Genomic DNA, 72,089 nt, shown 5'->3' with positions numbered 1-72,089 from the left:
AATGGAGACGTTGATTACATGCCTTTCTGCTTCTAAAATGAATTCGATCAATGATTTATGGAACAAATATATAGAACATTGAATCATCAGATTGCACAATAAAATCTCTCAAATAAACTATATCAGATAGTGATCACTTTTTCTTTGGGATATAGACTTACTAGAAAGTGTAAAGTGGTGAGATACTGAGTTTTGATGGAATAAGAAAATACCCAAAAATGCAAATGTCTGACCTAGTTTTGACTTGGCTGAGCCTCACTTTCACGAGAGCTAAAAAAAAGAGCAAGAAAAGAAAGATCTTCTGATTTTTTTGATGAAAAGGTCATTTGAAGAAAGATTTATCAGCAAAATCAAGTCTTATAGTCCAAATTTCATCTCTGAGCCAATCTTGATCCTTGTTTGTTTATGAGTATCATCTGATTTAACTTTTCATCATTCATTGCACTCACCTTGCTAATATCAGGTGATGGCAAGTGCTTGGGAACTGGTAATCTAAATTGTAAACTGTGTGGTCTTCTACCTTTTGCTGTTAAGATCAAGTTTTGCTCAATAGATATTTGTATATTCTAATCTGTCTGCTGACTCTTCTTAGGCTTAGCTGTCTATCCTTTATCTATGCTCTTATTGGTTCATTTCGGGTATGTTTCTTCTAATAGTTATTGCGTTCTCTTGAAGGTTGAGGCAAGCAGGCATCTGGAAGCATTTTCAATTCAGCTAGTCAGTCTTGCTATATGGAAGCAAGCTTTGGATATTTGTCATACGCAAGCGGCGTCGGCAATTGAAGGAAGTCCAAACCAAGAAACTATCAGATTGAGGGAAATCACGAAGAAAGGTCAAGCTAGTCTTAACATAAAAGAGCATCTTGATGCTACTAACATTTTGGGGCCGGAGAATGTATGCTCTCATATTGAAAAAGCATTTCTTAGTGAAGTTGGTAATGCAGAGGAACTTGCCAAACATATAGAGCCTGGTATATTCTTGGTTACTAACTGCTGCCAATTTGTGCTGTACCCCTCCCCTTTTTCTTCAATCTCTATGTGCTTTATGTGTGATACTGCAACTGTTCTTGTGACATTTTGTTTCCTATTTCCTCTATCTATTCTACTGCAATAATTCATGAGTTCCTTACATACCTGGCAAACTTTTACTTCCACATCTATTATTAAGATGAAATTATGCAAGTAGTTTTGATGGTCTCTTAAGATAAAACTAGTTTTATCAACAATCTAATGGGTTACTGCAAAATAACTTGGAAGATTTGAACTGGATAGAATAGCCATCTGTTGATCTTGTAGTTGTCCTTTGGTGTTTTCATATTTATGCGCATTAAATGTTATTCTTAGCTATTGTTTTACTTCAGGGATTTAAAGAGCAAGCAAAACATCCCAGATACTTTGTAATAGGAATATATTCAGTTTCTTGCTCAAGTATGATGCATAAGACTGCTTTTTATGTTCTTAGACAAAAAGATAAAGAGCTTCCTTGTGCTATTGTTTGTTCTCAGGAAATACAGAGGTGCCAGATGCAATGGAGATGATATTTCAATCTGCCCTGGCTTTGGGTAGAAAGGGAGCTGTAAGTGTTCTGTATCTTCTTTCTTTATCTTGGTCTATATTGGTGTTTCTGTTGAACTAAAGTTCAACACAAAATTCCAACATAAACAAGTCACGCTCATCATAAAACTTCAGGACTTAGGAAAATCTGAAAATCTTTTCGTGTGTGTAATCACCTTGTCCTCCTCCTGGTTTAGTCGATTCTTCTTTCTTCTTTCAGAAGACAACAATCCCTATCTGTGAAATTTTCTGTTTAGTGAGACCTAATATTAAACTGAACCATTTACCAGAAGTTATGATACTGTGGCAGGTTGATGAGTACATGGGTCGGACTGAAAATGCAGTGGTATTTTATTCAAAAGCTGTGCGTTTGTTAAAATTCCTACAAGTGGAAGCACCATCTCTGATTTTAAATCCTCCATTTTCTCTAACAAACTCGGATCGTTATAGGCTTCAAAATTACACTGATGTCCTCAATAACAGGCAAAGTGTTTCAAGGTCTCAAATGATGGCTCTGCTTAAGTGTGAGGATCAACACTGCTCTCCTTAAAGAAGAGAGAGAGCTGTTAATACAAAATGATGATAACATGTCATGTGTTACTCTGTAAAATTCTTTGATCTGTACAGTTATTCTTTTAGCATTTTAAAGAAAGTGAGAAGAAAAAAAAAAAGAAAAAACTCAACTCATTTTCTCTAATGATTGTAACATTCAAGTTCCTCTTTCTTCAAAAAAAAAATAAAAAAAATAAAAAAATCAATGCTCCTAGACTATCTCTTTATGTTCTTATGGAGGCAGAGTCTCTTTAAAGCACACTTGAGTTCTTTGTTAGCTGATATCCATCTTTTCTAAAGCTTAGTGGTATGCTACTGCGCTGTTTCAAGCCCTACGGCAGTCGGTGTACATTTATGCTGATTGAAGAAACAGCGGCGGGACTTGGATGTTTCTGTGTACAATTATGCTGATTGAAGAATTTAACTTCAAATACCTAAATCTACACTTATTTTCTTTTAATTTAATTTAGATCATATAATATGCAACTTTCTGTGGACAAAATTATCGTACATGTAGTATCAGGTGAAATAATCGAAGTGGACTCTCACATATCAACATGGAATGCTTGCTTAATATAAAGAAGGGGTACAAGTACTTTGATGGCATTTCTGTTTCACTTTGGGAAAGTCGTAGAAAATCAATTTTGGAAAGTTTTCAAAAATGGGTTTGGAAGGTTTTTGGAAAAGTTTCTTGGAGAAAACGTTTTACTAAAATTATAAAATCAAACGGACACGGCTTATATTCCGGAAGGCCTTTGATTATTAGAACTTTTTTTTTTCCTTTTCAGCTTTTAGGCACAACTTAATATTAGATTTCAATATTACTATGATATTTATATTTACATTTGTGGCATATTAATCCAGATGCTACTGGAGAAAGCAATTATTATTCTTCCTGTTTTTACTCTCATTTCTCCCTCTTGGTTGGCTACAAATAGTATAATTACTTGCCGGCCAATTCAACTCTACTCCCTAACAAATTAGGAGGGTAAAACAAATCTATATATATATATATATATATATATATATATATATAAGTACGAGTGTTTCACGCTAAATGTTAGATGACTAAAACATCCTCGTAATATTGATAGACTTTTATATCCTTCAAAATTTAAATTCTCTTCAATATTTATGTCCAAAAACGTAAAAGTATCCAAATCCAAATCCTATCAGGTAAACTATCCAAATCATAGTAACGTAAACTATCCTATCAGGTTATGACTTTCATTCCGTTAGTTGGTTATTCAAATAAGGAGACTGAGAAACCCCAATTTGCTACACTATGGAATATAAATGTTATTTGGTCTAGAAGTCTAGTTCGTAATATAAGGCTAAAGAATCTCCAAATCTTTGTTATAAAGAAATTGAAGAAATATCTGGGGCGTCCATTAGTTGGAAACATCGGAAGGAGGCGCCAAGGTATTAGTTTTGTTCTATGGTATTATTGTAAAACGAAGGTAACAAAATTAGGTAAGGTATTATTAGTTTAGAGTTTGGTTTTGAGTTCTCAATGAGATTGAAATAAGGTGCATTACATGTAATAGCAATGTTCAATTTTCATGTTAGTCTACGACTCTACGTGTATGTTGTCATCAAGGTTAAACGCAATTATGAATGCAAGAACTTTTTTTGTGGATCGTTATAATACAACGGAACACTTTTTAGAATCTTGACATAAATACGTGAGAATTTTTCTAAGATATTAATTGTTTTTTTTGTTGGTTGAATATTTAGGTGGTTAAGAATTATAAGTTTAGATATAAAATTCTAAAATAGTTGATATAGGATAACCTGCAGTGCAACAAAAAGATAATGACATGGAAGGCATGAATAACTAAATAACTTCTTGTATATATATATTGATCTAAAGAATTATTACTTTTATACAGCTGAATTTTTAAGGCTTAATTAAACTAAACCATTGCATTAAAAAGAATATAAGTGTTGCTGTATTGTTTAAGTGATTTTAAAACTTTTCGCATAACTCTTAATATAATGTTTAGTTTCATTTCGTCCTTTGATTGTGTCATGAACACTTTGCTAATGAGTTAGTTTGATATATATATATATATATATATATAGAGTCAGAACTCTCTATAACAACATCTCTATATAACATCTATTTACTATAAGAGCCAAACTTTTGTCGGAACCGATTTTTATGCTATGTTATAATATATGTCATCTATAACAACGCTTTACTATTGCAGCCAAAAAATATCGAAACAAACGAGGTTGTTATAGAGAAGTATGTTTGAACATATATTATATTCTTCTTGTTTTTTGTTTTAAGGAACTAATTATTGAACTTTGTACATACTCAATAATTGTTTTTAGAATATTTATGCTACTAAAAGTTTATTACTTTTGGTATGTGTGGCACATGATATTTCGTGCATCGCACAAGCATAGAGACTAGTATTATTATAAAAGTACGAATGTTAAAACACTAAATATTGAACGACTAAAATATCCTTGAATTATCGATCGACTTTTCTACCCGTTGAAAAGTGAATTAAGTAACATTTTATGTTGGATAAAATTGTAATCTCCATTAAGTTTAATACTAGATCAACTAATATATAAGATTTTCAAGTTGGCTAAGAATTCGCGACTTCAGTCTCCTGCCAAAACTTTGTCTTTGAGTTTCAATAATAAATACTTAACCTACTTTAAAAAAACTATTAGCATTAAATTTTCTGTTCTTCAACCAAATCTTCTCTCCTTTTTGTTTTTGTTGTTTATGTGCTTTATATATGTACTTCACGATTAATCGTTTAAAATAAATTTTAAAAAAATTAGATGGTCAAGAAGTAGTTTCGCATGCCCCATCAAGATTTATATATATATTAAATGTTTCAGTACTACTTTTTGTTTGTGCAATTTTATTATCTATATATCATGCCAACATGCAAGTCTATCATTCAATTCAGAAAAAAAATCTTATTAGACGGTAAAAGTCACTTTCTCGATTTGTTGTTGCTATCCGTTATTGTTTTCCTTTTTCTGGTTACATTTGGTTTCTATTTTTGATTGATACGGCCGAAATATTTGGATGTAGAAGTACGTATAGTCATAGTTGTAAAAGGTTACACAAGTTTCTGTAGAAAAAAAAAGGAGCTCATAGAACTATTCCCACACGTAATAGAAGGATGTGATAGTATGATAATTCACTTGTGTGTAATGTATAGATCCGATCACAGGAATTATCTATAGGAAAAAGTTTAAAATTAACCCTTAAATGTCGTTGTAAAGTCATATTACCCACGGAATTGATTATTATATTTTGTATATATATCTGATGCAAATAATTATTTAAAAAAAGAACATATGCAGTTGAAAGTTTATTATTTTAGGTATGTGTTTCATAATAAATGTCGCAAGATAGTCGTGCAAAGCACGAACATAGAGACTAGTATACTATATTAAAAGCACGAAGGCCCTCAGTGAAATGTCATTCGTCTTTTTTACCCTTTAATAATTGAGATAGAATTGTCATTTAATTATTTTCCCAATATATAAGTATAACTACTTAATTGGTTCTCTAATACTTAGAAATAGTTATTTAATTATTTTCCTAATTTATAAGAATAACTATTTAATTATTTTTCTAATATTTAGGAATAGTCTTTAATTATTTTCCTAATATTTATTTCCACTCCTTTCGATTTCCTTCCGGCTCTAGAAGTCCTTCCCTATCCTTATAACAATTGTCGTTAGATTGAAGAGTTGTATTAGATAACGTATTGCCCTAGAAACATGAATTAGAGGTGTCGAAGAGAATTTAGTCCAATTCATTTCAACTCCTACTTAGCGTCAAAATTAATTTTTTCAAGGTAAATTAAGCAAATTTACCTTTTATGATATCTTTTAGTTCAATGCTATTATTATGGGCGGCCCAACTTTTAGATGGTAGTCGAGCTGCATTGGTTTGGACTTTGGTATACGCATATCAACAAGTGAACAAAGGGTAATTTGATAACTACAAATTTGTCTCTGTATTCATTTGTTGTAATCTTTTTTTATTTAGCAAATTGGGTATTCAATTATGTTGCTTGCGGATTTTAATTATTCAAACTTTTGGGTGTTTTGTTTTCAATTGTTCTGTATCTTTTTGCTTGCTTGTGGAAAGTCCCTTCTTCTATTTCACTGTTAAATCATTATATTATTAAAGCCTGATTCTCAACAAATACGTTGGAGGAAATTCATTGGTGAATCGATAATATGTGAATAAGTAGACAAAACATTTGATGGCTTGAATAATTAGACAAAATATTTTAGGGCTTTGTGATGTATGATTTCTTCCTTTGTTTACATTATTTTTGGGGACTTGAATTTTTTCTTTAATTTGTATTTTCCAATGGACGTTAATATTTTTTCTAATATTTATTTTACATCTCAAATATATATTATTAATACATATGTAATTATGTAATAGAAGTTTATATTCAATGATACTAGTAGAAATAAAGAACGGTGTGAGCAAATTAGGGAACTTGGATAATAATTCCACTCCCGATCAGTATAGGAAACCCAGCTTTAACTTTTTCCCCCCCTATAAATCACTTGCCAAGCCTCAAATTTCTTCACTCTCCATTCATCTAAATCAATCTATTCTACTTAGAAAAACATAACTCAAGAATGGCGTTTCCAAAAGCAACTACAGCATTCAAGAATGGCGTGTCCATTTGAGTCTCTGTTTTGGGGATTTCTTTGAGAGCATAGTCAGACTTGAATTTTGTTTATAGCTTGTAGTTGCTTAAATGTTAGGGCAATTGATGAGGGCTTTATGGTTCATTGTATTTGATGTAGTATATTTTCTTTAATTATTCAGACATGAAGTTGTGAAGCAGTTTAATTTAGAAAGTTTAGAATATGATTATCTTTTACCAAAATGAGAGTGCTTAGTTATCTGCTAAATTCGCACTAGTCTTACTTAAATATGTAACAAGTAAAGAACTATCAAATATAGTAACTCAGTTTTCTTTTAGATTGTAACGACCTGATCGGTCGTTTTGTGTATTTGAGCTCCGCTTTCTCTTATGAAGCATCCCGTATGTGTATTTATGGTTTTATGACTTGCGGGGATGATTGGTTTCATTTCGGGGAGGTTTTGGGTTGATTTGGAAACTTAGGTTGGAAATATTGACCGAGGTTTGACTTTTGTGAAAACGACCATGAAACGGTATTTTGATAGTTTCAAATTTCAATAGGTTCGTATGGTGATTTTGGATTTAGGCGCATGTTCGGAATTGGATTTGAAGGTTTCTAGGATGAGTTGATTCTTTTTACCGAAAGTTGGCAATTTAAAGGTTTAGAAATTTCCTAAGTTTGACCTTGGGTTGACTTTATGGCTATCGGGTTCGGATTTTGGTTTTGGGATTTGGAATAGGTCTGTTTTGTCATTTGAAACTTGTGTGCAAAGTTTGATATCATTCCGAGTTGGTTTGGTAGGAATCAAACGTTTGGTTGTGATTTTAGCGATTCTTGAGTTTCGTTGTGAATTCTATGTGTTTTGGTATCCGATTCGTGATTTCAAATATTATCTTGGTGTTTTGAGTTCGCGAGCGAGTTCGTATGATGTTCTTAAACTTGCGTGAATGTTCAGTGTGGAGCCCTGGTGGCTCGTTGAGTTTCGGACATGTTTAGGATAATTAAGTGAGTTTCAGATTTTGCTGGTTTTTGAGTTGATGTTGCGGACCTCGCATGCGAGGTAGGATGGGTGCTGGTTTGTTCGCCTTTGCGAACTATGGGATCGCATTTGCGATGGGGCAACTGGGCAGGGGAGACCGCATTTGCGATCATGGGATCACTTTTGCGAAGGGGACTGACTTCACAAATGCGAAGACTGTGTCGCTTTTGCGACATTCCTTGGGCTCAGCAGGCATCCCATTTGCGATCAAATGATCGCATTTGCAAGGGGTCGCATTTGCGAATCCCTGGTCGTATTTGCGACTTCGGCAGCTGAACAAATAGTGAAATTTCGGTACTTAGTCTCATTTTATCATATGTTTTAGCCTTAGATTCGGTGGGAGGCAATTTTAGGAGGGGATTTTCATACAAAGTTATTGGGTAAGTGATTTTGACTCCATTTTGATATTATAACATAATTATTTATGAATTTTAACATATAATCCATGAGATTTGAAGAGGAATTTTGGGGAATTTTGACTATGTTTTGAAAAATAAAAAATTTGAGAGATGAGAATCGAATTGAATTCGGATTTGATAACCAACCACATATTTGTACTCGTGCGGTTAAGGATATTCGAGATCTACCCTTCGACTCGGATTTTGATCGGGCGAGCTCGAGGTTAACTTTTGTTGACTTTTGGGGTATTGTGTAAAGATCTTAACTTTATTAATCGAAATTAGTTTCTCTTGTATTTTTTGATATTATTAAGTCATTTTTGACTAGAATTGAGCCAAGCAAAAGTGAATTTTAAAGGCAAAGCATTTTTAGAGTGTTGAATTGGCCTAATTGAGGTAAGTATCTTGCCTAACTTTATGTTGGAGAATTATCCCTTAGGATTTGGTCTAATTTGCATTATTTGTACTATGTGAAACGATGACGTAAGGTGACGAGTGTGTACACAGGCATATGTGTGGCAATTGACCGAATTATACCTTAGGCTATTAATATGCCTTGAATTGGGTTGTTTGTTAATGAAATATGTTTTATCGTTGTTCACTCCTCGCGCCCTTATGTTATTGTTATGGTTCTTGTACACAATATTGTTGAGCCGTGGACTATATCTTGTTGTGACTTTGGTATTGTTGTTATGGTGATGTTGTGGCACATGTGTACATGTTGTGAGGGTGATTGTTATTTTATGGAGTATAAAGGTGGCGAGATGCACATGCAGTGACAGAAGAGTGGTGTTTATTGATGCGCATGCGACATGATAAAGGGGGCTAATGCGCATACTGCAAATAAGGGAAATACTTTATTGGGATGCGCATGCGGTGAGATAAGGGGGCTTATGCATGTGTAGCTATATAAAGAAAAATATTTCATGTGAAGCTCACGCGTCGTCATAAGGGTGGCTTGTTGATTATGTTATGTGGCATTTCAGGGTGATTCTTGATGTTATTCTTGTGTTGGAATGGGTTGATGATTTGAACATATCCTTGTTTTCCTAAAATGAATTTACTTTGTATTTTATGAGTTGTTGGTTAATTTGTGTGTTATCACATGCCCTATTCTTTGTTGATATTTATTCTGTTATGCTTTCCGTTGTCAGTTTTATATTGATATTCCGCACAAGTTAGTTGACTAGTGAGTATCTCGACTTGAGCCTCGTCACTCCTTCACTTAGGTTAGTCTTGATACTGTCATAATCCAAAATCTCACCTGTCGTGATGGCGCCTATCTCAATACTAGGCAAGCCGACAATCTCAATAAACCACTATATCTTTTAAAATTTGAAAACATGATAATTAAATTCATCGGAAGAAATCTCACAAATACAAATATAACACTCCCAAAACCCAATGTCACTGAGTACATGCGCATCTAATATGAATAAAATGCCTGACTGATAAAAATCACTGTCTAAAAGTATAGAACAGTACAATAACTGAAGGAAAGAGAGACAAGGTCAGCGGATGCCAAACAGCTACCTTGATAGTCTCCAACTAATAGTACTCTAAAATCTAACAATCTTCGTGTCCAAAAGCACCTGAATCTGCACACGAGGTGTAGAGTATAGTATGAGTACAACCAACTCAATAAGTAACAAGACTAACCTCTGGGCTGAAAGTAATGATGAGCTCCGCAGGTACAGTCCAGTATAAATAATGGTACAGAAATTTAAGCATGCTTTCAAGTTCAACAGTTAAACTCAGTACAAGTGAAATAGATCAATACTGCATGATATGAGGAATATGACATCTCAGTGGAAAGACCTCATGTAAGACTGGTCAAAAATCATTCGGTCACTGTACCGTAAAAGGCCAATCCAGCCCTGGAAAATTTATCCCAAATGTAAATGATACACACAAGATATATGTCCAGGTAAATTCATCTCAATATAAATAAGTAAGGCAGGCCCATGCCCTGGGAAAATCCATCCCGAACATATATAATCATCTACGCTCACTGGGGGTGTGTACAGACTCCGGAAGGGCTCCTTCATCCCAAGCACTATATAAAGCCGATATAGCCTGCTGCAGGCGGGCATCCCCGATCTATTTAAAAATAAAGCCAATAAGGCCTGATGCAGGCGGGCATCCCCGATCCATTTAATAATAAAGCCAATAAAGTAACCCCGATCCATTTAATAATAAAGCCAATAAGGCCTGCTGCAGACGGGCATCCCCGATTCATTTAATAATAAAGCCAATAAGGCCTGCTGCACACGGGCAACCCCGATCCCATAAATATCCTCACGATGGACGAATATGACTGAGTGTGAAATATATATTTTTGAAACAATTAATTCAATAGCAACACGACCTAATAAGTCCCAAAATATCGGCACGTAGCCTACACATGATCTTTAATAAAAGCCTCAGCTCAATTTATCTAATATGTTCAGATAATAACAAGATTCTTTAATCTTTACAACTTCACAAGATTTATTCAAGTTCCAATTTCTATGGTGCACGTCCACACACTCGTCAACTATCGTGTGAGTCATCTCCAAACAGTTTGTATAACACAAATTCAGGGATTCATACCCTCAGAACCAAGTTTAGAGGTGTTACTTACCTCGAATAAGTCAAATTCAATACCGAGCAAGCTGTACAATATTTTGGAAATTCAATTCCGCGCGTATCAACCTTCGAACAACTCAAATCCCGATGATTTCCTTGAAAATCCCTCGATAATAAGATCGCCACAAATCGAGATTTTCTTAATTCAACTCTTTAGTGATATTAAAACCTCTAACTACTCTTACAACTTCAATCTACATCAACATAATTCAATTACACCAATATTAGTAAAACTTTTCCAGATTTTGGCCATTTAGGTATTTTATCAAACACCTAGAGTGCATAGCATTTTACTACCTCTAATAATGGTATTTTTTCATCCAACATTCCCTTCTTCCCACCAATAAGAGATACTAAACCATCCTTTGTCTACAAATTGCCTTCATTAACACCATTGCAATCATCAATGAACTCACATCAACCCAATTGTTACTAATTAATTCATTACAAAATCTCTACAACACCCAATAATCTAGTTGAAGTATTTATAGCTTCTAAGAACTATCCAATAAGTGCTAATGCTTATTTCTTGCTCATATATTCACTAACAATCCATGATTATAGGTTTAAGAGTGAAAGATTACCTATTGAAGACCAAATCTTAAAAGTCAACTTTTGGGATGTTTTTGAGCTTTTGAAGAAATCCTATCGAATCCAATATAAAATCTTGTTGTAACTAGTGATTGTGAAGTGAAATCATCATAAAAATACTCTTAAAAACTCACCTTAAGTGTGTATTGGAAGCCTTGGCCGGATGGGTGATGGAGAGAAAAGCCCTAGTCTTGAAATCCTTTTCTTCTTCTCTCTCCCAGCTCATGTATTAATAAAATTGGATACAGTATTTTCCACTGGTGCTATCCCTGTGTTATAAGGCTTTAGCTCACTGGTTTGCTAAAATCGGATACGGTATTTTTTTCCACTGGTACTATCCCTGTGCTATAAGGCTTTAGCTCACTAGTTTGCTAAAATATTCAGCTTCACTCCTCTGCTATAGCTGCGCCATGGAGAGATAGCTCGCTGTATTTTCTTTAGTCTTATTGCTTTGAAATTAACATCCAAGGGATAAAGTTCTACAACCTTTGTACTAATTGATCTAACTCGGCACCACAAAATCTTAATTTCCTTAGCAAAAATTCTCCGGGGTCGTTACACATAATTAAATATCCGGTCAACCTTTTCAACTTAAGTTCTAAATCTTGGAACTAAGTGTTCCAAATCATTCCAAAACCTCACCGGATCCAAACCAATCAACCCGCTAAGTTATAAAATAACTAAAAAACATAACTTGAGCAGTAAATGGGGAGACAGGGTTGTAATACTCTAAACGACCGGCTGGGTCGTTACATTCTCCCCCATTTAAACATACGTTCGTCCTTGAACGTGCCAAGAGTTGTTTCTAAGCCATCATATCACTATTCCATCTTACCAACCATATACCCGGGGTGATCCCATGTCACCCTATTCTATATAGGCCTGACAATGCAACATGACTGAAAATCATTAATTTAACATTAGCCCATAAACTTTAGAATCCAGTTTTCAACATCCAAAAATTTCTTTTCAAGACCCGAATATCACATCTACACTCTGTATGAGTCTTAACAAACTGTATTAAGCCATAACCATTACCCCAGATATAATCACATAACATACTATACAACTCGCATACTCGTAGCACCATTTCTGATCACAGTAACTACTCAAACCAACCAAGTACTAGTATAAAACCCTGCATTCAACAGAACCTCATTCCAAAACCTTCGTACACTGTCAATGATAAATGATAAAAGAAACAATCAAAAAACTCATAACCACTCATGAGATCAACTAGCCATGGAGCTCTCTCGCACCAACTAGGACCATAATCCTCTCCTAAGCCGGCTTTCAATATTATCCACCCAAATATACCATAATCAAGCCTGATAGTACCCATTCTAGGTCCAATGACCTTATATAATTAAACACAACTATCCCACAGACACGCCATATCAATATAACTTAGGCCACAACTGCGCAATCTATGTACCCAAATATGGAAAATGTCTCATAGAAGAGAACCATATTGTGAGTTTAACAAGCACCACCACAACTGCAATGCTATAAGCTCATTATATATAATAACAGTAACCAGCTCTTCTAGAGCTCATATTAACATCACTCGCACGGACAACTCACGTGCTATAGTATCAAGATCTGGACCCGTACGGATAACTCACGTGCCAATAATATCAGTATATGGATCCGCACGGACAACTCACGTGCCAATAACATAATCCGCCTGGCATGGTCATATGCCTCCAGTCCAAGCATATCATAAAGGAGAAATTAAATAAGTACACATGTATATGATAAATGAAATAAGATTCACATGCTCCTGGACTGGTATAAATAACACGCCATAGCGTAAGCATGTGCAAAGTCTGCTGTCATCCTTCAAATTGGCAAGTTAACGCAAAAATAGTAACTACCCCGTTTATTCAGGGGAATTAGCCTCTTTGTAACCTCAAATGTAGCTCATATTGTTTTCAACAAAGGTACGAACACGAGAAACGTTATAACTTTATGCTTAACAATCAACTCTAGGCATATCATAGCCTAAGAATTCTTTCGAGTATGAGTACTTGCCCCGATGCCTGCACATTGGCTCAAATCTCACATATATACATACTTATAGCGTGTTGCTATCACAAATAATTAACGCAACTAGTGCCTCTATTGAGTCAAAATAAAATACTCACCTCAAACAGGCCGCAACCCGAAACAATATACTTATGAGAACTCCGAGTCTCCAAATTCATCAAACACATGAATCAAGCTATTAGAAATAAATTACTCTAACTCGACCAAACCACGTAGGTCACCAAAATCCAAGAATATTGCCACCAAAATATCTGTAGAGTCTCACCACATCATAATTACCCCTATAAATACCACAACCGAAACACCCATTTTGAAAATACCTTATTTGAGTCTAAGGCCGTTTCATTCACCTTCCTGATACCGAAATATAAAATCCATAATGATATACAAAAATTTCACAAGTCTCGACACTATCCAACTTAAATCTTAGATTTTAACCATAAACAAATCTGCCAAAAATTCTCAATTGTTACATTTTAATCTCGAATCCATTTGAACTTTCTCGAGAGTCACCCCCTTTGTTCAAATCCATATTACACCGCCCAAATGGGCCAAAAGACATGTGCCCCATTAGTACAACAACACTCAAATAAGTAACTCTACTTTAATACCACCTATCAAATTCATACTCTGTGCGCATTAAATCATTCACAAGTAACAACTCACTCATCCCACAATTTTATTATACTCATAAAGCGTAATATAACCCGTATCAAGAAATTTTATTACTCGAGTCATTCTCGAACTCTACCTCTTCAAGTCATCACTGATTCCCAAGTATACTTCAGACCAAAACAAACATTTGACACATAACCATGAATTGAATTGTCAATAGTAGGCTCCCTTACTTGGCTCAAAGCCATAGATTAAAATACTTGATAACTCACAATACCCATACTATATTACTGCCATAATACTGCAGTCAGTTCAACGAAAATTCTTCATAAGCTCAAGTAATACCAACCATAAAATACCTCAATTCAACTGCTAAGCTCGCCTTCATTCTCGTGACAGTCAAGTCAACTTTCTCCACAAGATTCAAATTCAAATCTCAACACATACACTCCGCTGGTAGAAAAGAAACTCTCCACTCAATATTATAAGGAACACACCTACATAGATTACTCTGCAGAAGAAAACCCACATGCTTAGCCTCAAATTAGCATCTTGTTATACCCTTTCACAACCACAATTACTATACAATCACTTACTCTTTTCGAGTCCAAACACATTAACAAGACATGAGAATTTAATTTGTCCCACAATTTAACAACGTGAAAGATCCTTCAATACACTCACAATTCAAGACTATACGTCAAATCAAGACAGAAATTAAGTACCCAATAGCAAACTCTTGAGCCACAAGTAAACTTTATTCGTCACATTCAACCCATCTGAACACATCACATAATCACATCATACTTATCATATAGCCATGCAACCGCTCATCGAGTCATAGATTCCACTCATAAGGACACTACCGGGCATATGCGTCCAAATGTACAAGTTCACACAACTGGAGCTACCGAGCTTAAGATGCGGTCTAATCCTGGCCTCAAGTCCTCCAGATTGGCCCATCACCACAACACAAAATACATATCACAAATCTCATTCATGGAATCACAAGCCGATGATGCACAACTGATACCGAGCGCTCACATGCACACACGAATGCGTGGAAGGAATTCAAAGAGTTATGTTTCAAGCTGAATCAATTCCGCACGATAGAATACAAGAAAGTGAAATTTTCCTAAGGGTTTGGGAGCCTCTCGAAGATAAGTACAGACGTCTCCGTACCGATCCACAAGACTCTACTAAATTTGCTCATGACTCGTGAGACCTAAGTAACCTAGAGCTCTGATACCAACTTGTCACGACCCAAAATCTCACCTGTCGTGATGGCGCCTATCTCAATACTAGGCAAGCCGGTAATCTTAATAAACCACTATATCTTTTAAAATTTAAAAATATGATAATTAAATTCAGCGGAAGAAATCTCATAAATACAAATATAACACTCCCAAAATCCGGTGTCACTAAGTATATGAACATCTAATATAAATACAATGTCTGACTGATAAAAACCAATGTCTGAAAGTATAGAACAGTACAATAACTGAAGAAAAAGAGACAAGGTCAGCGGATGCCAAGCAACTACCTTGATAGTCTCCAACTGATAGTACTCTAAAATCTAACAGTCTCCGTGTTCGAAAGCACCTGGATCTGCACAAGAGGTGCAGAGTGTAGTATGAGTACAACAAACTCAATAAGTAACAAGCCAATAAGGCCTACTACATACGGGCAGTCCCAATCCGTATAATAATAAATCCAATAAGGCCTGCTGCAGGCGGGCAACCCCGATCCATTTAATAATAAAGTCAATAAGGCCTGCTGCAGGCGGGCAACCCCGATCCATTTAATAATAAAGCCAATAAGGCATGCTGCAGGCGGGCATCCCCGATCTATTTAATAATAAAGCCAATAAGGCCTGCTGCAAGTGGGTAGCCCCGATCCATTTAATAGTAAATCCAGTTTGGCTTGCTGCAGGCGGGCAGCCCCGATCCCATAAATATCCTCACGATGGACGAATATGACTGAGTGTGAAATGCATATTTTTGAAACAATTAATTTAACAGCAACACGACCCCATGGGTCCCAAAATATCAGCACGTTACCTACACATGATCTTTAATAAAAGCCTCAGCTCAATTTATCTAACATGTTCAGATAATAACATGATTCTTTAATCTTTACAACTTCACATGATTTATTCAAGTCACAATTTCTATGGTGCACGTCCACACGCTCGTCAACTATCGTGTGAGTCACCTCCAAATAGTTTGTATAACATAAATTTGGGGATTTATACCCTCAGAACTAAGTTTAAAGGTATTACTTACCTCGAACAAGCCAAATCCAATACCGAGCAAGCTGTACAATACTCTAAAAATTCTATTCCGCGCATATTAACCTTCGAACGGCTCAAATCCCAATAATTTCCTTGAAAATTCCTCGATAATAAGATCGCCACAAATCGAGATTTTCTTAATTCAGCTCTTTAGTGATATTAAAACCTCCAACTACTCTTACAACTTCAATCTACATCAACATAATTCAATTGAACCAATATTAGTAAAACATTTCCAGATTTTTGACTAGTTAGTTATTTTATCAAACACCTAGAGTGCAAAGCATTTTACTACCTCTAATAATGGTATTTCTTCATCCAACATTCCCTCCTTCCCACCAATAAGAGATACTAAACCATCCTTTGTCTACAAATTGACTTCTTTAACACCACTGCAATCATCAATGAACTCACATCCACCCAATTATTACTAATTAATACATTACAAAATCTTTACAACACCCAATAATCTAATCGAAGTATTTATGGCTTCTAAGCACCATCCAATAAGTGCTAATGCTTATTTCTTGCTCATATATTCACTAACAATCCGTAATTATAGGTTTAAGAGTGAAAGATTACCTCTTGAAGACCAAATCTTGAAAGTCAACTTTTGGGGTGTTCTTGAAATTGTGAAGAAATCCTATGGAATCTAATACAAATTCTTGTTGTAACTAGTGATTGTGAAGTGAAATCATCATAAAAACACTCTTAAAAACTCACCTTAAGTGTGTATTAGAAGCCTTGGCCGGATGGGTGATGGAGAGAAAAGCCCTAGTCTTGAATTCCTTTTCTTCTTCTCTCTCCCCGCTCATGTATTAATAAAATCGGATACAGTATTTTTCCACTGGTGCTATCCCTGTGCTATAAGGCTTAGCTCACTAGTTTACTAAAATCGGATACAATATTTTTTTCCACTAGTGCTATTAATGTGCTATAAGGTTTTAGCTCACTGGTTTGTTAAAATTTTCAGCTTCCCTCCTCTGCTATAGCTACGCTATGGGGAGATAGCTCATTGTATTTTCTTTAGTCTTATTGCTTTGAAATTAACATCCAAGGGAGAAAGTTCTACAACCTTTGTACTAATTGATCTAACTCGGCACTACAAAACCTTAATTTCCTTAGCAAAAATTCTCCGAGGTCGTTACACATAAATAAATATCCGGTCAACCTTTTCAACTTAAGTTCTAAACCTTAGAATTAAGTGTTCCAAATCATTCCAAAACCTCATCGGATCCGAACCAATCAACCCGGTAAGTCATAAAACAACTAAAAACATAACTTGAGCAGTAAATGGGGAGACAAGGTTGTAATACTCAAAATGACCGGCCAAGTCGTTACAGATACTTATTGGGTACCGATTGTGGTGTACTCATATTACGCTTCTGCACATTTTTTAGCAGATCCAGGTACCTCGGATCGTGTTGGTCGCTAGAGAGTCGAGCCAGTGCTGTGGAGACTCCAAGGTATACCGTTTATCCCGCTCGCAGGCCTCAGAGTCACCTTCTATTGTTTCTTTACTACTATTTATCGTATCCCAAATAATGTTTTTTTTTAGACTTCTTGTGTACTCTCTGTAGCACATATGACTCAGTATTACCGGTTTTTGGGATTGTTACTGTTGTATTTCTGTATTGGCTATGTGTTGAGCATTTTTTCAGTTTTATTTAATATTAAGTTGTTATATTTTGTCCGATGTTATTGCGTGATAGACTTATCTAGTCTTAAAAATTTGGTGTCATCACGATCCTTATTGTGGGATTTTGGGTCGTAACACCGATCTTCGTATTCTTGCCAATTAGATACCAGCATAAAATAAGCTTTTCAAAATGATTACCCTATCCCGGCCATTACATTTATGAAAAGATTATTAGATTTGTATACCTTTTGTAGAACATATTTTCCGGTAACACTTTCTTTTAAACAGTAAATCAAAAGATAAAAGAAAAATCGTTTTTTTGGCTTATTCTTTTGGATGTCAAACTCATAAATAATTATATTTCCTAATTCATTAACAAACAAACCTCAGCTTTTCAATGACTTCTTTTTGAGCTCAGTGCAAATGTTAATTATGATTTGTAGACATGAATATACAAGAATGACAAGAAAGTGCCTCTGTCACTTAAAGCTAAGTTTCATAGAGCGGTGATAGACCGGTCATGTTGTATGGAATTAAGTGTTGGCCAGTTAAGTACTCACATATCCAAAAGATGAAAGTAGCAGAAATGAAGATGTTGAGGTGGATGTGCGGGCATACTAGGATGGATAAGATTAGGAATGAAGATATTTGGGAGAAGGTAGGCGTAGCTTCTACGGATGACAAGATGTGAAAAACGAGACTCAGATGGTCCGGGCACGTTCGGAGGAGAAGCCCAGATGCCCCGGTAAGGAGGTGTGAGCGGTTAGCTTTGACGGGTACGAGAAAAGGTAGAGGGCGGCCTAAGAAGTATTGGGCAGAGGTGATCAGACAGGACATGGCGTGGCTTCAGGTTTCTGAGGACATTGCCCTTAATAGGAAGTTGGTGTAGAGGTCGAGCATTAGGGTTGTGGGTTAGGAGGTGGTTGAGCATTGTTCTACTTTGTACATGTGTGAGGCTAGTCTGATAGGGTTTTGTGTTAGACTGCTAGTAGTTCATGGTGTGTTCACACTATTCTACAACTTTTCATTGTGCCGGACCTTATCTACTGATTATTGTTAGTGCTTTGTATCTATTCTTTGGTTCTTATGTTGTTGTCATTATTTTCTATTATTTTGTTTTTGAAAGTACTGAGATATTATCTCTCTTGTCGTCTTCTTGAGCCGAGAGTCTACCGGAAACAACCTCTTTACTCCTTCGGGATAGGGGTAAGGTCTGTGTACATTGTACCCTTCCCAGACCCCACTTATGAGATTTTACTGGGTTGTTGTTGTTGAATGTACGAGTAACGTGACTATTGACGTAGATATAAGACATTATTATTCTTGAAGAGCAAATGATTTTTAGAGAGTTGTTTGAATTTTTATTTTTAAAGTTCCCCAAGTTGCTTCTCTTCCAACTGAAACCGATTTTTTCTGAGAAAAAACTATTTTGTCATTCTTGTATTAATTTATATTGAGTTCAATTGTGAAATGAAATAATACATACATTAGGCAATACCTAAATAAGAGTTTATATATACATGGTCTATGGTCGCTCGTTTATTTTTCCATCGCATCATTTTCCATTTATTGTCGAGTATATTTGTGGAGTGATGATTAACAGAAACGAGGTCGTTTAAAAAGAATATGGTTAGAACTTAGAAGAGAAATGCAAGATCTATTTATTCATTCATTTTCATATATGTAGGCCTTATGTTGGTTTTCTGTCTTAATATTGTTCTTTATTTGAGATAACTAAGAATTTATAATCATAAATTTTATTTTGATTATTTATTGTGTTACAGTGATTATTACTGATTACATAGAGTGATGAAATATATAGGACGCTGAGATCGAATACTGGAACAAATTTAATTTGACTAACTTCATGCTTTAAACTATGCATTATACATTTACAGTAGAACCTCTCTAAATTAACAAATTCTCTAAGATAATATTTTTCTCCAGTTTTGACTTGGGCCAGTAGAAAAAATTACTGATTTCGATAAGATAATAAATTTTCGAAAGACCCCGATATAAATATATGGTCCCATTAATATTATAAATTAATAATTCTTTAGAATTACAAAAATATCTAAGACAATTTAGTGAAATATGATTCTAGTATTTTTTTTATTTTTTCTTAAAATTTAAATCTAGTTGAAGCTCATCTCTTACTTTTCTTATTGCATCCAAAAGTTCTAATGTTGTCTTCTCGAACTATACCAAAAATTGTGAAGAGTTCTAGACGCGATAAGTACTTCCTTGTGCGTAACTGGTTCCAAAAGTATTGTATCGTCTCAACTTTATCATCAACAAGCATACTATTTATCATATGAAAGCGACTGTTTGGAAATGAAAAGATCTTTCTATCTACATGTACTAGTGAGGGTATGCCCGGGCCCAACGGCTACTTAGAATTTTTATTATTATTTTCGGATGTCATTCATTTTTTGTATTTAAATTTGCAGTGTTGGTTATGCATATGGAGTAAATGAATGAATTCATGTGGGCTATTATGTAGAGGTGATATGTGAAGCCAAAATGAGGTTCCGTCTTTTCTGAAAGAAAATATGTAGCCACAAGAGATTAGCTTAGAGAAACAACATTTTGTATCTAAATAACTTGTAAGGACATGAGCCAATCTGTAATTTAATATGTGTAGGTAGATTACGTGGTTATTCATTTTGGATGCATTCTTTTATCTACAAAGAGAATAATTAAAAAATTGGATTTAGATCATGTGTTATCTCCATATGTTGTTCTCCTAACTCCTAAGCCCCTAGCAATTCATATTTCAGAGTATTAAATCCCATGCCGATAATCAAGGAAATGCAAAGTACAATTAAACAAATAAAAGTTGATATATTTCTTCACCCTCCCTCTATCCATCAAGGATGCAAACAAGAGAAAGTCACCCGAAATTGTGTGCTTGCATATGTATGGTCCAAGACTTCATCTCTCGAAAAGTCTATCCAAAATGGGAAGAAAAGAATCAATCCAGTTAGTAACTACCAGTATAACTTAACAAGATTGTGTTGTCACATTAAGGATTGTTGTTAGCTAAGAGAAGCTTGGATTTAGAGTTGAAGTTGATGTATAAGATTGAAGTCTTCGGGAAGATATACGTTGAGTCGTTAAGTAAACGACAAAGGTATGTTAAGGCTCACTCTTTCTTTATTTTGGCATGATGTACAAAGAACGTAACTATAATGTCGTTACTTCAAAACGAACTCTTTTATCAAGATTAAAGCTTGTGAACCTCATTGTTTCATATTGTTATAGTTCATGACTCTTATTGTTCTTTGTCGAGATCACTTACCGCCTTGATAGCATTTTCAATCTTATGTCTTCTTATGATCCTTGTTGACTCTTGGATAATTGATACAGACACAGTTACATAACGAAAATCGGAGGATAATGACCTTGAGTCACTCCGATTGAGTCCATAAGGCCCTTCAGAGTCATTGCTTAATGTGGTTTAATATTTACTAAGTAAGGTTAGTAATAAACCAAGTCTTTTCTATTACGAAACTTAAATATGATTGAACTAAGTGATCTGATATATACAAACAATTTAATTCCATGAAGGTAAATATCCAATTATACATAAATAAAAATCGAATAATAACTACCCAAAATATTCAAAAAGTTTAACAACCTAAGTGCTCTTAAGGGTGTTATGCGTGCAAAATAATAATTTAGTAGCTTTTTTCAACTGATAATGCACAAAATTATTCATAAATGTGATTAGAAAATAAACAAATCAGTTCAACTTAGGAATTCCTATTTCAAGCTGGAGATGTTGATGCATGTTTGAGGAAACAAACAAGTGAGTGGACTCTTTCCTCTTGAAAGAAGAAAGGCAATGGAAATTTAAGAGTATACAAAGAGAGAGAGATTGGATGGGAAAGTGAGATTCACCTGGGGTCTAGTTGCTTGTGACTGTCAGAAAAACAAAGTGATCTGATGACATAAGCACAGGGGCTAATAGGTCAACACAATCTAATAAGACTTAGCTCCATTCTAATATATTTACAAAGAAGTCCTCTTGGGTAGGGGCGTTCAAAACCGAACCGAAATCGAAAACTGAACCGAAATCGAAACTTAATGGCTTATTGGTATCGGGTTAACGGTTTAACGGACGAAAAACGGATTAAAATTTTTTTATTAACGGCTTATCGGTTTGGGGGCGGATTATTTAATTTTCTTAACGGATAATCCGTTAACCCGTTAAGAACATATATATATATATATTTTCTTAACGGATATATATATATATATATATATATTAAATATCAAAAACCCTTCCACTTCTTCCAGTACTCTATCTCTAAGTTCTAACGCCTAATTCCTAAATAATCAGTACCCTAACGCCTAAACTTCAACCAGCAGCCACCAACAGAATTATGGTTCTCTTGATTCGACCATAATTCAACCAGCTTCAGTAGAAATTCAACCAGCAGCCACCCCCAGTACTCTATCTCGTCGACTTCCAGGCTTCAAGCACTCTATCTTAGTGCCCTAGTATGAAGAGCAAGCTCATATTTTTGCTTTTTAAAATTATAAATATGGCTCCAGCACATTCTTTGTGTTGATTATTAATATATTGTTACCTTTCTAAGAGAAATGAACAAGAAACAAAGGGAAGGACCACACGTTTATTGTAATTTTCCTTCGTTTGTGCTATGAATAAATTAGTAAAAGCTTAGATACCATTATATTTAATGAGCTAAACTACTGAAATTGTTCCTTTGCATCTAAACCCAGGCAATCACATAGTCATCTCAATGAAATTTGATATCCTTGTATGATCCATGTTATAGATAGCAAGAGTTACAGTGGCATATCCATTAGAACTATCCTACAATGTGTTCTGCTTTTTTCACTCTACAACACATGATACACTACATTATTCTTATGTAGGCGTTAACAAACATATCTGTCTGGACTTAATGTGTAATTTTCTATTCTGAATTTATATGCTAGGCGGTCAGCAAACAATTAATACACGCAATATAGATTGAATTAGGTCGATAAACCGCCCGATAAGAGCTAAACCGATACCAATCCGCCCGATATCTTATCGGCTGGCTAGCGGATTAATACATTTAAAAGCCGATAACCGTTAAGCCAAACCGTTAAGAGTAATTAACCGCCCAATCCGCCCGATAAGCAGCCCTACTCTTGGGCCCAATTTTAAAAAGCTAAGTTACACGTGACAACAATTTAGCAAATATGGAACGCCAGCTTTTAAGCATACAGCTTATGCAGAAATGTTGACCCTAAACTGCTCTCGTTAATGGCTTCTATAATAGTAAGTAAAGTAACAAAAATCCTTCCGCTAATAATTATAAAAGACAATATTAACCGGGGGAAAAACAATTAATTTCAATACGATCAGTTGTTCCTGAAAACAAAACAATTTCCGATTTTTTATTTTCTTGTAATTAATTGTTTTCGTTTGACTTAAATCAATCGACTTGTATTTATTACTGTCAGGAAGGATCATGTTACAGTAAGTTTTAGTTGCCGAAGAAGCCATGGATTTGAAGTATATAACTGAGCACTCTTTATGATCAAGTTAGAACTGTAGATTTATAGGTAAGTTTAATTAGAATTTTGATAGGTAAGGGGTGACTTAATGTGTAACAAATTAAGGGTAGTTTAGTTTATTTAACACTAGGTAGTTAGGAGTCCAAAGTTAGTTATTCATTTTTATAAATAGGGATCGTTTGTACAGTGTATTTTCAGTTTTAACAGAATCAGTTTCTGCATTTCTAATTCAGCTCATTCCCTTCTTCTCTTCCCTTTCTTATCACCTAGGGTTTATATAGCTCGATCTATAGAATTTAACATGGTATCAGAGCCATAAGACTAGGAATTATTGGTCTCTTTCATCGATTCACATCACCATTGGTGAAATTCTTAGATTTAGAAAAATCAATTGAAAATCGAAGCCTCGTCAATTAAAGTAGATTAGCCATGGGAGATATTGTTGACAACACCACGGCTAATGCCGCCAAATGTGTAGATGCAGGAATTGAAAATATTCTAGCTAATAAGGAATTCAGAGTTGATTTGCCTCATAATCATACATTATACCTTGGACCTGCAGATATGAGTGGAGCACAATTGATCTCATTTCAATTAAGAGGTACTGACAATTACACTATATGGAATCGATCTATGAGGATAGCTCTGCGAGGAAGAAATAAGCTAGGGCTGGTAGAAGGAACATGGAAAAAGGAAAAAAATCGTAAAAATCTATGGGAACAATGGGAGAGGTGCATTGCAATTGTACTCTCATGGTTGATGAATGTTGTAACTCCACAGCTCGTTGGAGGAGTGGTATTTGGAGCTAGTGCACAGGCTATTTGGGAGGATTTGCGAGAGAAATTTGACAAAGTAGATGGATCTAGGTCATTCAATCGACACAAGGAAATTGCAACCCTATATCAAAGTACATCCTCTGTTTCTGTTTATTACACTAAGATGAAGGACCTCTGGGATGAGTTTGAAGCATTAGTCCCTGCTCCATTGACTGTGAGAATTCCAGAGATTATGTTGCCTTTATGAAGAGATAAAAATTATATCTATTCCTTATGAGATTGAACGACTCCTATGCTCAAGCAAGGAGTCAAATACTATTGATGTACCATTTATCTATAGTCAATCAGACATTCTCTATGATTATGAGTGATGAAAACCAAAAGTCTATAACTTCCATAACAGGAAATTTAGGACTGACATCTCTTATTCCAGTTGAAAGTTATGAGTTAACTGCCCTATATTCCTCCAGATCTAGTGGTTTCCAATCCAGCTTTCAGCCAAACAACTCTCAACAGTCTGAAAATTACTCTAAGAAGAAGAGAACCTACAGTGACTATTGTGACTTCTGTAAGAAGAAGGGTCATAAGAAGGAGAATTGCTGGAAGATCATTGGTTATCCACAAGGTTTCAAGTCTAAGAAGAAAGGGGGAGTTGCAGCCTATAATGTTTGTATCGAAGATCCAAATCAGAACTTCTATACTCAGGTACAACCATTCATGCAGGTGCAATTATCAGTCTCAACAAATGCAGACTTCAGCTCAGTCTGGAGTACAAATGCAGAGGCAACCCTCAACCTCAAGAGACAGCTCATCAGGAAGACAACTAGTAGCCTATACATTTACTAAGGAACAATATGAACAGATCCTACAAATGCTGAATAAAAGTTCTCTGACTGCTTCCTCGGCAAACATGGCACACACAAAAAGTACTAACTGTGTCTTTTAAGTGAGTAATAAGCCTCCAGAGTGGATCATTGATATAGGGGCTACAAATCATATGGTGTCTGATTTAAATCTATTATCTAAATTAGCAGAGATCAAACCTAGTAATCCTAAGAAGGTATATATGTCAAATGGAGATGTAGTCTATGTTACACACATGGGTACTAGCCCAATTTCAGCAAGAAGTATACTAAAAAATGTCCTACATGTCCCACGATTAAGAAGTGGTCATCATACTCTTTGTGTTGCTTTTTATTCTGATTTTTGCCTATTTCAGGATCTCTATAGTGGGAGGGTGAAAGAGATTGGTAAAGAACATGATGGCCTCTATATGTTAATCCCTCACATAAATAAGAGCAATCTAGATATAGCACTAACAGTCAAGGACTCTACAGAACCTAAGGAGAAGCAGGATATTGACTTGTGGCATATGAGACTAGGACATGTATCTTCTGTAGTATTAAAGAAGTTATTTCCTGCTAAAACTCAGAATTGCTACATGCAGATGTATGGAGTCCTTATAGAGTGCCTACATTTTATGAAAATAAATACTTTCTAACTTTGGTGGAAGACTTTTCTAGAATTATATGGTTATTTTTGCTGAAGTATAAGTCAGATGTATATGTGGTCTTGAAGTTCTTCTTGTGTTATGTAAAAACACAGCATAACAAGTATGTTAAGAATATCAGGACAGACAATGGACTGGAATTTATAAATTCAACTTACAGTGATCTGTTTAGTAACCTTGGGATGATTCATCAGAAAACCTGTGTATATACTCCTCAGCAAAATGGTGTAGCTGAGAGGAAGCACATACATATTTTAGAGGTTGCTAGAGCAATGAGATTTCAAGCTCATATACCTCTAAAATACTGGGGACACTGTGTACTAGCTGCAGTACACATAATCAACAAGATGCCTTCTTTAGTTACTAATGGAGTGTCACCCTACCAGAAGCTGCACAACAGAAAACATTCACTACAACATATAAGAGTACTATGATTCTTATGCTATGCCAAAGCAGTTCAAGAAAAGGACAAGTTCATGTCAAGAGCTATACCAGCAGTATTGATGGGATATGGTGCAACTCAGAAAGGCTATGTGCTTTTAAACCTAACTAATCACTCTTTTTTTGTTAACATGGATGTTGTTTTCAAAGCGACTATCTTTCCTTTTAGACATACAAGAAATAAATATCTACCAATCTTCCTAAAGCCAGATGTTCCTGCAGACTATACTCAACTGTCAGGGGTCCCAACAGTTTTTGATATGGGACACAACAGTGAGCATGAGGCTGAGTTGACACACTCAGATATAAGAGATGTCTCCAGTGATACAAATGAGGATGTTCATGACAATGATGTTGCAGGTGGGAGTGAAGGAGAATCATTCTTGGCTCATCCAACTGGAGCAAGTTCTGATCAGGGTCAAGTGCAGGTTCCATCTACTCAACAACTGCCAACTATACCCTCAGCTGTAGAAGAAGAAGTTAGAAGATCCTCTAGACCAAATAATCCTCCTATTTGTATAAAGGACTTTGTGTCACTGAATGTACATGCATCTGTATGCAATTGCAAACTATGTCTCCTACAATGGCTTGTCTCCCCAATATCAAGCTTACCTTGCAGTCTTCTCCTCTATTGCAGAACCTGCTACATATGCTGAAGCCATTCAAGATCCTAGGTGGACATAGGCTATGAAGGCAGAGATTGAAGCATTGGAAAGAAATTACACTTGGGACATTGTCTCACTTCTTGAAGGCAAGGTTCCAATTGGTTGTAAATAGGTATATAAGGTCAAATACAAGGCATCGGGTGGGGTGGAGAGATTCAAGGCTAGGTTGGTAGTTAAATGGTACAGTCAAAATAAGGGAATTGATTATCAAGAAACGTTTTTACAAGTAGTGAAAATGATGACTGTGAGGACTGTTCTATCAATAGTTGCAACTCAGAAGTGACACATTCATCAAATGCATGTGTATAATGCATTTATTTAGGGTGATCTCTTTTATGAGATCTAAATGCAATTGCCACCAGGATTCAGAAGCCAGGGGGAGTCTCAACCAGTGCGCATGCTTCATAAATCCTTATATGGCCTGAAACATGCTCCTAGACAGTGGAATGAGAAACTCACATAAGCTCTATATCAATTTGGCTTTGTTCAGAGCCAATATTATCACTCTTTATTCATCAAGCAGATTACTGAAGGCACAGTGATAGTGCTGGTGTATGTAGATGACATGCTAGTCACTGGTACCTCTCTACATCTAATTGAAGAGACAAAGACAACACTACAACAGACATAGAAAATGAAAGATTTTGGAGAGTTGAAATACTTTCTAGGAATAGAGTTTGCCAGATCTGCAGATGGGATTCTTATGCATCAGAGAAAATATGCTTTAGAGATTATATCTGAACTTGGACTTGGAGCAGTAAAACATGTAGCTACTCCACTAGAAGTGAATGCAAAATTGACTACCAAGGAGTATGATGACCACCTTGGTACTTCAAGTAATGATGTAAATGAGCTACTACCAGATCCAGGTGTCTATCAAAGATTAATAGGCAAGCTGTTATATTTGACTGTGATAAGGCCTGACTTGGCATTCAGTGTGCAAATGCTAAGTCAGTTTCTCCAGCAACCAAAGAGATCACATATGGAGGCAGCAATGAGAGTTGTTAAATATGTCAAGAACCATCCCGGACAAGGCTTATTGATGTCCAGCAAAACCACAGGCACATTAGAGGTATTCTGTGATGCAGATTGTGCTGCATGCCAACATTGTAGAAGATCTGTAACAGGTTTTGTTATGAATCAACACCAGCTCAATCTCACACAAGTAGCTATTGGGCTGACTAGTGTTATTGGGCTGAGAACAAGCAACATGGCCATGTTAATTTGGGATCTTGGTTGAGTAGTAGGCATAAGAATGGTTCTATTATAAGAGTCAATGGTCTGTGATTTTGGGTTATGCATATTGTTAGAGTAAAATGTCTATTTCTCCTCATCTTCCTTCTCGAGTGTTCTGTATCCTCTCATCCTCATTCTTAGTATGAGTTTCTCATCCCTTCTTCTCTATCATTTGTATTTCTGTTTAGCATTTCTAATTCCTATAATAGTTTTGAGTTGAGTTGTAATCCCTTTTGCGGTTGAAGTAATAGAAGTGTTGAATAACTGGTTTGTTACGATGACGATGTTTATTCCTAGATTCAGTGGCGATAGCAACCTGGAAAGCTGGAATTTTCGAGCCGAGTTATACTTCGCATTCCTTGGCTTCTCCAAGAAGGATTGACTGTCTCTTCCTTCCTTCTACCTAGAAGGCGATTCCTCGGTTCAATTGGTTATTTCGCAATAACCAATTCTATGATTGGAACCATTTCAAGGAGAAATTTCTTCTGCATTTTCAGACACCGACCTTCACTGATTCAGCGAGAACGACAGATATTTCAGTAGCTTGTGTTGACTACATGAGTTGTGCTACAGTGGTTCTACCGTCGACTTATGTGTCTCCTTTTGCTGCTCAGAGTCTTATTCCCAGCTTTTATGAGCCTTCATCTACTCAAATCCCGGAAACTCATGAACCCAAGGTTCGTCTAGTTGATAGAGACAAGTATGCGACTGTCATAGACGAGGTGTTTGATGAAACCTCCCCAAGTAATGTGACTGCTATGCCTTCTCAATTTTCAAATGATGAAGCTCAATTAGTTCCTCATGTTGGACGAGATTCTTTCATGCCTAAAGTGATTGGACAAATTGATACTGTCTATAGATTCTAAAATATCTTTCGATGCAATGAAGATAAACTTTGATTCAGGCGATGGAGAATCAGAGGAGGATCGGCGAGGCTGCACTAAGGTGGAGGAAAATTTAAGCAACGGTGCAGATCAGGTGGTTGATAAAAATCCTCAACAAAATACCAACGAACAACTCATTCGATTTGCACCTATGATTATGGATCTTTTTGCTACCTTGGTCCCAGGTGATAAGTTTCCTTTTTGTCAAATACTCATCGTGCTTGTTAGTGTCAATTTGAACTATGGCCATATGCATGATATTTATTATTGTTGTCATATGAGAGCTTGCACGTATCTTTACTGTGCCTATGAATCAAGAATAGGGATTATCCCGTTTTGTAGTTGTGTGGACGATTGGTTTGACAGATGACAAGATTTTAAGGCTGAATCATGTGTACTTTTATATATTGAATCTGAAGATTTATATCGAAATGAGGAGTTTTTAAAGACAAAGGTCATCACCTCTAATATGAACAATTTGGAGGATGGACAGTTTGGAGGAAATTTTCTATCCTTAGGCTTTCACTGTAAACCAACTTTGAAGGAAGAATTTAAAAATATATTGTTGTTCCAACATGATTTCAAAATTCATTTAGACTATTGGTGTGACAATGGACGAGGACACTTGTTGTGCAAATTGCGAGTGCCTGCTCGGGAGGAGAAAGTACAGGGGGTGCTCCAGGAAATTGCTCAAAGTTATTCCAAGCAGTCACCAAATATTTGGGTCAATAGAGTCATTAGGATCTTGTTTGCGATGTCTGGTCTAGTTCATAAAGCAAGGTCTACTTCGCCGTATATTATTTTTGATCCTGGTGGGGTTAATACTTCTCTTTGTGCGACGAGCGAGCAATTGCCCTTTAGATTAGTTAAAGACCTCACCATAGAATATTATGATGCCACACAACATCACATGAAGACGCAGCCCGGAGTAGCTGCACTTGCTGCCATGTTACATGGTGGGAAGTACTAGAATTGAAGAGTGCGTATAAATTAAAGCTTCAGGCAGTGCAAGGTGTTAGTTACACATTTTTCGGTGTCACGAAAAAGGGTGCAATCGAGAGATATGGTGGAGAGCAAGCTTCTAAAATTATTTATCCGTACTTCAAGGTGGATAATTCTAGCGTCGACAGGTCTGAACATGTTAAGGGGTGTTGTCTGTATTATGGTGCTTTCAGAATTCCTTTTGATCCTAACAATGCTCTTGATGGAGTTCTTGGCATCCAATTATCCGAGGCTATTCCTTACATTGTGGCATATCATGTGAATATTGCTTTTGATAGAGAAGGAAATGACTCTATTGTGACCATAATGGATTTCACTGCGGACTCCTTTCCACTAGTGCAAGCTAACACAATGACTCTTTCCTTTTCACCAGGAACTTATGCCGAAGAAGAATGGACATCAAAGGGCATTGCAGATACTATAACCATTTTGATAAGCTATATGAGGATGTCTATTTCTGTATGCATTACATTGGGTGATAATCCATGCTTATCCTCTTCTTATAATTCATTACGGTTAAATGATTTGACTGATTGAGAAATTTACAATAACTTGGAGGGAGAGTTTCAAGTGCCGCAAAAAGTCAGTTTCCATTTAACCAAGTTTATGCTTTGGAGGAGGTTAGCTACTGGAATGTTTACCTGGGATCTCTCATTTAGCTTACGGCTAAATGCTTCTACAAGGTGGCAAGCAAAGACATATATATGGAAGATTACAATGGCACTCCAGTTAATACATCTGCTGCTATCTATTAAGGTACACAATGACCAATGTTTTGATCGGTTAATAACAAATGTACCATATCATATATTTTCCTCAAGTCGTAAAGCATGCCTTGGTTTTGAGATAATTGGTTGGGAGCTTGCGAGCATCAATATTCTTGACTTGAACCTTGAGGACAAGGTTCTTATTGAGGACGGAGTATTGTAATTATGAATCAATATCAGCCCAATCTCACACAAGTAGCTATTGTGCTGACTAGAGTTATTGGGCCGAGAACAAGCAGCAGAGCCAAGTTAATTTGGGATCCTGGTTGAGTAGTAGGCGTAAGAATAGTTCTATTATAAGGGCCAATGGTCTGTTATTTGGGGTTATGCATATTGTTAGAGTAAAATATTTGTTTCTCCTCATCTTCCTTCTCGAGTGTTCTATATCCTCTCATCCCAATTCCTAGTCTGAGTTTTTCATCCCTTCTTCTCTATTATTTGTATTTCTGTTTAGCATCTCTAATTCCTGTAATAGTTTTGAGTTGAGTTATAATCCCATTTCACGGTTGAAGTAATAGAAGTGTTGAATAACTGGTTTGTTACAGGTTTCTTGATCAAACTAGGTGGTTCGCTAGTGTCCTGGAAATCTAAGAAGCAGACAATAATATCTAGAAGTTCTGCTGATGCAGAATACAAGAGCTTGGCAGCCACAATTGCTGAATTGGTTTGGCTAGTGAGGCTGATAAAGGAGATAGGAATTGAGGTTTAGTTGCCTGTGAACATTCATTGTGACAGCAAGACAGCAATACAGATTGCGGCAAATCCAGTATTTCATGAACGAACAAAACATATTGATATAGATTGTCATTTTATAAGGGAGAAGATATTAGAAGGACTGGTTGCGACCAAGTATGTTGGAACAAGAGAACAATACGCTGATTTGTTGACAAAGGGATTAAGCAGAATTCAACATGTGTACTTGAGTTCCAAACTAGGTGTGTTTGATGTGTTTACACCGCCTAGCTTGAGGGGGAGTGTTGTGAGAGGGGTGACTTAATGTATAACTAATTAAGGGTAGTTTAGTCTATTTAACACTAGGTAGTTAGGAGTCCAAAGTCGGTTAGTCATTTCTATAAATAGGGGTCGTTTGTGCAGTGTATTTTCAGTTTTAACAGAATCAGTTTCTGCATTTTTAATTCAGTCCATTCCCTTCTTCTCTTCCCTTTCTTCTCAGCTAGGATTTACATAGCTCGATCCATAGAATTTAACAATATATCCAAGCACTCTTTATGATCAAGTTATAACCGTAGATTTATAGGTAAGTTTAATTAGAATCTTGATAGGTAAATTAAATATTTATGTATATAGGTTTTATGGACCACTCATTTTCAAGAAATCCAAAGAAGTAATGCACTTTCCGTCGAAGAAATTAATGTATCCGACTTGTATCCAAAAGTAATCTTCATTGAATCTCGAAAACACTCTTTAAATTAATAAATGTTAATTTATCGATTAAACAATACCTTTACAAAATAATAATATTTTATGGTCTCGACAATATTAATTTAGAGAGGTTGTACTGTATATGTATATGACAAATCAAACATCCACGGCTATTATCAACCCTAACACAAAGAAGAAAAAGAATGGATTAAAGCAAAAAGTCCATTAGCCATAGATTCATCTCCCTAGTGTATCACTTAATTAGCATAAGTAGTAAGAGATGCTTTGCATAGAATATAGGCAAGAGATGCCGGTCCAAGGGCCATTAATAATTTGTGTAGACAAAAGCATATGCAGAGTTACGATTTGATATTTATGGATTTAGAATTTTAGTTTTTTATGTTACTGAGTTTTAAAGTAATAATTTATATATATTTAATAAATTTTTTAAGATAAATATAAAATATGGACTAAAGCTAATGAATTCGATCAATCCCGTAGTCGAAAGGCTAGCTCCGCGCTGGACAAAAAATGCCGTGTGTGGAAGGCCATTTCCTTTTCGATTCTTTTTGTTTTGTTTTTTTAGGGGATACACGAGTCGTTTGTCTTCACTTTGGTATTTAATGGAGTACATCTTTTTTTTTTTAGTGTAGTAGTTAAGATTCAAATAAAGGAATGCGACTTAAATAAAGAAAAGACTCAAAATAAAAAAGGAACGTGACTTAAGAAAATTCAACTTTTGATATTAAAATTTTAAATGCGGATTCTCTTAGACCATTTTGGTACATGAAAAGACGTAGTAATTTCATTGGAGGAAACAGGAAAACATTCCAATGGGTTCCCTTTTTTCTCAAGTAAAGAGGACTGGAAAAACAAACACCAATAAAGACCAATAATGACCTTTGACAAATTCTCCATAGCAAGGTAAATGAAATAAACTGGAAATATCTCTTATTATTGCTCATTTGTTTCTGGTAATTTTGGAGTGATAATTTTTAGAAGAAAAAGAAGTAGTTTAAAATAAAGTTTTATGGTTGGAAACTTAGAGATCTATTTATTCATTTATTTCCATATATAGTAGACATCATGTTGGGTTTACTGTTAATATATTGTTTTTATTTGAAATAACTATAAAATTTATTTTGATTACGTTAATTATTTATCATCACAAATTAAAATTGACTAAATACTGATTAGGTAGAGTGATGTAATGTAGGGAAATGAAAATATTGGAAACAAATTTAATTTATGAATAACTACATGCTTTAAAATCTTAAGATTCTCATTTTGACATATTAGCTTATGCTTTGCCTGGGGACAGATAATACATATCCCTACATTTCTGTTTCATAATTTTCACAGGCAAGACTAAGAGATAATTTGAATAGAGAATAGGCAAAGGGGCAATAATAATTTCCTTAGGTAAAAGACAATTTTTCAACTAGCTTATTCGCCTTAAATATTGTTTATTGCGGATTCGACCCCAACTTTTATTGGATAATTTATACTGCATATGATCATAGTTATTTTAATTCAAAATATGTTTTTATTAACTTTCACTGGAGCGAACATTTTTATTTTAATCTTTGGATCTGTTTATTCAAAATGCCTTGTGTCCAAGGCAATTTCAATTTTTTATTAATGATATACACGATTCGTTTTTCTTCTCTTTTGGTACAAAGAGGAGTACCTTGTTTATATAGGTAATAGAGTAGTTCACACTCAAATCAATGAATGTGACTTTAAAGACAATTCAACTGTGATATTAAGATCCAGTTTTGGTCTTTGAGTCAATGAATTGTCTCTTAGGAATACGACAAGAACTGGAGAAATAAACTGGAAATCCCTTTCCATTGAAGAAATTGGAAAACATTCCCGTGGGTTGCCCTTTTCACAAGTAAAGATGACTGGAAAAAACAATCAATAAAGACCAATGACTTATGACAATGTAAATACTGGCGGAGCCAGCATTTTTACTACAGGATATCAAAATATAAGAATTTAAATATGCCATAAAATCAAGGGGAATCAATATATAATAAATATATATGAAATAAAAAATTATCTAGCAATAAAGTATAATTGTTCGGCGAAGGTATATCGATTGATACCCCTTAGTTGAATGTGGCTCCGCCACTGATGTAAAAGTAGGGGCATTGATGGCTTTGTGCTCAGTGGTGACTTGAAGGTGAGGGGAGTTATTGATGATTTCTCTCGTGGCTGTCGGTGAATTTTTGCGGGCAGCGAGTTGATCCCTTTTTCAACAAAACAAAAAGGAAAGAAATAAAAAGAAAATCTGACTCTATTTCACAAAAATAGAAAGGGCAAAATTTTAAATATATTAATTAAGTTAATATTTTAATTAATTAAGTGTAACTAATTATAAAGTACAAATTAAAAAATGACACAGGAAATCAAAAATCAACTTTTTTTGCTCTCCCACATGCGTCCAAGAGAGTGAGTACACCTTCTATGCTACCTCAGCATCCAATGGTATATTTATTCAATTTAAAAAGAGTTCAGAGGGTAATAAGAACTGTGTAACTGGTAATTTGGCCTTAATTCAAGGGAATTCTTATGACCTTTTCCCAAAACTTTATCTGAAAATCTGAACCTGATAAGTGAGGATTTTAACTGCTTATTAGTGCCTTTTAGCTTTTATTTCAGTCTAAAAGCATTGAATTGTGTTCCCAAAACTAATAAAATTATACAAAATTGTAGGAATGCTTGAAGTTGGTCTCCCGAGATGAAACCCGACTCAAAAAGGAGTAGTGCGAAGCACAAGGCAATAAATGCTGCGGAAGCATAAATGTGCGGTCCGCAGAAGAAATTGAGAACTGCAGAATTCTATCTACGACCGCAAACAAAGAAGGAAAATGTAGCAGACATTTGCGAAAATTGCGGACCGCACATGAATTGTGCGGCCGCAAAGCTCGGCTAAGAGTCGAAGATCAGAGAGTATGCAAAAAGACCAAGTCCAGAGCCTCAATGAATTGCGGACCACATAAGAATTGTGTGGTCGCAGAAGAGTGCCTTGTGGTCATAGTCCTAAATCTGCGGACCGCAGAAGAGTTGCCTTGCTGCCGCAGAAGAATGCCTTGCGACCGCAGTTTAGAATTGTGTGGCCGCAGAACTCCAGCTCCTACCAGATGAAAAACTTTGCGGACCGCACATGGAATTGTGCGGCCGCAGAACCTCTCGAGGGGTATTTTTGTCCGAGATTTTCAGCCTTGTATAAATAGACGAGTTTTACAAAATCAGGTCAAGTTTGAAAACCTCTAAGTTGTTGTAGCCATTTTTCTTTACTATTTTAGGAAGTTTTACTTTACTTTGGTGTATTTATAATAGATTTAATCATTTTTAGCTTCCATTATGAGTTTAATTAGTTTTTCTTCCATATTTTCTTCAAAACCCATTATGAATAGCTAAACTTTTACTAGGGTTGTGACCCAACCCTAGTGTGTAAAACTTATGGGTATCTAATTTAGTGCTTGTTTATGATTGTGTGTTTATTATTTAGCTTAATTCATGCTTTAATTGTAGAATTAATGGTTGCAAACATTAGTTCATGCCTATTTGACTTAGTCTCTACTTGAGAAAGAGAGACCTAGTCTAGGATAACTTAGCTAACAAGGAATTGAGTCAATTGAGATATTGATTAACCAATTAAAGGGTTCAACCTAGAGATAGTAATAACCCGACTTAAGCTCTTATCAACTGTTTTGGGTGATACCCATTTGGTCTTGAGAAAGCCAAATTAGGCAAAACCACTCTCTGAATGAGAGGTATTGAGTGGGTAAATTAGAGTTGATAACTATAATACACCCCAATCAACGGAACAAACATTAAAGTCTTTATCCCATTAGGCAAACACCTAGGTCATGGTCACAACCCTAGGCTTTTTATCCATTTGGAAAAACCTTTAAAATAATTTTCTCTAGTCGTCTTCCTTTATTTTGCAATCATTAGAGTAAAATTAAAAATAGAAAACATATCTTTGTGTGGAAGTGCAATCTAGAAAATTCAATTGCTCAACTCGAAATATATATCCCTAACTCTCATCTTAGCTCCCTGTGGATTCGACCCCGACTCTTAGTTGGGTTTCTATTATTGCATACGACAGTTTCATACCTCTTTTGAGGTGTACTTTGGACGTGATCAGTTTTTGGCGTAGTTGTCGGGGAGTTAAAAACGGTGTTAACTATATTTTTGGATGTGTTTTTGGAATATCTTCTTTTCCTTCCTTGTTACTAACTTGTTTGAGAAAATAGGTACAACCATGGCAAACAATGAGCTCGAAAATATTGCTTTGGGGAATGTGGACGTCGAGGATGAGCAAATTGATAAGGTTCCTCTTGAACCTCAAGCCAGTAGAAGAGGCCGAGTGCCTCATGAAAATGTCCCCGCTCCACCTCCATCCCCACCACGAGCGACTCCACACCGGGTGTTACCCAATGAAGGATATGTTAGTGCAATAGTCCATCCCCGTATTAGGGCGGGCAACTTTCAAGTCACCAATGTGACGCTCACTTTGCTAGAGCAACGAGGTTTCTTCATTGGTGCTCCAAGTCAAAATACATACAAACATTTGAAGGGGTTTGTGGACACTTGTTGGGGGAGCAAACAAACAAATGTCTCCGAGGATGCATTGAGGCTAAGGCTTTTTCCCTTCTCTCTATGGAGGAAAGCTTTAGATTGATTGGAACATTTGCCGAACCATTCCATTCACACTTGAGATAATTTGCCGGAAAAGTTTATTTATAAGTTCTTCTCTCCGGGGCACATAGTTATACTTCGGGGGTGAGATTTTGGCATTCAAGCAAAAGCCAAATGAACCACTACACAAGATATGAAAATGCTATAGAACAATGATTAAGGAATGTCCCAACAACGATATGACGGAGAATATGATTCAACAAACTTTCTATCGTGGGATCAACACAACCAACCAATGTATAGTGCATCAACTTGCCGGTGGGAACTTCATGACTACGGCTTATGCAGAGGCGTATGAGATTTTAGATGAAATGGCGAAAACATCATCAGCATGGAAATCCCAGGCTAATGTTCCACAAGGTTATCCCAACGTGATCCACCTTCACAAAGAGTTGCATGAGCATGGTCAAGCGATCGCCGAATTGAATACCACCATGAATCAATTAGCAAAGGCTCAACTACAACAAGTGCAAAATCTCAAGCAAATCAATCATGGAGGGAGTGAACATGATGGTGAACAGAAGAAGGATCAAGGGTCCACAAGTGCAACATCGAGTGGAGAATTATGTGCAAGAGGATAGTGGTTTTGATCAGGATGATTCTTACAATGAACAAGAAGATGAGGTGCAATATGTGAACAACTTTCAAGGGCAACGAAACAACTTCCAAGGCCTAAACCAACAACAATGGCGACCTCAAAACAATCAAGGCAATTGAAATTCTAACAACCAAGGAAACTGGAATGGTGGAAACAATCAAGGAAATTGACATAAAAACAACAATCAAGGAAATTGGAGTGGCAATAATCAAGAAAATTAGAGTGGCAATAATCAAGGAAATTGGAGGGGGGGTAACAATCAAGGCGAATGGAACAATAATCAAGGCAATCGGGGGTCGGGTTTTCAAAGGCCCCTGATGTATCAACAACCGAGAAATCCGCCTCCTTATCCTTCCCATGGCCTTAGTTCTTCCAACAATGAGATGTGGAGTATTGAGAATATGTTCAATCAAATGATGGAGAAGAATGCCGATTCGGATGCCCAACTTGCCTCACACAACATATCAATATGCAACTTAGAAGTTCAAATGGGGAAAATTTCTCAAGCTCTAAATTCTCATCCTAAGAGGGTACTACCAAGTGATACGGTGGTAAATCCAAAGGGTAGAAATAACACGGGGCATGCCATGGCCGTTACTACAAGAAGTAGAAGAGGTGGGAATGCACCCACCTCAAGTCAAAAGCAACTTGTTGAGGATGAGCAAGTGGTACAAGAAGAAGAGACCTCGAACAATATGGTGCAATCAAATGATGAAGTTTGGATTGATATTGATGATAATGTGGAAGAGACTCAAGAGGATGCAAAACCGTCTAGGGATCACATTATTGATATACCGGAATCGGTAGTGCAAAAGGCTAAGGTACCATTTACTAGGCCTCCACCTTTATATCCTCAAAGACTTTCCAAACAAAATGGCGAGAATCAATTCAAAAAGTTCATTCAAATGATGACGAGTCTCTTTATCAATGTGCCATTAGTTGAAGCTTTGTAACAAATGCCCGGTTATGCGAAGTTTATGAAGGATCTTGTGACAAAGAAGCGGTCAATGAATTTTACAACTATCAAAGTCACTCATCAAGTGAGTGCAATTATGCATTCAATAGCTCCTAAGTTGGAAGATCCCGGTGCTTTCACGATTTCTTGTACAATTGGAAGTGCCGAGTTTGCTAATGCTCTTTCTGATCTTGGGGCAAGTATCAATTTGATGCCCTATTCGGTTTTCAAGACCTTGGGAATTGGGAAACCAAGACCCACTTTTATGAGATTGAAAATGGCCGATCGTACCATGAAGAGACCTTTGGGAGTAATTGAATATGTCTTGGTTCGTGTTGATAAATTCATTCTTCCGGCGGATTTTGTCATTCTAGATTGTGAAGTTGATTATGAGGTGCCAATTATTCTTAGAAGACCTTTCCTTGCTACAGGGAAGGCACTTTGTAATGTTGAAGCCGGAGAACTTACTTTCCGGTTGGGTGATGAAAAAGTGATATTCCATGTGTGTAAGTCCATGCGGCAACAAAATAGCAATGAGGTGTGTTCTTTTGTGGACTTGGTGAACGATGTTATTGTTGATGATACAAGTGCCACGATCAATGTTGGTGATATGTCGGAGGTCGTCTTGCTCAACTTTAATGATGACGATATGGATGGCTTCATGGAATATGCAAACTCTTTGCAAGGAATAGGGTCGTACAATTATGCACCCTGGAAACTATCTTTGGATCTTGAAAATAAGACAACTCCTCCTATAAAGCCTTCTATTGAAGAGCCTCCTACTTTGGAGTTGAAGCCATTGCCTCCACATCTTCGATATGAATTTCTTGGCCCTTGTTCTACTTTACCGGTTACTCTTTCCTCTTGTTTGACCAACGTACATGTAGATTCTACATTGGCGGTGCTACATAAGAGGAATAAGGCTATTGGGTGGACATTGGCAGATATCCGGGGGATAAGCCCCGCATTTTGCATGCATAAGATCAACTTGAAGGAAGGCGCCAAACCATCTATTGAATATCAAAGGATATTCAATGAGGCTATGCAAGAAGTTGTCAAAAAGGAGATTATCAAGTGGTTGGATGTCGGGGTTGTCTACCCAATTTCCGATAGTTCATGAACTTCTCCAGTTCAATGTGTCCCGAAGAAGGGGGCATGACGGTGGTCACCAATGACAAGAATGAGTTGATTCCTACAAGAACAATGACTGGTTGGAGAGTGTGTATGGACTATCGCAAGCTCAACAAAGTCATAAGGAAGGATCATTTCCCACTTCCTTTCTTAGATCAAATGCTTGATAGATTGGCCTGCCGTGCTTTCTATTGCTTTATTGATGGGTATTCGGGCTACAACCAAATCCTTATTGCTCCGGAGGACCAAGAGAAAATAACCTTCACACGTCTCTATGGTAATTTTGCCTTCAAGCGGATGCCATTTGGTTTGTGCAATACACCGACAACTTTTCAAAGGTGCATGATGGCTATCTTCACGGACATGGTAGAGGACTACCTTGAAGTTTTCATGGATGACTTCTCGGTGGTTGGATATTCTTTTGATGATTGTCTTGCAAATTTAGATAAAGTGTTGGCAAGATGTGAAGAAACAAATTTGGTGCTCAATTGGAAGAAGTGTCATTTCATGGTTGAGGAAGGCATTGTCCTTGGCCACAAGATATCAAAGAATGGAATTGAAGTTGATAAGGCAAATATTGAGGTGATTTCTAAACATCCACCTCTAACTTCGGTGAAGGGTGTGCGGAGTTTCTTAGGCCACGCAGGATTTTACCAGCGTTTAATCAAAGATTTCTCTAAGGTGATGAACCCGTTGTGCAAGCTTCATGAGAAAGATGCTAAGTTTAACTTCAATGATGATTGCATGAGAGCCAATGAATATTTGAAGTTCAAGTTGACAACTACTCCCATCATTACCGCTCCAAATTGGAGTGTCCCTTTTGAACTCATGTGTGATGCAAGTGACGTAGCGGTTGGGGTTGTTTTGGGAAAATGCATCAACAAAATTTTTAATCTGGTCTACTATGCTAATAAGACCATGAATGGTTTCCAAATCAACTACATCATTACAGAGAAAGAGCTCCTTACCATTGTGTTTACAATTGAGAAGTTCCGCTCGTACTTGATGGGTGCAAATGTCATTATCCACACGGATCATGCGGCACTTTGTTATCTTATGAGTAAGAAATATTCTAAAGCTCGGTTAATGAGATGGGTTCTTTTGTTGTAAGAGTTTGATATTGACATCCAAGATAGAAAAAGGAGTAAAAATCAAGTGGCGAACCACTTGTCTCGTTTGGAGAAGGAGGGGAGGCCACATGATGGACTTGAAATCAATGACTTCTTCCCCGATGAGAAACTTTTGGCTATCTCAATGAAAGAGGAGACATGGTTCGCGGATCTAGCAAATTTCCTTGTGTGTGGAATCATCTCGGATGAGTTCTCTTCAAACCAAAGTAAGAAGCGCAAACGGGATTGTAAAGATTATTATTGAGATAAACCATACCTTTTTCGGATTTGTATGGATGGAGTGATTAAAAGATGTGTACCGGAATAAGAGCAAGGTGAAATTCTTGGGGCCATGTGGTGGTCACCATGGTGGAGAAAGAACGGCGGCCAAAGTGCTAAGTTACGGTTTCTATTGGCCCACTCTTTACGAGGACGCTAGTGATTTAGTAAAAAGATGTGATGAATGTCAAAGGGTTGGTGGAATCTCAAAGAAGAATTAAATGCCTCTCACAACCATTTTGGATATTGACATTTTCGATGTGTGGGGTATTGAATTCATGGGCCCTTTTGTAAATTTGGAAGTTTGACCGATGAGTTGACTTTTTGATACCGGAGTCGGAATCCAGTTCCGAAAATTTTCATAGCTCCGTTATGTAATTTATGACTTGTGTGTAAAATATGAGGTCAATCGGAATTGATTTGATAGGTTCCGACATAGAATGTAGAAGTTGAAAACTCTTAGTTTCATTAAGCTTGAATTGGGGTATGATTCATGGTTTTAGCGTTGTTTGATGTGATTTAGAGGTTCGACTAAGTTCGTATGATATTTTAGGACTTGTTGGTATATTTGGTTGAGGTCTCGAGGGCCTCAGGTGAGTTTCGGATGGTTAACAGATCAAAAGTTTGACTTAAAAAGCTGCTGCAATTTTTCCTTCTGCTGTATATTCTGGGCTATGATTGAGCCCCAAATCGAACCCAGATATCGAGCCCACGATCGAGGCCTGAGTCGAAGTCAGGGATGAGGCTCAGTATCGAAGCCACGATCGAAGGCAAGGCTCGAGGGCCATGATCGAAGGCAAGGCTCGAGGGCCAGGATCAAGACCCAAGATCGAACTTGATCAAGGCCATGACCATGTCCCAAGATCGAGACCTGACCGAGGCCATGACCAGCTGTCAAGATCGAGCTCCTTGATCGAGCTCCCAAGATCGAGCTCGCTGAGATCGAGCTCCCGAGATCGAGCTCCCCTGATCGAGCTCCTTGATCAAACTAGACAGAGCTTTAAGTTATAAAAACAGAGGACATTCGTCCCATTTGCCATTTTTGACGAACTTGAGCTTGAGCAGAGGCGACTTTTGTCAGATTTTCAAGGGAAAACTATTAGGGTAAGTGATTCTAACTCGTATTTGGTCTACATATACAAGTATATCATTGTTTTTACCATAAATTAGTGTTTTGAGATTTAAATTTGGAAAATTTTTAGAAATCTCATAGAAACGAATTTTTGAGATTTCGATATCGATTCGGAGTCGGATTTGAGTGAAACTGGTATGGTTGGACTCGTAATTGAATGGGTTGTCGGATTTCGTAACTTTTGCCGGATTCCGAGACGTGGGCCCCACGGACAAAATTTTAATTAATTTCGGGATTTTTATTTAAAATGTAGTATTTTCTTATAGAATTGATTCCTATAATTTTTAGTGATTGTATCGAATTATTTTGGATAAATTCGAGCCAGACAGAGTTGGATAATCGTGAAAAAGGCCTTATAGTGGATAAATTGGAGCAAGACGAGGTAAGTCTCTTGTCTAATCTTGTGAGGGGGAAATTACCCCATAGGGATTAAATTGAATAATTATTGCTAATTGCGGGGGCTACGTACGCACGAGGTGATGAGAGTCCGTGCGTAGCTACTATTAATGCTAAAGTTCGGGTAGTTTAAGACTCAAAGCATGAATTACTTGTGTGAATTGTATTCTTTATTAATTAAAATAATTGATGTATATATTGTGAATTGTTATGAAAAGTAGAAAAATATGAAATTTTCATATGCTTAATTTTTGTTTAAATCAATTAATTATTAAAAAAAATTATTCTCCTCCCAAATTCATCTTATAATAAATATACTCTCCTTCCGGAGGCACATAAAAAAATGTCCTCCTTTCTTGTGGAGCGGGCCGAACGCCTCGGCAGGATAGATGCATCTATGGATCGCGCCGCACGTCCCTCGGCAGTGTACACGACACTCTGGATCGGGTCGTACGTCCTCTGCAGAAATCGTGCTTAATAATAATAATTACACGATACTTTAATAATTTATTTCAGCTTGTGAAGCTAATTAATAAATTGAAAATTATTTGAATTGAAGGAATTATTATTCTTGCTTGTTAAGGAATTAATTGTTACTCCTGTAAATGAAGTTTAATTGATAAATTGGAAATTATTTGAATTGAAGAAATTTAATTAATATATTGAGAATTGTTACATTTGAAGGAATTTGATTGTTTCTGCTGATTAAATAAATTATTGTAAATTCTGTAAATTATGCTGATTTAAATATCCTAATTTTATTTCAGTTATTATTATTGACCCATAGTGAGTGTCAAAGTCGGTCATCTCGTCTCTACCACTTCGAGATTAGGCTTGATATTTACTGGGTACACGTTGTTTACGTACTCATACTACGCTTGATGCACTTTTTGTGCAGGATCTGAGACAGGTACTAGTGGAGGACCTATCATCACATACCCACGTCATCTCGAGGCATAGTGGTGAGCTGCCTTTCTGAGCCGTTCTGCAGCTACCAGTGTCTCTTCTTATATATATATTCTGTCTATTTTATTTCAGACAGTATTTGGAGTTTTGTATAATCTACTAGATGCTCATGCACTTGTGACACCCGGTCTTGGCACACACACATTGGTAGAGGTTGGTATTTTATTATGTTCTTGGAATAAAAGTTTAACCAATGTACGTTTGACTTATTAGTTGGCTTGCCTAGCTGTAGTGTTGGGCGCCATCATGACCTATAGGTGAAATTGGGTCGTGACAACATGGTATCAGAGCACTTGGTTCACGTAGGTCTCACAAGTTATGAGCAGACCTAATAGAGTCTTGTGGATCTGTACGGAGACGTCTCTACTTATCTTCGAGAGGCTATATGGTGTTAGGAAACTACCTTTCTTCATATTCCATCGTGCAATTGATGTAGTACTAAATATCCTTCTCTTATTCTCTCACAGATGGTGAGAACACGCTCTAATGCGATTTCAGACCAGGGAAGAGCTACTCCCCCAGTTGCTAGAGGCCGAGGGAGGGCTCCAGACCGTGGTAGAGGGCGAGGACATCCCGGGACTGTTCCAGTTATGCCGCCAGTGAATCCATCAGAGAATCCCATTATTGAGGAGCAGGGTGAGGTGCATGTGGCAGAGCCAGCTCCGGTGGACTTCACATCTGCACCGGAATTTCAGGATGTCATGGGTCGTATGCTGCGATTCATGGACAATATGACCCAAGCCGGTTTATTTCCGGCAGACCCAGCCACATCTCAGGCGTGCGGGGGAGCACAAACCCTTACCGCGCAGGCTCATGGACAGGCAGCTGCTGTATATCAGACCTAGGGTGCACTACCCGTGGGTGGAGTCCAGCTAGTGGTAGCAGCTACACCTGAGCCCAGGCCAGCTGTAGCCGCCGATCCTCAGAAACTATTGGACAGATGGACTAGACTACATCCTCCTGTCTTCGGAGGTGAGCGACATGAGGATCCACAGGATTTCATTGATCGTTGCAAGGATAGACTGTACAACATGAGGATATTGGAATCCCATGGGGTTGATTTCGCTACTTTTTAGCGAGAGGGTAGAGCCCGTAGATGGTGGCAGTCTTATGCTCTTGGCAGACCAGCAGATTCTCCTCCCATGACTTGGGACAGGTTCACCCGTATCTTCTTGGACATGTATATTCTACCCTCCCAGAGGGAAGAGTTGCGGTTTCAGTTTGAGCAGCTCCAGCAGGGTCAGATGTCAGTGACTGATTATGAGGTGAGGTTTTCTGAATTATCTCACCATGCACTAATGATACTCCCTACTGAGGCGGAGAGAGTGCGAAGGTTTGTAGCCGGTTTACATACTGGTATTCAGGCCACTATGGCTTGAGAGGTTGAGATGGGTACTTCTTATGAGTGAGTTGTGAAGATAGCCTGGAGGATTAAGGGTGTACGTCAGCGGAGCCGAGAGCAGATTATGAGAGATAAGCGGTTCAGGTACTCTGGAGAGTTCAGAGGTGCTCCGTCCGGGGGCAGAGGTCAGTTCGTGAGGGTGCAGTCCAGTAGACCCCCATATACAGCACCACCACCTCCTCGAGGTGCTCCAGTACGACCTTATTTCAGTGCTATACCAGAGAGTTCTTATTGCCCACCAGTTATTCAGGGTTGTTTCCGTGGGTATTCAGGTCCCCAGAGCCAGACACTTAGTCAGCAACCCATCGCACCGAAGAGTTGTTACGAGTGCGGGGATCCCAGTCACATGCGGAGGTTTTGCCCCAGGCTTCGAGGTAGACCAGTACAGCAGGGTCAATAGCCTATGCTTACCGGACCAGTTGCTCCACCAGTAGTCCGACCACCGAGAGGCTGAGGATAGGTGGGTAGGGGCCATCCTAGAGGTGGAGGTCATCCAGGCGGAGGCCAGACAGTTGGCGCTTCAGCTCGGTTCTATGCTTTTCCGGCTAGACCAGATGCAGAGGCCTCAGATGCCGTGATTACAGGTATTATTTATGTTTGTGGCAAAGATGCCTCAGTATTATTTGATCAAGGATCTACGTATTTATATGTGTCATCTCTATTTGCTCCATTCCTGGGTGTTTCTCGTGAGTCCTTGACTACTCTTGTTTATGTGTCCACTCCTGTGGGCGATTCTGATGTTGTGAACCGGATCTACCGGTCCTGTATTATTACATTCTATGGTTATGAAAATAGAGAAGATATCCTATTGCTTGAGATGACCAATTTTGAAATTATTCTGGGCATGGACTGGTTATCTCCATATCATGCTATTCTAGATTGTCATGCCAAGACTGTTACCTTGGCTATTCCAGCATTGCCTAAGCTGGAGTGGAAGGGTTCGCCTGTTAGTTCATTTAATCGAGTTATTTCTTTTATAAAGGCTCAACACATGATTGAGAAGGGTTGTTTGGCTTATCTAGCCTATGTTCGGGATACTACTGCAGAGACTCCAGCTATTGATTCAGTGCCTATAGTTCGGGAGTTCCCCGATGTATTTTCGTCAGATCTTCCAGGTATGCCACCTGATCATGATATTGATTTCTGTATTGACTTGGCTTCAGATACCCAGCCTATATCTATCCCACCATATCGCATGGCTCCGAAAGAATTGAAAGAATTGAAAGAACATCTTGAAGAGTTACTAGCCAAAGGGTTTGTCAGACCGAGTGTATCGCCTTGGGGTACACCAGTATTATTTGTGAAAAAGAAGGATGGAACAATGCAGATGTGTATTGATTATCGCCAATTGAACAAAGTCACTATTAAGAACAAGTACTCGTTTCCGCATATTGATGATCTATTTGACCATTTGCAGGGTGCTAGGGTATTCTCTAAGATCGACTTGAGGTCGGGGTACCATCAGTTGAAGATTCGGGATTCGGATGTTCCGAAGACTGCTTTTCGGACTAGATATGGTCATTATGAGTTTCTGATGATGTCCTTCGGTTTAACTAATGCCCCGACAGCGTTTATGGATCTGATGAACAGGGTATTCATGCCATATATTGATTTGTTTGTCATTGTCTTCATTGATGACATATTAATCTATTCGAGCAGTAAGGAGGAACATGAGCAGCATATTAGAATAGTGCTTCAGACATTGCGGGAACAAAAGCTATATGCTAAGTTCTCTAAATGTGAGTTTTGGCTAGAGTCTGTTGCATTTTTGGGACATATTGTATCGGGCGAAGGTATTATAGTTGATCCCAAAAAGATTGAGGCAGTTCACAATTGGCATCGTCCCACTTCGACGACTGAGATCAGGAGTTTTCTAGGTTTAGCAAGTTAATATCGTCGGTTCGTGGAAGGTTTTTCATCTATTGCAGCACCTTTGAACAAATTAACCCAGAAGGGTGTTTAGATTCGATGGTCCGATGATTGTGAGTCAAGCTTTCAGAAGCTCAAGACATCACTAACTATAGCACTCGTGTTAGTGTTACCATCTGGTTCGGGAATATATACAGTGTATTGCGACACGTCACGCGTTGGCTTGGGTTGTGTATTGATGAAGGAAAGGCGAGTTATTGCATATGCTTCACGTCAGCTGAAGCCCCACGAGAAGAATTATCCAGTACATGATTTGGAGTTAGCTGTGATTGTTCACGCTCTAAAGATTTGGAGGCATTATCTTTATGGGGCGTCTTGTGAAATTTACACTGATCATCGCAGTTTATAGCATTTGTTCAAGTAGAGGGATCTAAATTTGAGGCAGCGCAGATGGCTGGAGTTACTAAAAGATTATGATATTACTATCTTGTATCATCCGGGCAAAGAAAATGTGGTTGCAGATGCCTTGAGCAGGAAGGCGGAGAGTATGGGTAGTTTGGCTTTCATTTCAGCAGAGGAAAGGCTATTAGCCTCAGATATTCAATCCTTGGCTAACAAACTTGTGAGGATGGATATTTCAAAGCCCAGCCGAGTTCTTGCATGTGTGGTGGCCCAATCTTCACTATTTGAGCAGATCAAGGCTCGCCAGTATGATGACCCATACTTGATGGTTCTTCGTGAAACGGTACTACGAGGTGGTGCCAAGGAAGTTACTATTAGAGCGGATGGTGTTCTACGACTCCAGGATCGTCTATGTGTTCCTAATGTGGAAGGACTGAGGAAAAAGATCCTGGAAGAGGCATACAGTTCTCGGTATTCTATTCATCCAGGTGCTACTAAGATGTATCGTGACTTGAGGCAACATTATTGGTGGCGACAAATGAAAAAGGACATAGTTGAGTATGTATTTAGGTGTCTAAATTGCCAGCAAGTTAAATATGAGCACCAGAGGCCAGGTGGCCTACTTCAGCAGATGACTATACCAGAGTGGAAATGGGAACGAATTACTATGGACTTTGTAGTTGGGTTGCCGCGGACCTTGAGGAAGTTTGATGCAGTTTGGGTGATTGTTGACAGGTTGACTAAGTCGACACATTTTATTCCTGTTGTGACTACGTATACTTCAGAGAGGTTAGCCCAGATTTATATTCAGGAGATAGTTCGGTTCCACGGTATGCCAATTTCCATCATATCAGATAGAGGCCCTCAGTTTACTTCACATTTCTGGAGAGTAGTACAGAATGAGTTGGGGACCCGTGTAGAGCTCAGCACAGCCTTTCATCCGCAGACTGATGGACAGTTAGAGAGGATAATTCAGATTTTGGAGGATATGCTCAGGGCATGTGTGATCGACTTTGGAGGTCAGTGGGATCGTTTCCTGCCTTTGGCCGAGTTTGCTTATAATAATAGTTACCAATCCAACATCGAGATGGCTCCATTTGAGGCTTTATATGGTCGGCGATGTCGTTCACCTATCGGATGGTTTGAGCCAGGTGAGGCTAAGTTATATGGTACTGATTTGGTAAGGGATGCCTTGGAAAAGGTAAAGTTAATTCAGGAGCGACTTTGTATAGCACAATCCAGACAAAAGAATTACGTGGATCAGAAAGCGCGTGATATATCATTTATGGTAGGTGAAAAAGTTCTCTTGAAGGTTTCGTCGATGAAGGGAATTTTGAGATTCAGGAAGAAGGGCAAGTTGAGCCCAAGGTATATAGGCCCATTTGAGGTGTTGAAACGAGTTGGGGAGGTTGCTTATGAGCTTGCATTGCCTCCCAGCCTATCGGGAGTTCATCCAGTTTTTCACGTATCTATGCTCCGTAAGTATCATGCTGACCTATCACATATGTTAGACTTCAGCACAATTCAACTAGATAATAGCTTGGGTTATAAAGAGGAGCCAATTGCCATTGTTGATAAACAGGTTCGCCAGTTGAGGTCCAAGAGGATTTCTGCAGTAAAAGTTCAGTGGAGGGGCCAATCAGTCGAGGAAGCGACTTGGGAGGCCGAGGAAGACATGCGAAGCAGATATCCACACTTATTCAGCACTCCAGGTACAATTCTAAACCCGTTCGAGGACGAACGTTTGTTTAAGAGGTGGAGAATGTAATGACCTAACCGGTCATTTTAACTTTTAGAACCTCGTTCCCTAAAATAAAACTTTCCGTAGGTGCTTGTAATGATTTATGACTTACGGGGATGATTGGTGGATTTGGAAGTGTTTGGGGTGAAACCGGAACACTTGGTTCCTTAAGTTGGCCTTAAAGTGCTAAGTTTGACTTCGGTCAACATTTTGGGAAAATGACCCCGGAATAGAATTTTGATAATTCCAACAGCTCCGTATGGTGATTTTGGACTTAGGAGCGTGTTCAGAATTTTATTTGGAAGTCCATAGTTAAATTAGGCTTGAAATGGCTAAAAACAAGAATTTAAGTTTGGAAGTTTGACCGATGAGTTGACTTTTTGATACCGGAGTCGGAATCCAGTGCCAAAAATTTTCATAGCTCCGTTATGTAATTTATGACTTGTGTGTAAAATTTGAGGTCAATCGAAATTGATTTGATAGGTTCCGACATCGAATGTAGAAGTTGAAAACTCTTAGTTTTATTAAGCTTGAATTGGGGTATGATTCATGGTTTTAGCGTTGTTTGATGTGATTTAGAGGTTCGACTAAGTTCGTATGATATTTTAGGACTTGTTGGTATATTTGGTTGAGGTCCCGAGGGCCTCGGGTGAGTTTCGGATGGTTAACGGATCAAAAGTTGGACTTAAAAAGTTGCTGCAATTTTCCCTTCTGCTGTATATTCTGGGCTATGCTCGAGCCACAGATCAAACCTAGATATCAAGCCCACGATCGAGGCTTGAGTCGAAGTCAGGGACAAGGCTCAGTATCGAAGCCACGATCGAAGGCAAGGCTCGAGGGCCATGATCGAAGGCAAGGCTCGAGGGCCGGGATCAAGACCCAAGATCGAACTTGATCGAGGCCATGACCATGTCCCAGGCTCGAGGCCATGACCAGCTCCCAAGATCGAGCTCCCTGAGATCGAGCTCCTGAGATCGAGTTCCCCTGATCGAGCTCCTTGATCGAACTGGACAGAGCTGTAAGTTATAAAAACAGAATACATTCGTCCCATTTGCCATTTTTGACGAACTTGAGCTTGAGCAGAGGCGACTTTTGTCAGATTTTCAAGGAAAAACATTGGGGTAAGTGATTCTAACTCGGATTTGGTCTACATATACAAGTATATCATTGTTTTCACCATAAATTAGTGTTTTGAGATTTAAATTTGGGAAATTTTTAGAAATTTCATAGAAACGAATTTTTGAGATTTCGGTATCGATTCGGAGTCGGATTTGAGTGAAACTGGTATGGTTGGACTCGTAATTGAATGGATTGTCGGATTTCGTAACTTTTGCCGGATTCCGAGACGTGGGCCTCACGAACGAAATTTTAATTAATTTTGGGATTTTTATTTAAAATGTAGTATTTTCTTATAGAATTGATTCCTATAATTTTTAATGATTGTATCGAATTATTTTGGATAGATTCGAGCCAGACAGAGTTGGATAATCGTGGAAAAGGCCTTATAGTGGATAAATTGGAGCAAGACGAGGTAAGTCTCTTGTCTAATCTTGTGAGGGAGAAATTACCCCATAGGGATTAAATTGAATAATTGTTGCTAATTGCGGGGGCTACGTACGCACAAGGTGACGAGAGTCCGTGCGTAGCTACTATTAATGCTAAAGTCCGGGTAGTTTAAGACTCAAAGCATGAATTACTTGTGTAAATTGTATTCTTTTTTAATTAAAATAATTGATGTATATATTGTGAATTGTTATGAAAAGTAGAAAAATATGAAATTTTCATATGCTTAATTTTTGTTTAAATCAATTAATTGTTAAAAGAAATTATTCTCCTCCCAAATTTATCTTATAATAAATATAATCTCCTTCCGGGGGCACATAAGAAAATGTCCTCCTTTCTTGTGGAGCGGGCCGAACACCTCGGCAGGATAGATGCATCTATGGATCGCGCCGCACGTCCCTCGGCAGTGTACACGACACTCTGGATCCGGTCGTACGTCCTCTGCAGAAATCGTGCTTAATAATAATAATTACACGATACTTTAATAATTTATTTCAGCTTGTGAAGCTAATTAATAAATTAAAAATTATTTGAATTGAAGGAATTTAATTAATATATTGAGAATTGTTACAGTTGAAGGAATTTGATTATTTCTGCTGATTAAATAAATTATTATAAATTCTGTAAATCATGCTGATTTAAATATCCTAATTTTATTTAGTTATTATTATTGACCCATAGTGAGTGTTAAAGTCGGTCATCTCGTCTCTACCATTTCGAGATTAGGCTTGCTACTTACTGGGTACACGTTGTTTACGTACTCATACTACGCTTGATGCACTTTTTGTGCAGGATCTGAGATAGGTACTAGTGGAGGACCTATCATCACATACCCACGTCATCTCGAGGCATAGTGGTGAGCTGCCTTTCTGAGCCGTTCTGCAGCTACCAGTGTCTCTTCTTATATTTATATTCTATCTATTTTATTTCAGACAGTATTTGGAGTTTTGTATAATCTACTAGATGTCCATGCACTTGTGATACCGGGTCTTGGCACACACACATTGGTAGAAGTTGGTATTTTATTATTTTCTTGAAATAAAAGTTTAACCAATGTACATTTGAATTATTAGTTGGCTTGCCTAGCTGTAGTTGTCACACCCCCTTTTACCCCTCCCCCCTCCAAAATGATAATGTGTGTGGATTGTGGGTTAAAGAGTTTTTTCAATTAAAGTGATAAATTTGAATAGGAATTATTTTATTTACAGAGTCGCCACTTGGAATTACTTTTTTGGGTGTTCCAAGTCACCTTTTATTTGAATCCCTATTCAAAGGATGATTGACTCTTTTCATGTTGGTCTGCGAAAACATAGTCCGGAAAAAAAATTCTGTTGACCGGGGAGAAGGTGTAAGGCATTCCCCGAGTCCCGTGGTTCTAGCACGGTCGCTTTTATTGACTAAAATTGGCTTGAATTAATTTTGGACAAACTGTGATTTATTGGTTTTCATGTATGTCCGCTTTTATTATTAAAATATAAAACTATCTTTGAAACGAATCGCGTGTGTGAATCCGTTTTGTTTATTGTGCAAAAATCATGTCACGAGTACGTGTACACAACTAATAACACTTTATTATTGTTAAAATTGTTTCGTCCAAAGTTGCGCGAACACATACTTTGATTTATTTTTGAGATCATAATTATGTCACGCGAACGCATACATAATCACGATGATTCGATTAATTAGAGTGTCTAAAGCATACTAGCGATTTGAGTCACCTAAGCTACTTTGAGATTTATTATGAGGCTTAAAATTATGGATGTGGAACTGTTGGAGGCCAAGGAATATTTTAGCTATTTAGGGTATTGATAAATTATTCACCTTTAGATATATTTACAATTATTCTATCTTTTGAGTTATTTTGATATCTACTAATTTTAACATGCAGACTAGCTTTATTAAATAAAAATTGGCCCAATTGCCCAATCATTTGAAGTAGAAATATGAAGGCCCATTTGGCTAAATCCCAAATTTATGCTTGTTCAAATTGATCGGCAATCAAAGAGTTTAACAATAGAAAAATGCTAATCAATTTAAAATTAAGCATGAAATCAATGATATCACACAGTACACAATTTACATGAAATTTTACCAACAAGCACCAATCATAGCACGATTAAGTTTTAGATTAAAGGAATCAAACGGCTCTATGTTCTTATATCTCAAAGGAATCAAAATAATGCCTTTATACGTTCAATCCAAAACATAAAAAAAAAAAAAAAAAATCCAACATAAGTTTCAACAAATAATCACAATAGAATAGAGGCAAGAAGATGACATTCAAAGCTAATGAAATAACAACACACAGAGATCGGACCTTAACTCGAATTTGAGTTTTGATTTGGTAATTTAAAACTCAAACATAGCGGACAGGATGCACCAACCAGAGAACCTCGAAGCTGAACTCGACTAGCTTCAAACAGACCTCATAACAACTTCTTTGGCAGCCAAGAAACTCATCAAAAACCCGAAATGAAAAGAAAAACAAACTAGGCACTTTCCTTATAACTGAAACGTAGCGATTTCGGGGCTGTTTCGGGTCGGTTTTATGGAGGTTTTCAGCTCGTTTTTGATGCTTTTTGAGCAGATTTTTGTGGCTTTTTAGCTTCTGTTTTGAACTGATTTTTGCTGGGGTTTTGATGTGGAAATAGAGCTGGTTTATAGATTGTTTTTGGATTGGATTTTTGAGTGAGAAAACAGTGCGTTTCAGCTGCGTTTTTGGGTGGATTTGGACTGATTTTAAGAGCTGTTTTGTTACCTTTTTGGGGCTGAAATTTCCAGGTGCGATTCGTTGCTTTTTTGGCTATTTTTGTAGCAAATTTTTGCTGGAAAAGGGCTGTTTTTTAGGTGCTTTTGGAGCTGTTTTGGAGTGATTTTTGGCTGTTTTTCAGCTGGGTTTTTGGAGGTCTTTCTCCTTTTGTTTTCTTGCTAGAATTTTTATGCTTTTCTTATAGGAAGAAAAGGATTCAGCTCCCCCCTTTTTGGTGCTCCTTTGGTCCATTTTTCATGAGGAAGAAAAGAGTTAGGGGTTGTGAGTGGGGGACAAAGTGTGAGGGACAAACATGGGGGGCAAGCGTGGGGGACAAGGAAAAGTAGAGTGGGAACACGCATGGGGGACAAAGAGTGGGGACTCGCGTGGGAAGATGGGAGCAAGAAATATTCAAGCACGGTAAAAAATTAGGTGCTCACAGCATGCCCCTTTTTGCTTGGAAACATTAAAAGTTTTCAGGCAAAGATAAAGTGAGCCGTGTGACTAAGTTTTGACCATATCGTTATTCATAAGAGGAAGAAAATAAAAGAAAAAGATGCAACCGAGTCCTGGTTTTGGACAGCCTACATATCCCGGGTTATAAGAGAATCAGGTCGCGTGTAGTTCAAGAAAAATGATGGAGTGATGGTTAGAGAGTCAAGTGAGGTTCCGTCGAGGCTCCTGTCTGTGGTCTTGCTATTACATCAAAATTGAAAGAAACTAAACAAGTCTATCAACTATGAGTTACAAGATTCTTATCTATAAGTCTTTTGAAGCTTGATCTTGAATCTTGACTGGTTGTTCATGCAAGCTCTGATCTGAACCTTGATGCTTGCTAGCTGTAAGTGCTAGTTCATTCTTCTACGGCTTCTTTTGAGCAAAACGGGAAATGTGAAGCTCGTAACTTCAGTCACATCTTGAGTAGTCCATATCCTTTCCATCTGCTTCTGCATTTGGATTCACTTCTTTTCCATTTCTTTTCTTTATTCTGGATTGAGACTTTTTCTTTTGTTCATCTCGAACACTGTGCCTCGTGGTAAAACCTACTCAGACATCACAACAAACAAACGAATGAAATTTTTCTGCCCCAGTTTTCACAAGGAAAATTTCGTGAGTTATTGTAACAAAAATTCTTAACTACTTCTTTATTGAAAGAAATAAAAGAACAGGAATGGTGTACCCTGCATTTAAGCTCAAATCAACTAGGGAATGAAGTATCCTATATTGGAGAACACAGCTAGGGATTGGTGTAACCTATACTGGTAAGGAGATCGGGATTGGTGTACCCTATACTGAAAAGGAAATATAACCAGGGGTTGGTGCCATGTATTACTGAAAAGGAAATGTAACCAGGGGTTGGTGCCCTGTATTACTTGGGAAAAAGAATGTTGAATCCCCTTGGTGAAAAAGTTCTACCTAGTTAAACTATGAAAAACAAAACTAGACAAAGAGTACTTCCACCCGGAACTATGAACTGGATCCCCCTAGGCGAAAAGGTTCTACCTGGGTTAAGCTACGAAAAGTAACCCGGGGCAAAAAGTACTTCTACCCGGAACTATGAGCTGGATCCCCTAGGTGAAAAGGTTCTACCTGGGTTAAGCTACAAAAACCAATCCTGGGCGAATAGTATTTCTACCCGAACTATGAGTTGGATCTCCTTAGGCGAAAAGGTTCTACCTGGGTTAAGCTACGAAAGACAGCCTCGGCAAAAAGTACTTCTACCCGGAACTATGAGCTGAATCCCCCTAGGTGAAAAGGTTCTACCTGGGTTAAGCTACAAAATCCAATCCTGGGCGAATAGTATTTCTACCCGGAAACTATGAGCTAGATCCCCCTAGGCGAAAAGGTTCTACCTGGGTTAAGCTACGAAAAACAACCTGGGCGAAGAGTACTTCTACCCGGAACTGTGAGCTGGATTCCCCTAGGCAAAAAGGTTCTACCTAGGTTAAACTATGAAAAACAACGTAGGCAAAGAGTACTTCTACCCGAAACTATGAGCTGGATCCCCCTAGGTGAAAATGTTCTACCTGGGTTAAGCTACAAAAAACAACGTGGGCGAAGAGTACTTCTACCCGGAATTGTTAGCTGGATCCCCCTAGGCGAAAATGTTCTACCTGGGTTAAACAACAAAAAACAGTCTGGGCGAATAGTGCTTCTACCCGGAACTATGAGCTGAATCCCCCTAGGCGAAAAGGTTCTACCTGGGTTAAGCTACGAAAATGAGAGGTATGAACAATAGTTATGCATGCTAAAAATAAAGGAAAGTGGAGATTTTGAGGAAACTTATCTTTGGTGACATTCGTCCTTTAGAAATCATCATTATTCACTATTTTGTTCATGCGGCAAACAAAGAAAAATTGTGAGTTTTGAAAATAGTGGTCAGTTTGTGGCCCTGATGTCTTTGGAAGCTTGGCTTTGTGCCCATGTTCTTTTGATGATGATTTCAACCTGCCACTAGATGTAACCTGAATACCACTAGCATGTCTGGCCCCAGAGAGCCTTTGACTTTTCAAACTTTTACATGACGGTTGGTCGTGTGAGACTTAACCTTTTCAACTTTGTTTTGCCTTTGTGGAATTTCACTTTCGACTTCTTTCCTCTAAAACTTTCAATTTCTGAGAATTGGGGAACCTTTAGCTTTTCAAACTTTGCCAAAACGGTTAGCCACTTGGGACTTAACCTATTTAACTTCATTTTGCCTTGTAGGCACTTTCAATTTGATTTCCTCTTTACAAGAGTTTTTGATTTCTAAGCATCAGCCGTCATGGCCAGTCTGGGTCGACTTGATGTCGCTGCCGAGTCTTGGTGCCTTTTTTGCATATTAGTTTGTATCAAACGAAAGCCCTGTAAATCAGTCTTGCTATCCCTTCTTTGCCTTAGTTTTGGAATAGAGTTAGACCAAAATGGATTCGAAGAAAAACAAACAATGGAATGGACAATGAATTTAGACAAGAGGTATCCCTTTCGGGGAAGGAAAGAATGACTTATCTGGAGTATATGCGGACTTCGAGTATATGCGGACTTCAATGAACATGACATGTCTTTTGGACTTGATGTCTGATCTGTGTAAACCGTCCGACTCATAGAAATTCATCACAACTTTTGCCTCGAAACCTAGAAATCTTGCCCAGGATTATCAATACCAATGACTGTGAAGATCCTCTTTTCGATCAGTAGTGCCCTTTGCGGGTTTTCACCAGCTAAACTCTCTCAATTCTCTTCTCACCATTGCCTTATAGTGCCCTTTGCGAGTTTTCACTAACAAGACTCTCATTTTCATTTTCTTTGCTCGTCATCGCCCTATGGTGCCCGTGAGGGTTTTCACCAATAAGACTCTCTCATTTTATTTCTCTCATTTTGGGGGCATCAGATCCAAGTGATTGTATCCTCCAATTCTTGAACATTCTCGTTGATTGATCGGAAGGACTTGAAAAGGATTTAGGTAAAAAGGATTTGGATTGAATTACAACTTTGGAACCTCTCACGCGAAACAATCACCGAACCATTATAACACCTGCCCCAGTTTCAACTTTTGGGGGAATGTAGATTTTTATTTTGGTGTGACTGAACCCCAGAGAGAGGCTGCCTACGTATCCTTTCGGAATCAAGCCGAACGTAGTTCGATTAACATGAACTTGTTTGATTTTTTTTTTTTAATTTGTTTTTTTTTATTATTATTTTTTTTTTTTTTTTAAAATAACATCTTCTGTTTCCAAAGAGGGTAATCAAAGAAAGGTAACCGGCTCAAAAGGGTTAGCAAAGGGTTGACGGTGTTTGGATAGCGAGAATAAAAGCCTTCATCATCCCAATCAGAGAACATTAATGCTATATAGAGGGTCAAACATAGTACCTTTTGACTGCATCCGCGTTGACGGTTATTTCAGGGACACTTTCTTCGTTGCTTCCCAGGTACAACGCTTTATTTTGCAGTACTCTCATTACAATGTATGTACCTTTCCAATGTAGAGCCAATTTTCCTTTAGCTTCTTCATGAGTTGGGAGGATACGTCTCAGAATGAGTTGTCCTATTTTAAATTTATTGGGCCGCACTTTCTTGTTGTAGACACGGACCATTCTTTATTGGCACAACTGCCCGTGGCAAATTGCGGCCAATCATTTTTCATCCATCAGTGTCAATTATTTCAATCGGTTCTTGACCCAATATTTATCCTCAATCCCGGCTTCAACAATGATCCTGAAGAGAGGGAATCTCAACTTCGTTCCAATTTTCTATTTATTTTCTTACAAGCCTTGTCTTCAAAATATTTTATTTCTTGATCTATTATTTCGGGGTCTGACAGCGTTTTAGGATCTGGGCATGAAGTCCACAAGCATGTCATGTCATTAAAATCTGCATTAACAGAACTTAAGAAGAGAATAAGAAAAGTCACAAGATTAAGAAAAGAAACATTTCCCGACAATGAAATATTAATTTCATTTGATTTTTTTTTTTTTTTAAAGTTTTTAAGATAGAATGGTTTACATCAGAAAGCAAAGCAGTGAAGTAAAAATATTCAGATTAGATCCTGAAATAATTCGGACGCAGAAAAGATAGCAAGACCGGCTACCGAGACACTCCCATATGACAGAGAACTTTTCAGGTTTGGCGCCCGTTTTTATGTTTCTCTTCTGTCTCGGCAATGGCTGCAATGGCCTTCAGTGCCAGATCAAATTCCTCATCTTCACAGATCATTCTGATTACTAGCCCATTGGTGTGAGTAGGCAGAGAATTGTTCATCATATTAGGGGCCTCTTCATCCCTAAGCACTATTTTCTTGACATTGATGAGGTCTTCCACTGCTCTCTTAAGAGTCTAACAGTCTTCTGTATCATGTCTGACTGCTCCAGAGTGGTATTCACATCTAGCATTAGCCTGGTGCGAATGAGACTCAGGGTTTGGCCGGTTCGGGGCTACTGGTCACAGTAGACCTAGCCAGACTAGCTTTTGGAACAAGATCGAGTATGATTCACCAACAGGGGTAATCCATCTCGGGAGGCTCTCTCTCTTCTTCTTCTTTTTTTTCCTTTTTTTTTGATTTTTTTTTCATATCTTGATTTTTTTTCTCTTTTTGTTGTTTTTTGCTCTTTGTTTTTCTCTGTTATTTTTTGTCACTCTTACTCTTTCTTTCTTTTTTTCACTCAATGTTTTTTCGATTTTTTTATTTTATTTTTTACTCAATTTGTTTATGGCTATGATCGAATCCGATGGGGATTGCCTACGTATCATGACGCCGCATGAATCAGATCATTACGTAGTTCAGAAAGATTAGGAATAAAGTAAATAAACTAACTTTTTTTTTTCATATACAAAACATATTACAAAAGCTCCTAAAAAAGAAAATATTTTGGATTTTTCTTTATTTTGGGATTTTTTTTTTTTAAAGAAAACTTCTAAACAAGGATTTTTTTTATTTTGCTTTTTTTTTTTTGGAATCTTCGAAAGAAAGATTTTTTTAAAAAATAAAATAAAATAAAATAAATAAATAAAGAAAATATTTTGGATTTTGATTTTTTTTGTAAATTTAAAAAGTCAACAAATATTAATTTTTTTGGATTTTGATTTTTTTTTTTTTTAAAAAAAGAAAATATTTTTGGATTTTTGGATTTGACATCAAATAAAGACTTCTAAAGAAGGAATTAAAGAAAAAATATTTTTTTTTGGATTTTTGAAAATAGAGGGCCGGAACTGATAAGGTTTGCCTACGTAACTCACATTCGATGAGAATCAGACCCGCGTAATTCGGTGGATCAGAAATAAAATAGATAAACTAACTCTTTTTCATGTACAATTAATCCGATAAAATTTCCTAGCAAAGAAAATAGTTTTAATTTTTTTTTTCGATTGTTTTTTTTTTGGAATTGGTGAAAGAAAAACTTCTAAAGAAGAAAAAAAATATTTTTGAATTTTGATTTTTTTTTTCTTAAATTTCAAAAGAAAGAAAATATATTTTTTTTTTTGGATTTTGGGAGAAAGACTTTTTTTAAAAAAGGAAGAAAATATTTTTGAATTTTTGGTTTAAAAAAAAAGAAACTTCTAAAGAAGTAATTAAAGAAAAATATCTTTTTTTGGATTTTTAAAAATTGGGGGCCGGAACCGATGAGGTTTGCCTACGTGTCTCACATCCGGTGAGAATCAGACCCGCATAGTTCAGTTAAAATCGACTATGTTTTTCTTTTTTTTTTATATGAAAATTAATCTTTAAAACCATATGCACTAAACCACATCATTTTTTCTCTCTTCGTTCAACCGATATATGCTAAAGTCGGTCGACATGCAAGCTTCCCAAATAATGCAACAAGTAACACATAACATGACATAATGGTCTCAACAAGGTACTTGTCCTAAAATAGAACTCGACCCTTGTGTCGAAAGCTGCTAAGTCAAATGCACATGATGCAAATAAAGCGTAACCTACTAGGGATATTCATTGCTTGTGGCTTGTTCTTCTAAGTTTGTAAATCCTAAAGGAGATGGTATCTAGACTTGGCTTACCCGGGCGGACAACCCGAGCCGAGGAGCGTCAAGCATTACCAGTAGTAGAACAGAACTGGCTAGCTAACGGCTCTTCCGCCTAAACATGTGTGACTAAATCCTTCACCAGAAGCTGGTAGACTAACTGGCTTTATCTCAAGACAGAAATTTTGTGATGCTGGTAGGCAAACACAACATAACTAATTATCAGAAGACTCAATGAGATGCGAGAGAGGATACAATTTATATGTATAGTTCAACAATATCAAGACAGTAAAAAGTGGACAAGTAGCACATTAGTCCCAAATAAATTACAATATATACAAAAATTAATAAAGCCAAATAAAGTCAATGTACAAGCTCGAATTCTTGAAGTCCCCAGCAGAGTCGCCAGAGCTGTCACACCCCTTTTTTATCCCTCTTCCCCCCCTCTCCTCCCCCCCCAAAAATGATAATGTGTGTGGATTGTGGGTTAAAGAGTTTTTCCAATTAAAGTGACAAATTTGAATAGAAATTGTTTTATTTACAGAGTCGCCACTTGGAATTACTTTTTTGGGTGTTCCAAGTCACCTTTTATTTGAATCCCTATTCAAAGGATAATTGACTCTTTTCATGTTGGTCTGCAAAAACATAGTCCGGGAAAGGAATTCTGTTGACCGGGAAGAAGGTGTAAAGCATTCCCCGAGTCCCGTGGTTCTAGCACGGTCGCTTTTATTGACTAAAATTGGCTTGAATTAATTTTGGACAAACTGTAATTTATTGGTTTTCATGTATGTCCGCTTTTATTATTAAAATATAAAATTATCTTTAAAACGAATCGCGTGTGTGAATCCGTTTTATTTATTGTGCCAAAATCATGTCACGAGTACGTGTACACAACTAATAACACTTTATTATTGTTAAAATTATTTCGTCCAAAGTTGCGCGAACACATACTTTGATTTATTTTTGAGATCATAATTATGTCACGCGAACGCATACATAATCACGATGATTCGATTAATTAGAGTGTCTAAAGCATACTAGCGATTTGAGTCACCTAAGCTACTTTGAGATTTATTGTGAGGCTTAAAATTATGGGTGTGGAACTGTTGGAGGCCAAGGAATATTTTAGCTATTTAGGGTATTGATAAATTATTCACCTTTAGATATATTTATAATTATTCTATCTTTCGAATTATTTTGATATCTACTAATTTTAACATGCAGACTAGCTTTATTAAATAAAAATTAGCCCAATTGCCCAATCATTTGAAGTAGAAATATGAAGGCCCATTTGGCTAAATCCCAAATTTATGCTTGTTCAAATTGATCGGCAATCAAAGAGTTTAACAATAGAAAAATGCTAATCAATTTAAAATTAAGCATGAAATCAATGATATCACACAGTATACAATTTACATGAAATTTTACCAACAAGCACCAATCATAGCACGATTAAGTTTTAGATTAAAGGAATCAAACAGCTCTATGTTCTTATATCTCAAAGGAATCAAAATAATGCCTTTATACGTTCAATCCAAAACATAAAAAAAAAAAATAAATAAATAAAAATCCAACATAAGTTTCAACAAATAATCACAATAGAACAGAGGCAAGAAGATGACATTCAAAGCTAATGAAATAACAACACACAGAGATCGGACCTTAACTCGAATTTGAGTTTTGATTTGGTAATTTAAAACTCAAACATAGCGGACAGGATGCACCAACCAGAGAACCTCGAAGCTGAACTCGACTAGCTTCAAACAGACCTCATAACAACTTCTTTGGCAGCCAAGAAACTCATCAAAAACCCGAAATGAAAAGAAAAACAAACTAGGCACTTTCCTTATAACTGAAACGTAGCGATTTCGGGGCTGTTTCGGGTCGGTTTTGTGGAGGTTTTCAGCTCGTTTTTGATGCTTTTTGAGCAGATTTTTGTGGCTTTTTAGCTTCTATTTTGAACTGATTTTTGCTGGGGTTTTGATGTGGAAACAGAGCTGGTTTATGAATTATTTTTGGATTGGATTTTTGAGTGAGAAAACAGTGCGTTTCAGCTGCGTTTTTGGGTGGATTTGGACTGATTTTAAGAGCTGTTTTGTTAAATTTTTGGGGCTGAAATTTCCAGGTGCGATTCGTCGCTTTTTTGGCTATTTTTGTAGCTAATTTTTGCTGGAAAATGGCTGTTTTTCAGGTGCTTTTGGAGCCGTTTTAGAGTTATTTTCGGCTGTTTTTCAGCTGGGTTTTTGGAGGTCTTTCTCTTTTTGTTTTCTTGCTGGAATTTTTATGCTTTTCTTATAGGAAGAAAAGGATTCAGCTCCCCCCTTTTTGGGGTTCCTTTGGTCTTTTTTCATGAGGAAGAAAAGAGTTAGGGGTTGTGAGTGGGGGATAAAGTGTGGGAGACAAAGTGTGGGGGACAAACATGGGGGGCACGCGTGGGGGACAAAGAGTGGGGACTCGCGTGGGAAGATGGGAGCGGGAAATATTTAAGCACGGTAAAATATTAGGTGCTCACAGTAGTGTTGGGCGCCATCACGACCTATAAGTGAAATTGGGTCGTGACAATTTTTCTCATCATAATTCTAATTATAAGCCTGGTATTTTATATTTTTTCTAAAATTTGTATTTTATTCCTTTTTTTCTGCTTATCTAATTATATTATTAATTATTTAGTATTATTAAACTATCATATGAATTTTATTATCCATTACTTAATGGTTTGAACTCAAAATTAGTATTCTTCAAAATTAATAGCTTTACGATTAGCTTTTAAATTTGAATGGTTTTACCTATATTTATTAATTTATTAATTCAAATAGAGTAACCAATGAATTTAATATTTCAAATTTAGAAGATTTTTTAGTTTGAAAGGTAGTATATTTTGTCTTAACAATGTCATTTGACCTTTTATTATTATGCCACTTGTCTTAATATATATATATATATATATATATTGTCTATTTCTGCGTCTTTTTGTTTTTCTTATTTCAGATAAAAGTTTAAATAAAATGCAAAGATAAAATAGGGTAATAATTTTTGTTGTTAATGTTAATAAATGTATTTACTTTTCAAACCAAATTCAGATAATTATCTTCTAATCTAATTATCATTTTTTCCTGGGATTATCTAATTTTTTAAACTAATTTATAATGTATAAAAATGTGTGATAAAATGGAAAACAAGTTATATGTTTTTATTAGAAATTCGATTTTTTTTGATTAATTAAATGATGATTACTTAAATATATTCATTACTAAATTGTAGATTTTTTTTTTATAGATATTACTAAATTGTAGATTTTTTTTTTATAGATATTTAAATTCAAAAATAATAACCAATAACTAATTATTAACAAAATAACTAATTATGACATGCTTTTTTTTAGGATGCCACTTGGCTTATTGTGATACTTTTTTCTTTGGTTTTTAATAATATATAGATTCACGGTAGAGATCTTACACTGGACAGATTGAGAAAGCTCTAGGTCGTTCTTGCTCTCAAAACCCTCTTCAAAATATTGTAAAAATAACTAGTTTTCGTCCTACCCGAAGTGCCTTTTATTTTTACATGTTTTAAAGTCAAACATATCGATATTTGGCCTACCGCATCGCCCAGGGCGTTGCCTAGGGCGCCGCGGTAAGAGGGATATTTAGAACTTTTATCAATATTTTGACCAAATTTGATCTGTCGCGTCGTCCAGGATGTCGAATCAGTGTAATTCTCTCCGAAATTAGATTTATGCTATGTTACCTTTTAGTAAAAAGGTTATAACTTTTTGTAGGAATGTCGTAATGGCAAACAGTTTGAATACTCAGATAACTTTCATTTGATATGTATCTCATAGCTTAATTCATAACACATTGGGAGATCTGTAAATAGGTCATGTACTAGTATGTTCGATTTCTTCTATTAAACATTTTCAATTTGTTCCAAACCATTTTTTGTGATGACCCAAAAGGTCATCTTATGTTTTAGAACTCGAATATGCGCTCTTAAGCCTTAAAAATATATTTTTACCATTCTCAATTTGCGTGCGCAGTCCGGGCAGGTTTTCGGAAAGCTTTTATGTTGAAAATTGATGAAAATAAGAATTTATGCCTTAAAAGATGATTTTAGTTGACTTCGATCAATATTTTTGGTAAGTGGGATCGGATCCGTATTTAGACGGTCCCGATGGGTCCGTATCGAATTATGGGACCTAGGCGTATGTCCGGAATCAAATTCGGAGGTCCCTAGCTCAAGTTATGATTTTTTGATGAAAATTAAAAGTCTAAAAATTAATTGTTCTTAAGAATTGATTGATGTTTGACATTGTTAGTGTCGGGTCCGTATTCTGGTTTCGAAGCTTGGTATAAGTTCATTATGATATTTAAGATTTGTCTGTGAAATTTGGTGAGAAACGGAGTTGATTTGACGTTATTCGGACGTCCAGTTGAGAAGATATGAATTTTAAAGTGTTCTTGAGAATTTCATTTGATTTGGTACTAAATTCGTAGTTCTAGGTGTTATTTTGGCGATTTGATCGCGCGAGCAAGTCCGTATGATATTTTTAGACTTGTGTGCACCTTTGGTTTAGATCCCCGAGGGCTCGGGTGAGTTTCGGATAGGCTACGGAGTGGGATTTGGCTTGAAAAACACTGCTGGTGCATCTGATATTATTGCAGGCCTCTGATATCGCATTTGCGAGATCAGGCATTGCAATTGCGACCTCTGAGAGGTTCGCATTTGCGAGCTTCTCATCGCAAATGCGAAGAGAAGCTGGGCCAATAGTTTTCGCATTTGCGAGTTTTCTTTCGCATTTGCGAAGGGAGTCGAGGAAGGGCAGTGATCGCAAATGCGATCATTTAGTCGCATTTTGCGAAGATTCAAGGTCGCATTTGAGAACTTATCTTCGCATTTGCGAAGGCAGCAGAACTGTGAAGGGTTTCGCATTTACGATGACTCCTTCGCATTTGCAAGCTTCGCATTTGCGAAGCTCATGTCCCAAATGCGACATCTGCAGCTGATCAAAATGACTTTTGGACGGGAATTTTCATTAATTTCCCAAATTTTCAAGACCTAAAACACAAGAGGTGATTTTTCAAAGACCATTGCTTCCCCAAATCATAGGTAACTGATTCTAAACTGGTTTCTTTCCATCTTTCACTATATTTTACAAGATATCAACCTAAAATCTACGGTTTTCATGGTAGAATTAGGGGTTTTGGGTAGAAACTAGGGATTTCGAAAATTTGGGGATTTAGACCTCAATTTGAGATCGGATTCCAAAACTAATTACATATTCGGGCTCGGGGGTGAATGGGTAAAAGGATTTTGGTCTGAACCTCGGGTTTTGACCAAGTAGGCCCGGGGTTGATTTTCAACCTTTTGGAGAAAAATTTGGGAAATTTAATTTATGAAATATAATTGATTTCTTAAGCAATATTTGATATTATTGAGTCATTTTTGAATAGATAAGAGTGGTTTGGAGTTGAATTTCAAAGGAAAAGCTGTGATTGAGAATTAAGTGGCCTTCGGAGCGAGGTAAGTGTTGTGTCTAACCCTGACTTGAGGGAAATAGGAACCTTAGATTATTTGCTAAGTGAAATTCATGTGAGCGGCGTATATGTGAGGTGAGAGTACTTATGCGCCGCCAATTTACATGTTTTCGATGTTTCTCAGTTTTCTTATATTGTCTCATTCTTATGCCTAATTGCGATGTGTTATACTAGTGTTGTTCAATTTATCGTTCTTATCATGTTTACGGATTTTCTGATGATAATTGAGTTTTTATTTCAAAGTTGAGATTAATGTTATGGAACCAAATATTGAAGTAAGGTTTGTACTCGTTATCTATCTCCATGTTGATATTTATGCATTGTATTATGATAAGGGAGAGTGTGAATGCATGAAGGGTGATGCCGTGCCATATTGTGAGTGTTAATGCACGAAGGGTGATGCCGTGCTATATTGTGAGTGTTAATGCACGAAGGGTGATGTCGTACCATGATATGGGAGTTAATGCACGAAGGGTAATGTCGTGCCGGTTCTATTTATTTTATGGTGAGATTGATAGTAAAAGCACGAAGGGTGATGCTATGCATTTTTTTCTTACTGTATTTAATATTCCTATTGATTCATGGTATATTGACTGCTCCGATGATCATTCTGTTATAGTTCGTTATCTCGTATTTCTCTCAGTATGTTCCCTTCCCGATATTTCCTGTATAGTTCTTCATTTCTGTTATTTGTATATACACTGTTAAATTGTACAGTTTGATTCGTAGGTGCCTTGCCTGAGCCTCGTCACTATTTTGTCGAGGCTAGGCTCGACACTTACCAGTACATGGGGTCGGTTGTACTGATACTGTACTCTGCACTTTTTGTGCAGATTTTGATACCGGCTCGGGTTGATCGAGATTTTGCTATTGGTCCGCTGTCCGGAGACTCAAGGTAGATCTGTCGGCGTTCACAGACCTTGAAGTCCCCATCTACTGTTTATGTCACTGTTATTTTCTTTCATTCAGATAGTTGTATTTCTTCCAGACTATTACTTGTAGTAAATTCTAGAATGCTCGTGAATTGTGACTCCAGATCCGGGTGGTAGTAATTAATACAATTTTATAAAATTTCGCATCTCTTATATTTCATCCTAGTTAATTATTGTTATTTACTGAATGGAAATAAGGAATTGGTTTAACGATTTTCTAACGTTAGTTTGCCTAGCAAGTGAAATGTTAGGCGCCATCACAGTGCCGTCGGTGGAAAATTTCGGGTCGTGACATTTTTTCTCCCTTATAGATGCCCATATAACCTTACAAACATGTGACTTGGCCACTTGGGCATTAACCTCCTTCAAAACTTTTCGAACACCCGTGTGTCTACTTAGGGCTTGAACGATGATGTTACACTTAACGAAAAAAATTGGGACACTACAGTAGACCTCATGTTGGGTTTACTGTTAATTTTGTTTTTTATTTGAGATGACTATAAAATTTATTTTGATTCTTTATTATATTACGTTAATTATTTCTCATCCCATATTAAAATTGACTAGATACTTATTGGGTAGAGTGATATAATATAGGGCAATGAAAATATTGGAAACAAATTTAATGTATGATTAGCTACAGCTTTAAGATCTTAAGATCCTCAACGATTATGACAAATTAGCATATGTTTTGCCTAGGGACAGAAAATACATATCCCTCCTTTTAATGTAAGGTCTTATTAGTTTATTATTTCTGTTTCATAATTTCCACTGGCAAGACTAAAGAGTTAATTTGTACAGAGAATAGGTAAGGCAAGGGTGCGGTCCAACGGGCATTAATAATTTGCATAGGCAAAGACAATTCTTTTGCTAGCTTATTCACCTTAAATATTATTTATTGTGAATTCGACCCCAACTTTTATTAAATAATTTATATTGCATACAATCTTAGCTATTTCAATTCGAGGTATATTTTTATCAACTTTCACTGAAGCGAACTTTTTTATTTTAAGTTTTGGACATGTTTATTCAAAATGCCTTGTGTCCAAGGCCATTTCATTTTTTATTCTTTTTTTTTTTTTGTCTTTACATACATATACACGATTTCTTTTTCTTCTCTTTTGGTATAAAGAGGAGTACTTTTTTTTACGTAGGTAATAGAGTCGTTAAGACTCAAATCAAGGAATGTGATTTAAAGACATTTCAACTGTGATATTAAGATCTAATTTTGGTCTTTGAGTCAATGGATTGTCTCTTAGGAAAGCAAATGCAACTATCTCTCTCAATTATTCCAATCCTAGTCGTCCCCACCGTGTGTCATACGTTTATGTCCATAGAATTTTTTTCCAATTTTCTTTTAAAATGCATTTGTCCATGAAAATTTGTAAGTTTTTAGAGATTTTTCAAAAATGAGTTTTTTGAAAAACCAGAAAGTGATTTGACCACTTTTTCAAGTTTTATGGGAATTTTTTTCCTCACTCACAAAATATCAATATTTTTTCAAGTGAAATGCACGTCCAAATATAATTTTAAATTTTAAATATTATTTTTAACTTATTTTAAATACTACTTTTTTTTTTCAAAAATCATTATGTCCACACGCCTACTAAATTTGTTATATTTTTAATGCAAATAATTCACAAATGGGTCCACGGATGTCATCATTTTTCTTGTTTTTATAATTTTCATTAAAAAATATTTGGTGTAATAATCAGCTGCACATTTGCAAAGTATAACAGGGAGAATTTAACAAGGCCACACGCGGGTGCTTCTTGCTTTCTGAAATTTTTAATTATTCCCTGGAATAATCAATTCCATAAATATGATTAATACTATCTCCTTAGCCGCCTCAAATCAAGTGTCAACCAACAATCCCAAATTCAAATCTCTGTCATTCTTATATTCCTACTTGCATTAAATTATATAGTAGTAAGTAGTATTAAACTTTATCTTTAGCCTTTCCAATTTGAACCAACCGGGCTGTTTCTTTATTTATTTCCCGAACCAAATCATTTTCATTATTAAATTCCCATTTGCATTGAATTATAGTGTTCAGACTTTACCTTGGTCTTTCCAATTTGAACCAACTAGGGTGTTTGACCTATGACTCTGAACCTGCAAATGAACTGTACAAATAAAGCAACCCATTACTTCTTTTCCCTTCATCTGCTTTTCACATTTATGATATCAAATTCCTTATCCAAATTCTTCTAGCTATGAAAAGTTTGAAACTTTGCTCCCTTTTTCCTTTTTTAGTTCTCTCATTTCTTATATTCTCCTTCCCTTTGACAACATCAAGAATTCTGTTTAGAGGAAATTCTTTTTCAGTTAAAGATGATTTAGATTTCATTACTTCCCCACAAAACACATTCACTGGTGGATTTTTTACCATTGGCAATACCAATGCTTATTACTTTGGCATTTGGTTCACAAATTCAAGGGACAAAACTGTTGTCTGGAATGCCAAACAAGACAGGCCTGTAAATAGACAAGGCTCAAAGTTAACACTAAGAAAAAATGGAGCTTTAGTGTTAACAGATGTTGATGACACAATTGTTTGGCAAACAAACACAACATCATTTGATATTGAAAAAGCAGAACTTCTTGAAACAGGTAACTTAGTCTTGAAAAATCCACAAGGTAAAATTCTGTGGCAAAGCTTTGATTTACCTACTGATACTTTATTACCTCACCAATTTTTTACCAAGAATCATAGGTTAGTACCTCCTTTAAGGAAAGGTAGTTTGTCACCTGGCTATTTTAGTTTGTATTTTGATAGTGATAATGTTTTGAGAATGATATATGATGGCCCTCAAGTTTCAAGCATATATTGGCCTAATCCTGATAGGGGTGTGTATTGGAATGGTAGAACTAGTCAAAATAGTAGTAGATTTGCCTATTTTGATCAAATGGGTAGATTTTTCTCAAGTGATAGGCTACAATTTAATGTTTCTGATATGGGGTTTGGGATATTAAGAAGGATGAGTATAGATATTGATGGGAATTTGAGAATCTATAGCTTGGATAACTCGACGGGATTATGGAAGATTTCTTGGCAAGCTATTGCACAGCCTTGTATTGTACATGGAATATGTGGGAGATATTCAATTTGTAGTTATGCACCAGAACCTAAATGTACATGTCCTCCTGGATATCAGATGGTTAATGCAAGTGATTGGAGTAGAGGTTGCAGACCAAGATTCAGTCAAAGAAGTTTGAGTCGCGAACATGTGAAGTTTGTGGAGATTCCTAATGTTGATTACTGGGGTTTTGATCTTAACTTCACTAGTTCTATGTCACTGGAATCTTGTAGGACATTGTGCTTGGATGATCCACGTTGCCGGGCATTTGTCTACAGGCGAAATGGTGAGGGAACATGCTTCACTAAAGGCATGCTTTTCAATGGCTATAGGTCTCCTGGTTTTCCTGGTACTGCATTCCTTAAAGTACCTATGAATTTAAGTGGATCGGAATCAGGTCTTTTGAATCTTGAAAGTACTGATGCAAAATGTGGATCAAGTCCAGAAAATGTTCTTTTTGGTTTTCCTTCTATGTATGAATTGGATTTTAAGAAGGTGAAGTGGATTTATCTTTACTTGTTCTCTTTCACCCTTGGAGGAATAGAGATTCTATTCGTCGTGTTAGGCTGGTGGGCGTTGTTTAGCAAACACGGGATTCCTGCTTCCATTGAGGAAGGATATAAAATGGTGTCATCAACTCAGTTTAGGAGGTTCACTTATACTGAACTTAAGAAAGCGACAAAAAACTTCAAAATTGAGCTAGGAAGAGGAGGTTCAGGGGCTGTTTACAAAGGAGTTTTAGCAGATGGAAGAGCGGTAGCAGTCAAGAGACTTGCAAATGAGTTTCAAGAAGAATTTTGGGCGGAGATGACAACCATAGGAAGAATCAACCACATGAATTTGGTCAGGATGTGGGGATTTTGTTCTGAAGGGAGACATCAGCTTTTGGTCTATGAATACGTCGAGAACTCATCACTCGACAGGCATCTTTTCAAGTCGGATATTCTTGGGTGGAAACAAAGGTTTGCAGTGGCATTAGGGACAGCGAAAGGTCTTGCATACCTTCATCATGAATGCCTTGAATGGGTGATTCATTGTGATGTGAAGCCTGAAAATATACTTCTCGATGGTGAACTCGAGCCCAAGATTGCTGATTTTGGATTGGCAAAGCTCTCCCAAAGAGGCGGCCCTGGTTCAGACTTCACAAAAATTCGCGGAACTAAAGGCTACATGGCTCCAGAATGGGCTTTGAACCAACCTATCACAGCAAAAGTTGACGTTTACGCCTTTGGGATTGTAATACTTGAGATGGTTAAGGGAAGTAGGCTGTCAAGTTGGGTGGTGGATGATGGTGAATGTGATCACGAGCACGAATCGCAGCTTAGAAAATTTGTGAGGATGGTGAAGAGGAAGATTCAAAGTGGAGAAGACTCTTGGGTGGAGAAAATAGTGGATCCAAGATTAGAGGGGAATTTTAGCAAGAACCAGGCTGTGACACTGATAGAAATAGGCCTTTCTTGTGTGGAGCAAGACAGAAATAAAAGGCCTAAAATGGCTTCAGTGGTCCAAACACTACTGGAATGTGAAGATGAAACAACAATTCTAACATAGTATGTGAGACTTGTAACTCCCAAGCAGAATAAACATGGATTATCCATTTTCTAAATGTAAAGAGAGCTTGGAATTTGGAAATGAAATTGACAATAGCATTCTTTCCCCGTCCTATCTGAATCAACTATTTTGTTCCTCATCTTTTACTATCACTGATATTTTCTTGTTACCTTCTGTTATCTCGGCTCGTTAGCTTCTGCAATCTTGATCATATAGGCAAATTCTGTATGGTAATCTTTCATCTGTAGCTAATTCTGACCCAAGATAGCATGGAAATTGCAAAATTATTAACTAAATGACTCAAGCATACATATAGAAGCAGTAAAAACAAGTACTACAACACAAGTGCAGGTGCGGTGGTTTTGATTTTTTCATACTTCACATACTAGAACCATAACAGTCTCTATAACTGCATACTGGGTTTGTTGTTGTTATTGTTGTTGACATACCGGAATCATAGAGTGATTTGAATCCTTCTAATGAGGTGAAGAAAAAAAATCACATTCTTCATTTAAAATTTTCAGACAATAGCACAGTATCTTGTTGATGCCCGGTGCACAAGGCATCCCGCGTTCACGCAGGGTCCGGGAAGGGCCAACCGCAAGGGGTGTAATGTAGACAGCCTAACCTAATGCAAACATTAGTGACTGCTTTCACGGCTCGAACCCGTGACCTATAGGTCACACGGAGACAACTTTACCGTTGCTCCAAGGTTCTCATTCTTGCTGAAGTCTCACGTGAACATACTAAATTATTGATGTCCCAAGTTTCATTCTTCTGCAACATTGAGTACTATAATTTAGTGTCTTTATTATAACTAGTTGCTTAACTAACCAGCTAATGATGATATTCTAACTAATATCTTTTAGCTGATCACAAACCAAAATGCTCTTTCATAACCCTTCCCCTGCATTCTTCATCTTTTTTCTGCACCTTTTCTTTCTTTATGTAGCTGAAAAGTCCAGCTAAACTTAGAGACAAGTCATTTTCTATCTGCTAAATATTATTCAAATACGGAAAAGGCCTAAAAATGTCACTCAACTAACAGCAATGGCATATCCATGCCATCCGTTAAAAGGTTGGCCTATTCATGCCACTAATATTATAATTTTGGCATATGCATGTCACTGACGTTATACTTTTGGCCTATTTATGCCATTGTCTACTAACAGTTTCATTTTCTGGTTTTTCCGTAATAAGAATTAATTTTTCGACCCCACATTTGCCATGTGTCTCTATATTATTGGTTCTTCTTTACTTGACCCTACATTTCGTTTAACCCTGATTATGTATAATTAACCATGCCCAATCCGAT

The 72,089-nt window shown here is 36.9% G+C and overlaps 4 protein-coding genes and 1 long non-coding RNA gene across 5 annotated transcripts in view; all 5 read left to right on the top strand.

Annotated features, from left to right (window-relative positions):
• LOC104112308 (serine/threonine-protein kinase ATG1c) overlaps positions 1-2,319 on the top strand; it is a 7,588-nt gene extending 5,269 nt beyond the window's left edge. The window contains exons 11-13 of the mRNA XM_009622186.4: positions 676-970; positions 1,505-1,575; positions 1,864-2,319. Of these exons, the coding sequence (XP_009620481.1) occupies positions 676-970; positions 1,505-1,575; positions 1,864-2,103 (606 nt within the window). The 3' untranslated portion in view covers positions 2,104-2,319. The remainder of the gene's footprint in view (positions 1-675; positions 971-1,504; positions 1,576-1,863) is intronic.
• A 21,658-nt stretch (positions 2,320-23,977) lies between these two features.
• LOC138896170 (uncharacterized) lies at positions 23,978-24,571 on the top strand. Its single transcript, XM_070180956.1, has one exon. It carries the CDS (start codon positions 23,978-23,980, stop codon positions 24,569-24,571), a length of 594 nt encoding a protein of 197 aa, XP_070037057.1.
• A 3,089-nt stretch (positions 24,572-27,660) lies between these two features.
• On the top strand, positions 27,661-31,984 carry LOC104112307 (uncharacterized). The gene is made up of 2 exons (XR_689949.4): positions 27,661-30,818; positions 31,375-31,984. It is a non-coding gene; the product is annotated as an uncharacterized lncRNA (long non-coding RNA).
• A 6,498-nt stretch (positions 31,985-38,482) lies between these two features.
• On the top strand, positions 38,483-39,601 carry LOC138896169 (uncharacterized). The gene is made up of 2 exons (XM_070180955.1): positions 38,483-39,019; positions 39,101-39,601. Exons 1-2 carry the CDS (start codon positions 38,483-38,485, stop codon positions 39,599-39,601), a joined length of 1,038 nt encoding a protein of 345 aa, XP_070037056.1.
• Positions 39,602-68,215: 28,614 nt separating this feature from the next.
• On the top strand, positions 68,216-70,913 carry LOC104103209 (putative receptor protein kinase ZmPK1). The gene has a single exon (XM_009611098.4). The coding sequence runs from the start codon at positions 68,360-68,362 to the stop codon at positions 70,772-70,774; it is 2,415 nt and encodes an 804-aa protein (XP_009609393.1). The 5' UTR covers positions 68,216-68,359; the 3' UTR covers positions 70,775-70,913.
• The last annotated feature ends 1,176 nt before the right edge of the window (positions 70,914-72,089 follow it).

This window comes from Nicotiana tomentosiformis, chromosome 7 (genome assembly GCF_000390325.3).
Source record: "Nicotiana tomentosiformis chromosome 7, ASM39032v3, whole genome shotgun sequence".
Taxonomy (NCBI): domain Eukaryota; kingdom Viridiplantae; phylum Streptophyta; class Magnoliopsida; order Solanales; family Solanaceae; genus Nicotiana; species Nicotiana tomentosiformis.
Note: the sequence above shows the minus strand (reverse complement) of the source record. Positions and strands in the feature narration are given on the sequence as shown.

Bases quoted from the DNA above. Each gene is read 5' to 3' on its own strand.
- LOC138896170 (XM_070180956.1), top strand. From the start codon at position 23,978: ATGGGAGATATTGTTGACAACACCACGGCTAATGCCGCCAAATGTGTA.
- LOC138896169 (XM_070180955.1), top strand. From the start codon at position 38,483: ATGCCCGGTTATGCGAAGTTTATGAAGGATCTTGTGACAAAGAAGCGG. The intron at 39,020-39,100 runs GTGTGTTCTTTT...GATATGTCGGAG, and splicing joins GGCAACAAAATAGCAATGAG to GTCGTCTTGCTCAACTTTAA.
- LOC104103209 (XM_009611098.4), top strand. From the start codon at position 68,360: ATGAAAAGTTTGAAACTTTGCTCCCTTTTTCCTTTTTTAGTTCTCTCA.